A 72,089-nucleotide genomic window follows, 5' to 3' on the forward strand; every position below is an offset into this window, starting at 1 on the left:
ATAATTCTCCTTTTATAGTATCCTCCCAGACTCGAGTATCTTGGAACTTTCTCTCCCAATGATCGGCTCTATTCTTCTCTTCTTGGATTTCTTGTCACCATTGTCCCGACATTTTGCCCAACCCAATAGTCCTTATTGACAAGTGAAGTTTCTAGTAGTCCGTTTTTAAAACTGTTCAAGTCCTCTTCAGCCTTATTCTTTCCCTTTCTCATTTTTTCAGCTTATAAGTTTTGGACATCGATGTCTAACCCCATCTAAATTTTCTTCTCTTCCAACTTATCTATCCTTTTTCCAAGCTTCAAACTTTTCTTTTTAAAGTCTTACTTCACAATGTCTAATTATGACGGGATCAGCCGCAAGTGTCTATTGGCCGAACATTTTATTGACTTGACGAATGGATATTATCATTGATTCTTTTACTCCACCACCAATTGTATTCCAGGGTTGTCATAGGGTTTGTGGAAAATTTCTTCATCTTGTGATTTTGGATCCATCTGTTCAACAATTGACGGACCTTCATTTTATAATTTTCACCCTTATATGCAAACTCACATTGGGCCAACCCTTATGTTGCTAAAATAAACTGCCTCGATTGGTACTGCTTTAATACCAGTAAAGAAGCATATCCGACAGCTCTCCATATCCTGAGCAAAGGGACCCAGTCTAATTCCCCACATCGATATAGAATTTCATCGGGAATCATCAAAGGGGCCCGCCACTTAACATCTTCATCTTTGAGACTTTGGAAAATTTCCATCCATTTTTCTTCAGAGCTATTTTTTCTCTTTAGGTAGCCACAAATTCATTCAATGGGGAATAGTCTTAAGAGAACATTCGATAGGAGACTTGTTCTATCTTCTAGAAGTGGCTATGGAGCCATACTAGCAAGAACTATGCACAACTAATAAATCTTCCTTCGTCCTCTCTTCGACAGGCATTCAAAGACTTGAAGGTTTCAACCAAGATTGCTAGGACAAGTGTGACATTTTGTCGAGTCGATCAAACAAATCTAAAGCTACATCTTGTATATGTCCTAATACCTTAGGGAAGATGAATAACCCATAAATACCTAAAGCAAAGACATCGACCTTTTTCCTTGTGTCTAGATGTACCAAGATTAAGCCTCGCAGGCTCTTCCAGGTGATGCATTTATTATCCCTTTTTTCCTTAATTCGGGCTGCAACCCATTACTCGCTTATCCTAGTTATGTCCATTAGCCTCTTTAAGAAGGTTGAGATGTTGGTGGCTCTAGAGTAGGCTTTACTGACTTGGATCCTTAGGCAACGAAGCAAAATGGTATACTCTTCTATAGTGGTTACCATGTCAACATTCCCAAAAGTGAAATAACTGTAAGTTGGATCCTAATACTGTGTGAGAGCTCGGAAAAGATGCTTATCTACTTTGACATCCAGTAGGTAAGGTAAATCACGATAGAATAGTTGTTTTGTTTCATCATCCCATTGATCCCATATTTCTTTCAACTCTTGCAGATTATTTTGAGTCATATTGATCCAGGTGAAATCCCATAGCTTTGACATATACCCCTCTGACAAGCTGTCACCTTTCTCTTGTTGTCTTTTCTCTGACCATATTCACACGACCATGTTGTCTTCCACTTTATAAAGAAACCCCTTTTCCATGGCAATTTCTCTGTTTAGTAATTGAAAACGAATCAACACATTTCCTTTAAGATGAAGATGCAATGCGATCACAGCCAAAACAAAACAAGTCAGTACACTTTGTATAAAGCTTGAATACAAATTAAAGCAAATAAGAACAACTAAAAATGTTTATTCTTTGTAATCTATTTGGGTAACTGCTAAAGGTTTGACATGGTTCTACTTAGGGCGGGCTCTTAGGGTTCATTACATGTGGTTTGGTTCTAAAGTAAATGTACCTGAATTGGAAGATTCTTCAATCCTGACCCATTATGGGATCATACGAATCAAAGACATAGGTACGAATATATCCCAAAAGTGATCCACTATCCTGCATGGAGGTGTAGGCCTCACGAAGGAATAGCTTCTCACTCCCACTTAAGAAGGGTGGAATGGATCGATTATGCCATGCAATATAGCTGAAAATATACAAAGAGAAACTCTCAAACCAAAAAAACATACGTCTTAGATCACTATGTAACCCGAGATCATTAACAAAGATATAACTGTTTACCACCAAAACAAAACATGAATGTTGAAATGCAAGAAAGGGATCACCAATTTAAACCAAATTTGCAATTTTCAACAAAAAGACCAAAAAGTAATCAACTCGCGACTTGACTCTCTTATTATTCCCCAGAGGAGTCGCCAAGTTGTCAAAACCTTTTGGAACTTGACTTTTCTTTTAAACCGAAGACGGAGTCACCACCAATCCTTTTTATTAGGTGTGATTCGGTCACCTCGAGATTTAATCATTTTAATAAAAGGTTAAAATTACTAAAACTATAATTTTCGGTCTACGAAATCCAGGAAGTGGGTTCAAGAGCCAGTTACATATGAGGAAGGATTAGCACCCTCATAACGCCCAAAATTGGTACTTAGTTGACTACTTGATGTCTTAGTGTTGAAAATTAAGAATTCAAAGACAGTTTAAAGTGCGATCCCCCTTCTGTATAATGATTAACATACCATTAACTAAATTAAATTTTATGTAGAAGGCTCTCTTATTTCGGGTCAACCCAGAAGAAACGACCATGTCCCGTAAGTTAGGGCACGACATCTCGAATCCCTGAAAATAAGGATACTTATAGTTTAATGATTACTTGAATCCTATGTGTTTTTTTCCTTTTTTAAAAAAAATTAAAAAAGACGTTCGATTATTTTGGTTCGAAGAGAAAGTCGTACCCTGTAAGTTAGGGGCACAATTTCTCGAATCCCCTACATAAAGAACATAGCCTCGATTCTAATTATTTTCTTATGTAACGTATAAAAACGAATGCAACATTTAACGCAATATCTGATTAATTTATTCGAGCATGGTACGAAAATAAACGAATATTTAAACATGTTGTATAATATGGTAATGGCAAAAATAAAATAAAATAGCTACGTGGGTAAAAACAAGATGATAATATAGCAAGAAAAATCATAAAAGAATAAAGATAATAATAATCATGCTAGTAAATAATAATATTAATCAATGATGATGATAATTATGACATGATTAATACCATAATAATGATATAAATAAATAAATAAACAAAATAACAACTCGAAGATGAAATTGAAGATTGCATAATTTAAAGTGGTTAAAGCGTAAATAATAAAATTAAAAGGACTCAAAGTTAAAAATATAAAATAAAGGAATTGAATTAAATAAAGGACTAAATTGAAAATATAATAAAATTTAAAGTATAAATTATAAAAAATAGAACATGATGGATCAATTTAAAACAAAAGAAAAGTATAGGGACTCAGAGGGTTATTTTCCCAACACCAGTACACGTGTCATTCCCCTAGTGGGTCAACAATGGGTCAAGGGACTGATTTGTAAGGAAATAAAATTAAATGGATAAAAAATAAAATAAATAAAAATATACAGGACAAAATTTAAAAAAAGAGAGAAAAAGCGGAATGGCCTGAGTAGTAATAAGACCCTAACCTTTGAAAACACGTGGATCTTGGAGGGGTTCAGGTCAGATGCTCGGGTCATGACCAAAACAACGTCATTTTGGGCATCTGAAACTTTTAAAGGGCTTATATAACTCAAAAACTTTTTAAAAAATTTCATTTTAGTCAGTTTTTTCAAAAGAAAAAACATTCTCCCCCTTTTTTTCTCTCTCAAATCCTCCCTTAGGCAGGCCATAGGGATGGCGGATCTCCGCTATGGCCACTGATCATCAGTGATGGAGTCTGCCACCTTTAGTGGCCGGAGTTCCCAAGAACTCCTCCCTTTGAACCCCTTAACTTGAAAAACACCGATCTGGGGTCGAAACCCCTAGAAACCTAGCCAAAACTCCAAAAAGGGGAAAAAAACCTTTCGGTTTCCTTCCCTCCGACGAGGCCTCCGATGAATCTTGATGGATTCGGAGGTCCTTCGTGTCAAAGAAGACTGTCTTTCCTTAGAGATGAGGTCTTTACCCACCCACGATGGCAGAAGATGAAACGTCAGTTAGGTAAAAAAAACCTATCTTTCTATTCTTTTTTCCAGAAAATAAAAAATGTAAACAAAAAAAACTATACCTTTTAATACTTTTGTTCTTTTTTGTTTTTTGTTCTCTATTCGATTTCTCATTAATCTGTTACAAAATGGTTTTGACTTTTATAGCCAAATATAATACAAGATATGTTTTTTTTTCTTTTTTGTTTTCTTTTCTCTACTTCTGCTTCTGTTTTTCCTTTTTGCAGGTATTTTTGTAGTGGTGGCAAGGAGGGCCTTTGGTCAATAGAAATGGAAGGTATGCCCCTTTGCCATTTCAATGAAACAATGGCAGGGGGCAGACTTCGAGGCGTGGGTGACTTTGGGAGTTTTGCTTGCTGACGTGGTGAAGGGTGGCGATTGTTGATTGCTTAAGGGGAAATTAGGGTTTCTGTTTAGGTTTAGGATTTTTAGGCTTGGGCTTAGGAAATTTCGGCTTGTAAATGGACTGTTATTAATAGACCTTTTTATTTATTTTTGTTTATTTATTTTTATTTTTTGGTTGGTTTGGGTCGGACGAATTTGGGCCATTACAAGTACTAGATTAAGTAACGATAATTTTCATCATATTAGATACAATGATGACCATGAAATAAAAGTGATCAAGTTAGATGACAAATTTAGCTTCAAGAGGTTCTAGATAGAGTTTGAGATGCTATGGTTTTCTATGAAAATGGATAAGGTGTGGATGGTAGGTGCATTGTGTCTAGGGTGTTGGCTGTACTAGGTGTCACAAGAAGCATAAGTTAGAAGTGTTGGAAAAACATGGTCGGTTGCGCAGTAAAATTTAAAAAAATTTTATGCCTCTAGGATCAACTCGGATAGTTAAGAACAATAGAACATTATAATCTAGTACCTGGATATGTTATGATCCGCTTTGACAAGCTAAAGAAGTTGATTTGTGATTAAACTCGAATTGCCTACAAGAAACTACACTCCTTTACAGAAACAACCATATCTCGGACTACAAACCTCAAAATCAAGTGATTTAAAAACTGTTTCAAAGAGAACTCACAATTTATGATTTAGGCATAAGAATCGCCCCCAAAATTTGGTCAAAGCATCTAAAAAATTCTAGTCAAATCTGACCCTACCCTGGAAGATTGGCTTCAGATTCTCACCTAACTTTAATATTTGCTTTCAACTGATCGAATCTTCTCCACTATTTTCTAAGTCATGGATCACAAGACCTATGGGCATCGTTCCAAACTAAAAAACAAGTATTGAATCAGAATTCTATAAAGAAAAATAATTCTGAACAAACTCCCTCTTTTGGCTGAATAAGTTAATTGGTAACTAAGATTTTTTATTTTTATCAATTTGAGGATTTTCATCAATCTTTTCTCTTCAGCCAATGTGAGATATTTATATAAAGATAACCAGAGTTCTAATCATTTAGAATTACTAATAACATAATGTGTGACAGCCCAAAATTGACCCTAGTCGGGAAGTGGTTTCGGGACCACAAAACCGAGTCATACTAATAATTAGCCATCATATTTGATGCTTATTATATGTATATATGCATGTGTGAAAATTTCATGCTTGAATTTTGTTAATTGTAAGTGAATTTTATTAAATAGGACTTATGTGAGAAAATTTAGAAATGTGCTAGGCAAATGTGAAGTGGCCTATTAATGCATGTTATGAAAATGATGGGTTTGCATGTCAAATTACCCAAAATTTGAGCTAGTGGCCGGCCATGCTATGGGTGGAAACATGTTGGGAACATGTTGGCTTAGTGTGTTATGTTAGAAAGAATAAATAAAAGGGTTAGTAATTAAGTAATGTAAAGGGAGGGGTGATGAAAACAAAGTTGTCTCATCCATCCCCCCCCATTTGCCGTAACTAGGCAAAGAAAAGAGAAAAAAAAAAAGAAAGAGTGTGTTCATCTTCCTTACCTTCTTGCAAAGCCGAAACAAAAGGGGAAAGAGAAAGGAATTTGTCTAGGGCATTCGGCTATCTTGGAGGTTAAATAAGGTAGGAGTTCATGTTATTTCTATTGATTTTTATGAGAATCTAGTAGTAGTCAAGCTCTTATTGTAACCCATATGTTGATTTTTCTTTAGTTTTGGTGACAAATTGTGCATACGGTATTATTGGATAAATGCTAAAAGGATGGTGTTTTGATATTTTGGATTGAAATATTAGAAAGGGGAAATATGAGCTACCTAAATAGATATATGTGAATTTAAAAGATGGTATGAACATATGTGGAGTTTTGCTAGGTTAGGATTATTCGGCCAAGTGTTTATGTGGTAGAAATTAAGTGTTAAATGGAATGAAAATGATATTATATGGGGGTATGTATATTCGGCCATATGAGTAAACATATAGATGATGTTAAATTTGATTATGTATAATGGGCCATATAGAGTACACATTGTGATATTAACTTTAATTCTCTATAATTGATCAAGTGGGTGATATTGGTTTATATGGTTGGATTTGATTTATGAATATGTACCTTGAAATAAAATATATCATCGACTATGTTACTTTGGAAGTAAGAATGCATTCGGCCTTGAGACAATTTATAAGTATTAGTTAAGGTTCTAATGTTTTGAACAAGAATGGTTGTAAGATGAAACGAAAATTATTAAAATATATATGAGTAATTAACAAGGGTGGTTGCCGTGTATATAATATTTATGTGTGTTTTATTGAAATATTTATTGGGTTAATTTTAGTAATTGGATCTTAGGTGATCAATAGCCGAATGGCTTAAAGTTAGTAAGAAGCATAAGGTGAATAAAAATAAAATGTTGCCGTATGCTTCTTTTGATATGAAACTATTAATGTTATGGGATATAAATAACTAGCAAGGTAATTAAACTAGTTGATTTATTTATTTAAGCTCAAGAACCTAAAGGAGAGGCGTCCAACAAGGGGAAATCGAAGGTCATCGAGTAGCCGACTTGGAATTATTTTACCCAACATAAAGTAAGTCATTAAGCATATAGTTTGTATTAATTTAAATGGTCATAACGTCTATGTAATGATGCTGAATGGAATGATAAATATATATATACATGTATGTGGTGATGAAAGTGTTGAATGAAAAGAAAAGAGGTGAGATGTATTGAGTTGTTGATCTCGGCACTAAATGTGCGGGTATAAATATTTATGATCATGAGATTGGCGCTAAGTGTGCGGGTTTAAATTGTACAGCACTAAGTGTGCGAGTTTGATTATATAGCACTAAGTGTGCGAGTTTGATTATGTAGCACTAAGTGTGCGAGTTTGATTATATAGCACTAAGTGTGCGAGTTGATTATATAGCACTGAGTGTGCGGACTTAATATATACTTTTGAATCACTATGGACACTAAGTGTGCGACATTATTGAGTTGATCACGGACAGCGGATCGGGTAAGTACCTTGAGTTCGTGACTAATAGGCGCTATGTTTATATTTGAAGTTGAGCTTGGTAAGTTTGAACCTATGTGACAATTATAATTGAAGTCACGTACATAAGATTTATCGTGGAATAGGTGAAAGGTCGTTTAGTTGTATGATTGTAACGAAAATAAAATGATGTATGAAAATGCCTCAAATATCCTATTGATTAGTATATGGAATGTGAATGCATGACTTGGTATGAGATTGAACCGATAGGTTTAATGAACTATGGTATGGTTCGGTATGGATGGAGTAACTAGCCTCGTTCCATTTTGTTTCCTCTTGTGATAATGTTATTAACGGATGGTAGTGCATTGCTTATGACTTACTGAGTTATATACTCACTCAGTGTTTCCTTGTCACCTATTTTAGGTTTCTTGGACTCGTCTCTTTTTGCGTGATCGGGCCGTCATCGGAGTCATCACATCGGCAAGCAACTTTTGGTATCTTCTTTTTAGTCGGTCTAGGAGAACATTTCGGCATGTATAGGCTAATATGTTTTGTTGAAATTTGGTATGTAAACTTTTAGCCATGCGAAAATGGCATAAATGCTCGGTTGGATTTGGTTTTATAACGTTAGGTCGTAAGTCTTGGTAATTCGATTTTTATGCCATATGTCATGGCTGATAAATTTTGGGGTTAAGATTCATGATATGGCAATAGTGTAGTAGGGAGATGTTTGACAATGATTAGCCTTTGGTATGGCTAGTCATGATTATAATTTTGTGATATGTATGATGAATTACTAGTTAGATCAATGAGAAATCACGAAATGGGCATAGTTGCTTCAGTAACAGATGCTGGCAGCAGCAGTGACGTGGGATTGAAAAATTACAAAAATTAGTAGGAATGGAATTAAATAGTGAATAAATTATTTAATTGAAGCTCGATGAGTCTATTTTCATATAGAAGTAACGAAACGATCATATGGACAGTATGTTAAGAGATATTCAGGTTCTCGTGAGACAGGGCCAGAACGGTTTCTGGGTTCCCTGTTCCGACTTTGGAAATTCATTATAAATTAACCCGAGATAATTAGGAGTCATGCCATATATGTATAGATTCCTCTCTGAGTTTAGTTTCTATAGAAACAAACGGCATCAGTATTGAAGCTCTGTGCATGGAGTTATCCAAATCGTAATGCATGAAGGTCAGTGTAATCGCTCCCTGTAATAGGGGAGAATTTAACTAATAAACTGTACTAATTGGACCGACCAAAAATTCTACAAAAATTCTACCATATAGGTATATAAGTCTAGTTCCAGGGAAAATTTACAGAACTGGATTTCGTGTTTCAGAACTCAAGATATGATTTTTAAAGCGACTAGTATGCAGATTGGTAGCTTGTCTGGGAAATGTCAAATAAGTGGTTTGAAGTCTGTTAACACCTCGTGTTCGACTCCGGCGACGGTCTCGAGTTCGGGGTGTTACAATTTTATTGGTATCAGAGCTATGGTTTAGTCGGTTCTAGGACTACCATAGCACATATGAGTCTAGCTATACATGCCTTAATGTTAATGTTTAAATGTGTGATGACTTCTGACGGTTAAAATTTTTGTTTTGATTAGTAAATGGATCCCGGTGTAGAGAGAACCTTGGCGGATGACGTTGAAAGTGTAGCGGCTGCTCCTGCACAAGGGACGCTGCCTGTTGAACCTCAGTCATCTGCGAATAATCAAGGTGAGGGGGCTAAACAAGCCTTCTTTACCATGATGAATGAGTGGGTCGCGCAATATGCTCGAACCAATCCGGCTGTCCAACAATTCCCGAATTTGAATAATCCACCCCAAGAGCCTGTAATGCCATCAATCATTGATCCTGTGAGGCTGAGTAATCCACCTGTAGATTTGATTAGGAAGCGCGGGGCTGAGGAGTTCAGGGCCATAGTTACTGATGATGCTGAAAGGGCCGAGTTCTGGCTTGATAACACCATTCGGGTGTTTGATGAACTGTCATGCACACCCGATGAATGTCTAAAGTGTGCTATATCCTTGTTGTGGACTCAGCCTACTATTGGTGGAGGACCCTGATTTCCATAGTCCCAAACGAACGAGTTACTTGGGACTTCTTTCAAACGGAATTTCGAAAGAAATATATTAGTCAACGGTTCATTGATCAAAAGCGCAAGGAATTCTTGGAACTCAAGCAAGGCCGTATGACAGTATCTGAATACGAACATGAATTCATAAGACTCAGTAGGTATGCCCGGGAGTGTGTAGCTGATGAGGTTGCTATGTGCAAAAGATTCGAAGAAGGATTGAATGAAGATTTAAAGCTACTAGTGGGTATTTTGGAGATAAAAGAATTCGTAACACTAGTCAAACGAGCCTGCAAGGTGGAAGAACTTGGAAAGGAGAAGAAGAAGGCTGAATTTGAAGCTAGAGACTATCGTAAAAGATCGACGGGTAAAGCTCCGTTCTCAGCTGTAAAGAAGTTCAGGGAGGACACTAATAAGTCGAGGACGACTGCGGGAATTTCCATCAGAGCACGACCATCGACGAACTCCCGAGCTACTTCGGTAGCTAGTGTGGGCAATAATCATCAAGAGAAACCTGAATGTCCCCAATGCGGAAGACGACACCTAGGTGAATGTTGGGGTAAGTCTACTAATAGGGCCTGTTACGGATGCGGTTCGAAGGATCACTTCATTAGAGATTGCACGGAGCTTGATGAGAAGAATAAGATTCAAGGTGCAAGACCTAGTGGAGTGACAACTAGAGGTAGACCACCGAGAATTTTAGGAGGTAGGGGTGGTAGTCAGAGAGGGGCCTCTGATACGGCTGTTCGAGCCGAGAACCGTACTCCTGCTAGAGCATATGCCATTCGCGCACGAGAGGAGGCATCCTCCCCTGACGTCATCACTGGTACCTTCGCTCTCTTTGATACTAATGTGATTGCATTGATTGACCCTGGCTCTACTCATTCATATGTATACGAAACCTTAGCATCCAGTAAGACTCTACCTGTTGAGTCTACTGAGTTCGTAATTCGAGTGTCAAACCCTTTGGGTCAATACGTACTTGTTGATAAAGTGTGTAAGAGATGCCCTCTAATAATCCGAGAATCCTGTTTTTCGGCCGATTTGATGCTTTTGCCGTTTGACGAATTTGATGTTATTCTTGGTTTGGATTGGTTGACCGCGCATGATGCGGTTGTGAATTGCAAAAACAAGACTATTGATTTGAGGTGCGCAAATAACGAGATAATCCGAGTTGAGTCTACGGACTTAAGGGGGTTGCCAGGTGTAATATCAGCAATGTTGGCCCAGAAATATGTAAGAAAAGGGTGCGAAGCATACCTTGCGTATGTACTTGACGACAAGGAATTAGAAAAGAAACCCGAATCTGTGCCGGTGGTTTGTGAATACCTGGATGTTTTTCCTAAAGAGTTACCGGGTTTGCCACCTGTTCGGGAGATAGAGTTTGGTATTGAGCTTGTACCTAGAACTACGCCAATTTCGATAGCTCCGTATCGTATGGCACTAACCGAGTTAAAGGAATTGAAAGCTCAATTGCAAGAGTTGACGGATAGAGGTTTCGCTCGACCAAGTTTCTCACCTTGGGGTGCACCAGTATTGTTCGTGAAAAAGAAGGACGGAACCATGAGGTTGTGCATTGACTATCGTCAACTGAATAAAGTGACGATAAAGAATAAATATCCATTACCGCGTATTGATGATTTTTTTGATCAACTAAAGGGAGCCTCAGTGTTTTCAAAGATAGATTTGAGATCGGGTTATTATCAGTTGCGGATTCGAGATTCGGACGTACCCAAAACTGCTTTCAGAACGAGGTACGGTCACTATGAGTTCTTAGTGATGCCGTTCGGGCTCACTAATGCCCCTGCGGTATTTATGGATTTGATGAATCGGATCTTCAGACAGTATTTGGACCGGTTCGTAGTTGTGTTCATTGATGACATCTTAGTCTATTCAGGAGATGAGATCGAACATGCTGAGCACCTGAGATCAGTGTTGCAAATTTTGCGGGATAAGAAGTTATATGCTAAGTTCAGTAAGTGTGAGTTCTGGTTAAGAGAGGTTAGTTTCTTGGGTCATGTGGTATCCGCATCGGGTATTCGAGTTGACCCGAGCAAAATTTCAGCCATACTTAACTGGAAGCCTCCAAGAAATGTTACCGAAGTTCGGAGCTTCCTAGGGCTCGCCGGTTATTACCGACGATTTGTAAAAGGTTTCTCGATGATAGCCACACCAATGACGAAGCTACTTCAAAAGGATGCTAAGTTCGAATGGACGGAGAAATGTCAGAAAAGCTTCGATCAACTGAAAACTCATTTGACTGAAGCTCCAATTTTAGTGCAACCCGAATCAGGCAAAGAGTTTGTCATTTATAGTGACGCATCCCTACTCGGGTTGGGTTGCGTATTGATGCAAGAAGGTCAAGTTGTGGCCTATGCGTCGAGACAATTGAAGCCACACGAGAGAAATTATCCAACCCATGATCTCGAACTAGCCGCCATCGTATTTGCTTTGAAAATATGGCGACATTATTTGTTTGGCGAAAAGTGCCATGTATTTTCGGATCACAAAAGTCTCAAATATTTGATGACTCAAAGAGACTTAAATCTGCGACAAAGACGTTGGCTTGAGTTGTTAAAAGATTACGAGCTTGTCATTGATTACCACCCGGGAAAGGCTAATGTGGTTGCGGACGCCTTAAGCCAGAAATCGCTGTTTGCTTTACGAGCGATGAATGTGCACTTGTCTGTTCTACCCAACAATGTGTTAGTAGCTGAATTAAAAGCCAAACCATTATTGATTCATCAAATTCGTGAAGCTCAGAAAGTCGACGATGAATTGGTTGCAAAGCGGGCTGAATGTATTCCGAATATGGAATCCGAATTTCAAATTGATGATGACGATTGTTTGAGGTTCAGAAGTCGGTTGTGTGTTCCAAGAAATTCAAAACTCATTTCGATGATTCTGAACGAAGCCCATTGTAGTCGAATGTCAATTCACCCGGGGAGTACGAAAATGTACAACGATTTGAAACATCAGTTTTGGTGGCATGGTATGAAACGGGACATCTCCGACTTTGTTTCGAGATGTTTAATATGTCAACAAGTGAAAGCGGAACATCAAGTGCCTTCAGGATTACTTCAGCCGATCATGATACCCGAGTGGAAATGGGATCGAGTCACAATGGACTTTGTGTCCGGACTGCCATTGTCAGCAAGTAAGAAGGATGCGATTTGGGTTGTTGTTGATAGACTGACTAAGTCGACTCACTTTATCCCCGTGCGTACGGATTTTTCATTGGATAAACTAGCCGAATTGTATGTTTCTCAGATTGTGAGATTACACGGGGTACCTATTTCTATCGTGTCGGATAGAGATCCGAGATTCACCTCGCGATTTTGGAAGAAATTGCAAGAAGCTTTGGGTACCAAGCTGCGTTTTAGCACCGCTTTTCATCCACAAACCGATGGTCAATCCGACCGGATAATTCAGATACTTGAGGATATGTTGAGATGTTGCATCCTCGAGTTTAGTCGTTCATGGGAACGGTATTTACCTTTGATTGAATTCGCTTACAACAATAGTTTTCAATCAAGTATTAAGATGGCACCTTACGAGGCTTTGTACGGTCGTAAATGCCGTACACCATTGTTTTGGACCGAGCTCGGTGAGAGTAAAATTTTCGGAGTCGATTTGATTAAAGATGCCGAACAGAAAGTAAGGGTAATCCGTGAAAGTCTAAAGGCAGCCACATATCGTCAGAAATCGTATGCGGATTTGAAACGAAAAGACATTGAATATCAGGTGGGAGATAAAGTGTTTCTTAAAGTTTCGCCTTGGAAAAAGGTACTCAGATTTGGCCGAAAGGGCAAGTTGAGTCTGAGATTCATTGGGCCATACGAAATATCCGAACGAGTCAGTCCAGTTGCGTATCGATTGATTTTACCCCCTGAACTTGAAAAGATTCACGACGTCTTTCATGTTTCGATGCTTCGACGCTATAGATCTGATCCTTCGCACATAATTAGTTCGTCAGAGGTTGAAATTCAAGCCGATATGAGTTATGAAGAAGAGTCGATGCGTATCCTAGCTCGTGAAGTGAAGGAGTTGCGAAACAAAAGGGTTCCGTTAGTAAAGGTGTTATGGCTCAAACACGGGATCGAGGAAGCTACTTGGGAAACCGAGAGCGCGATGAAAGAACGATACCCAAACCTATTTACCGGTAAGATTTTCGGGGACAAAAATTTCTTGAGTGGGGGAGAGTTGTGACAGCCCAAAATTGACCCTAGTCGGGAAGTGGTTTCGGGACCACAAAACCGAGTCATACTAATAATTAGTCATCATATTTGATGCTTATTATATGTATATATGCATGTGTGAAAATTTCATGCTTGAATTTTGTTAATTGTAAGTGAATTTTATTAAATAGGACTTATGTGAGAAAATTTAGAAATGTGCTAGGCAAATGTGAAGTGGCCTATTAATGCATGTTATGAAAATGATGGGTTTGCATGTCAAATTACCCAAAATTTGAGCTAGTGGCCGGCCATGCTATGGGTGGAAACATGTTGGGAACATGTTGGCTTAGTGTGTTATGTTAGAAAGAATAAATAAAAGGGTTAGTAATTAAGTAATGTAAAGGGAGGGGTGATGAAAACAAAGTTGTCTCATCCATCCCCCCCCATTTGCCGTAACTAGGCAAAGAAAAGAGAAAAAAAAAGAAAGAGTGTGTTCATCTTCCTTACCTTCTTGCAAAGCCGAAACAAAAGGGGAAAGAGGAAGGAATTTGTCTAGGGCATTCGGCTATCTTGGAGGTTAAATAAGGTAGGAGTTCATGTTATTTCTATTGATTTTTATGAGAATCTAGTAGTAGTCAAGCTCTTATTGTAACCCATATGTTGATTTTTCTTTAGTTTTGGTGACAAATTGTGCATACGGTATTATTGGATAAATGCTAAAAGGATGGTGTTTTGATATTTTGGATTGAAATATTAGAAAGGGGAAAATATGAGCTACCTAAATAGATATATGTGAATTTAAAAGATGGTATGAACAAATGTGGAGTTTTGCTAGGTTAGGATTATTCGGCCAAGTGTTTATGTGGTAGAAATTAAGTGTTAAATGGAATGAAAATGATATTATATGGGGGTATGTATATTCGGCCATATGAGTAAACATATAGATGATGTTAAATTTGATTATGTATAATGGGCCATATAGAGTACACATTGTGATATTAACTTTAATTCTCTATAATTGATCAAGTGGGTGATATTGGTTTATATGGTTGAATTTGATTTATGAATATGTACCTTGAAATAAAATATATCATCGACTATGTTACTTTGGAAGTAAGAATGCATTCGGCCTTGAGACAATTTATAAGTATTAGTTAAGGTTCTAATGTTTTGAACAAGAATGGTTGTAAGATGAAACGAAAATTATTAAAATATATATGAGTAATTAACAAGGGTGGTTGCCGTGTATATAATATTTATGTGTGTTTTATTGAAATATTTATTGGGTTAATTTTAGTAATTGGATCTTAGGTGATCAATAGCCGAATGGCTTAAAGTTAGTAAGAAGCATAAGGTGAATAAAAATAAAATGTTGCCGTATGCTTCTTTTGATATGAAACTATTAATGTTATGGGATATAAATAACTAGCAAGGTAATTAAACTAGTTGATTTATTTATTTAAGCTCAAGAACCTAAAGGAGAGGCGTCCAACAAGGGGAAATCGAAGGTCATCGAGTAGCCGACTTGGAATTATTTTACCCAACATAAAGTAAGTCATTAAGCATATAATTTGTATTAATTTAAATGGTCATAACGTCTATGTAATGATGCTGAATGGAATGATAAATATATATATACATGTATGTATGTGGTGATGAAAGTGTTGAATGAAAAGAAAAGAGGTGAGATGTATTGAGTTGTTGATCTCGGCACTAAATGTGCGGGTATAAATATTTATGATCATGAGATTGGCGCTAAGTGTGCGGGTTTAAATTGTACAGCACTAAGTGTGCGAGTTTGATTATATAGCACTAAGTGTGCGAGTTTGATTATGTAGCACTAAGTGTGCGAGTTTGATTATATAGCACTAAGTGTGCGAGTTGATTATATAGCACTGAGTGTACGGACTTAATATATACTTTTGAATCACTATGGACACTAAGTGTGCGACATTATTGAGTTGATCACGGACAGCGGATCGGGTAAGTACCTTGAGTTCGTGACTAATAGGCGCTATGTTTATATTTGAAGTTGAGCTTGGTAAGTTTGAACCTATGTGACAATTATAATTGAAGTCACGTACATAAGATTTATCGTGGAATAGGTGAAAGGTCGTTTAGTTGTATGATTGTAACGAAAATAAAATGATGTATGAAAATGCCTCAAATATCCTATTGATTAGTATATGGAATGTGAATGCATGACTTGGTATGAGATTGAACCGATAGGTTTAATGAACTATGGTATGGTTCGGTATGGATGGAGTAACTAGCCTCGTTCCATTTTGTTTCCTCTTGTGATAATGTTATTAACGGATGGTAGTGCATTGCTTATGACTTACTGAGTTATATACTCACTCGGCGTTTCCTTGTCACCTATTTTAGGTTTCTTGGACTCGTCTCTTTTTGCGTGATCGGGCCGTCATCGGAGTCGTCACACCGGCTAGCAACTTTTGGTATCTTCTTTTTAGTCGGTCTAGGAGAACATTTCGGCATGTATAGGCTAATATGTTTTGTTGAAATTTGGTATGTAAACTTTTAGCCATGCGAAAATGGCATAAATGCTCGGTTGGATTTGGTTTTATAACGTTAGGTCGTAAGTCTTGGTAATTCGATTTTTATGCCATATGTCATGGCTGATAAATTTTGGGGTTAAGATTCATGATATGGCAATAGTGTAGTAGGGAGATGTTTGACAATGATTAGCCTTTGGTATGGCTAGTCATGATTATAATTTTGTGATATGTATGATGAATTACTAGTTAGATCAATGAGAAATCACGAAATGGGCATAGTTGCTTCAGTAACAGATGCTGGCAGCAGCAGTGACGTGGGATTGAAAAATTACAAAAATTAGTAGGAATGGAATTAAATAGTGAATAAATTATGTAATCGAAGCTCGATGAGTCTATTTTCATATAGAAGTAACGAAACGATCATATGGACAGTATGTTAAGAGATATTCAGGTTCTCGTGAGACAGGGCCAGAACGGTTTCTGGGTTCCCTGTTCCGACTTTGGAAATTCATTATAAATTAACCCGAGATAATTAGGAGTCATGCCATATATGTATAGATTTCTCTCTGAGTCTAGTTTCTATAGAAACAAACGGCATCAGTATTGAAGCTCTGTGCAGGGAGTTATCCAAATCGTAATGCATGAAGATCAGTGTAGTCGCACCCTGTAATAGGGGAGAATTTAACTAATAAACTGTACTAATTGGCCCGACCAAAAATTCTACAAAAATTCTACCATATATGTATATGAGTCTAGTTCCAGGGAAAATTTACGGAACTGGATTTTGAGTTTCAGAACTCAAGATATGATTTTTAAAGTGACTAGTATGCAGATTGGCAGCTTGTCTGGGAAATGTCAAATAAGTGGTTTGAAGTCTGTTAACACCTCGTGTTCGACTCCGGCGACGGTCTCGGGTTCGGGGTGTTACATAATGAGTCCTATGGTGAGTATAACAATGGGCAACACACCTAGTCCTAGAAGGACTCCTATTGCAACCTACATGCTTGCTTAAGTGGCAACCAATCTTTTCCCATACATATCAACCTAATTTGACCCATTATTGGGTCACTTTGACCATATATGTATTTTGTGATTAATTAATTTTAGTTAATAAGCCAAAATTAATTACCTAATTAAATAATTTATACAAGCCCTATTTTAATCCTGTTAAAGTCATGAAGATTTTACTGTATTAAAATGCTTACATAACTTTATTTAATTAATTTTGTTTCATTCCAAATAATTAGATAACATGATCCCTTTATTTAGCTCCATTTTAGATTCATCATTTAATATAATTAAATAAATATCCAAAATTACTAAATTAACCTCAGATCAATCTAATCATTAAACCGAGAAAACACCTATTACTCCAATGAGTAAATCTAGTGAACCATTTCTCTTTGTTTAATCGTTTGTAGGTCTTTGCAAATGCTCATGTTAAACATAAGCTATTGAAGAGTTATGTTGAGCTAGTAAAGGAACCGATTGGACATATATAATTAGGGCTTAAATAATTTGTAATTCATTTCTAACTATTTGTTTATTAATTGCAATTTATTTTGTCACAGAGTCATTTCATTAAAGTACTATAATTGAACTCCCCATTATATACCATAATGAAAACTATTGATCTCAAGCTTTCGTCCAGTGACCTTGTCACATGTGTGTTAACCTTATAGGATATCTATGATCTCTTTAGGTTAAACCTATTCACCTAATTCAACTCATTTTATCTTATGGTCACCATTGTATCTTCTGTAATGAAATGATCATTACTCAAATTAGTAATGATAAAATCATTTTTCCTAGGTTCATTTTCATAATCCATACAATTTCAATGAGAGGATATCATTTATACTTTTATCGAGCTATGATTCCACTATTGAGAATGAAGCCATATCATGCATAAGTTATTTACTCAACACACTCTTTCGGTCCATTACTGTGAGAGCACATGTTTCCATTATATCAAAGCACATGAGTTACACACACATGGTGTAACACTCCTTACCTGAGACCGTTTTCGGAGTTGAGCTCGAGGCATTACTTTACTTAACTTAAAAATTCGGGCCATAAAATTTTACTTTTGAAATTAATTTCACTATTTACAACAAAGCTGTCCACATGCGCAGCAGTTACTAATTTAGTTATCACTCAAGCTACGAAATTCGAAATTTAAATCCATAAGTTTTCCCTGAAACTAGACTCATATGTTTTCTTACCATAAAATTTTCAGAATTTTTGGTTCAGCCAATTAGTACATTTTATTAGTTAAATTCTCCCCTATTTCACCACTCGACTATCCTGACCTCTTGTCACTAAAAATAATCTTTCTCATTGTAGGATTTTCATATGGTGTTCTCACTTGTTTCTAAATAAAATAGACTCAATAAGGAATCTATAAATATAAACTAAAACTCATAAAAGAAATTTTTACAATTTTTAATGATTTTCTAAACTCAGAATAGAGGACTCTAGAAACAGTTCTGACCATGTCTCACTAAAATTCACATATCTTAAAATATAAAATTCATTTTGCTACACCATTATTTTTATATGAAAGTAGGCTCAATAATATTTAATTCTATATATCATTAACCTTCTAATTCATTTTATACTATCCTAGGTGATTTTTCAAAGTCACGTCACTATGCTGCTTGAAATTTGTTTCTTTGCAAATTTTACTCTTTCATGATTTCTATGCATGATTTATCACCTAAACATTTGTAACAACAAACACCTTCATACTTAGCCATTTTAACAATCATTCATCATCAAATACTTACATATCATTCTTTAGCAAAATCATAAATACAAACATTCAAAATAACTAAGTCCCTATACATGCCATAACCCAAACATGGTTCATCATAAAATACCGAGTTGTTGTCGTTGATAGTGTGGACGATCTCCGACGTCTTTAAGTTCCCGAAAGTAGCTTTACAATACTATAAGAGAAAGAAAAATAAAAGAAGTAAGCATAAGCTTAGTAAGTTTACTAGCAAATAAATAACAACATTTAACACAAATAATTAAACTCAAATGTCAAGATCTCTAGTTTACTCTTTATTTAATCTCATTCTCATTCTTTTGCTGGTTTACTTAGTTAACTTATGATCGTAACTTATTCTTCTCTTGCTGAAACATTGAGTATCAATTGATAATATAGTAAGTTCTTAACTCTTATAACTCATCTGAGCTTGCCATTTATGCCTTTAAATGAACTTTCATTAACATGATTCGTTTGCTAACCCATTGAGCCATGTTGGAATAATAAGGATACTTGGGTCTTTTCTAATAATAACATGCCAAAGTCATGTCCCAGACATGGTCTTACATAGGATGTTCTCATATTGGTGCCCATGCCATGTCCCAAACATGGTCTTACGGGGGACCTCTCATCTCGGTGCCAACGCCATGTCCCAGACATGGTCTTACATGGGACCTCTTTACCCAAATGTCATGACATTTGTATCCGATACATTCCTCATGTTTCAACGGGGTTTTGTAACACCGATTCTCTGTCATCTCATACTTAAGTCAACATTAAATAAATTCATAAAATAAATGCATAATTCCTAGAAAATAATAATATTAATAATAATTATTCAAATATTGTATTTATTTACCATAAACTTACCTCGGTACAACATATAGCCAAATTCACCAACTTAGCCTTCAACTTTATTCTTTCCTTTTTCTAACCTCGAGTTTCGTTCTTCTTGATTTAAAATAGAAAATTTAACTCATTTAATACTCACATTTATCAAAATAGCCCTCGACTCTAACTTTGGAAAAATTATGATTTTACCCCTAAACTTTTACATAATTATGCTTTTGCCCCAAAGTTCGAAAATTAAACTTCATCTCATATTCTTATGTTATATGAACATTTTTCTCTTCTATGACAACATAAAATTCTCACTCTAACACTTACTTATGTACATTAGGGATTTTTACCGATTATGTCAACTTACTCGTTTTAGCTTAAAATCGGCTAGCAAAAAAGTTGTTTAACATAATTTATAGCTTCATATTCTATCATAAAAAATCAAAATAAACACTTTTAACCTATGTGTATTTTTCCAATTATAAACCCTAGGTTAAATTATTGCTAGAATAAGCTAAATTAAGCTACCGGGATCTCAAAAACGTAAAGAGCATTAAAAACGGGGCTTGGGATCACTTACTATAGAGATTGGAAGCTTCAAAACCCTAACTATGGCTTCTCCCCTTGCTAAATTTTGCCTAATGAAGAAGATGATCAAAAATTGGCTTTTAATTTTGTTTTTAATTCATTTTAATAACTAAATGACTAAAATGCCCTTAATGAAAAACTTTGGAAACATGCCTAACCATGTCCATTTTTGTCCACCAACTTAACCAATGGTCTAATTACCATATAAAGACCTCCAATTTAAAATTTCATAACAATTGGACACCTCTAACATATAGAACTCAACTTTTGCACTTTTTACAATTTAGTCCTTTTGACTAAATTGAGTGCCCAAAATTTTTGAAATAAATTTTCACAAAATCTTTCCATGAAATTGTAGGCCATAGAAATATAATAAAAATAATTTTTTCCTCATCGGATTTGTGGTCTCGAAACTAGGGGTGTTCATTCGGTTAACCGACCGGTTAACCGACCCGAAATTACTATAACCGAATTAACCGACCTTCCAAAAATTTTAACCGTTAACCGAACCGATTTTTTTTTAAAAAATTTAACCGAACCGAAATTTTTTTGGTTAATAAGGTCGGTTAACCGAATTAACCGAAAATTATGTATTTTTTATTTTTGGTTAAAAATTACCCGAATTACCCGAATTACCCAAATTAAAAAAATTAACCGAATTAACCGAATTAACCGAAAAATTCCCGAATTTTTTTATTTTTTATTTTTAAAATTTAAAAAAATTTTAAATTATTAAAGTAAATTGGGTTTTAGACTTTAGTAAATTGGGTTGTCTTTTAGTTTTAGTTTTATTGGATTGGGTAATTGGGTAAACTTTAGTTTTAGTTTTATTGGGTTGGGTAATTGAGTTTGGGTTGGGTTGGATAATTTTATTTATTAATTTTTTCGGTTAACCGAAAATTTTCGGTTAACCGACCGGTTTCGAACCGAATTAACCGTTAACCGAAAAATCATAAAAAAATTAACCGACCCCCGACCGAAAAAATTCGGTTAACCGACCGATTAACCGAATTCGGTCGGTTAACCGAATTTTTTCGGTTTTACCCGAATTATGCACACCCCTACTCGAAACCACTGTTCCGATAACCTTAAATTTGGGCCATTACACATGGTCATTAAGTTACTTAGGAGTTAGGTAAGTCACACCATAAACGTCACAAGTGAATAAATCCATAAATAAATTTAAGATAAGTTCAATTCGAGTTTTATCCAATGTATTGTCAGTCCATACAATCACATTTATGTCTCTATTTCTAGGAGTCAGTCTAGCTCTAGTAGCCAAGACAAGCTATTTCCCCAAGTGGACTTATAGACAACATAATAGTCACCTATTATTTGAATCATTTTCTCAATTTGATTATGAAAACTATGGATAATTTAGATTACCTACTAATATAAGTTATCTTCTCGCATTTTAATCTGATCATAACATGCAACTTAATATTAGTTAAACCTTAGGTAATTAATGAGCCAATATTTGTGTATTTATTTTATTTTGCATGTAAAAAGCATTGAGGATGATCTAACAGAAAGATAATAAATAACATTTGTTTGTTTATGTTAATAATCAATTTAACCATTTTATTAATTTATCAAATATGATGAAATCATTACACTTTCGTTGTCATCTTTTTGTTATAAAAAATCCTAACAAGAAGAATCGAATATAATCTTTTTGTTGTCATTTTGGATAGAAGCAAGTAGAATTGTTCTATATAGGTTAGATTTCAGAAGTTGGAAGATAGTTTCCAAACATTTTCCTATTCTTCTTCTCCAATATTTGCACGTTCTCTTCCTTTTTTTTTCACTATCTTCAACAATTCTTGGATATGAGAAGGGACTAGAGTATCTGAAATTTCAGAGTCCTTCATGGTTTGTAGTGAAGCCAAATAAATGTGGTAAGTGTTTCAATTAGAAACATTCATAGGCTGGGTTTAGGCCTAACCTATGCATAATATTAAATATCATGTATAGTTTTCAAGCTCAAAACAACTTGAAATATGGGCCTCAAATTTTGCACAAATTTAGTTATATTTATCAATGGCTAACTCAAACTCATTTAAACTCATTCATATTTTTTTATATAATTATTTAATTTAATTTTTAGTAATTAAATGTATATATGTCATTTACTACCATTATATATATCTTTTAATAAATTTAATCATAAACAACTTAACATATTTTCTAATATCGGTAAAGTACAAGATTAGTCACCAAACTATTAAGTTCGTTCTATTTTGGTCACCCAACTGTTAATTTTTTTAATTTTAGTCACTGAACTTTTCGAAATTAAATATTTTGGTCACTCTTCGTTAATTTTCATTAAATGATTGACAAAGATACAGACGTGTGATTTTGCCATTTCCACATAATTTTACCTTTTTATACATAATTCAATAAATTTATTTGTTGGACAGGTTTTAATAGATTAAACCCAATTTTTAATTTTTAATTGTAACTCTTTAGTTCGAAGTTTTAAGGTTGTTAAGAAATTTCTAAATAAAGAACTGTAGGACTGAGACTAATAGTATAAGTGTTAAGATTGAAAAAATTAGATTCACTCTTTGTGTTAGATCACATGTTAGGACTGATTGAGGGTTTAAGGTTTATCTAATAAATTATTTTGTAGTGTTCGGCTTTTGGAAAGGAAACCATGGAAAGGTAGGTGTTGGTTTCTGAGTAATCAGACTGGACTATTATTATAATAAAAACAAACCCAACAAGTAATAACCAAGTTCAAAATAGAAATAGAGCCTAGCAGATAAAGGCATATCTGCTAGAATTTAAAATGACTAACCTAAAGAAAAAATTGTCCAGACAAAATGAATGAACTAGCACCCACTTCTCATTTCTAAAAAACATTTTATGCTGTCGGTTCCAGTTCCCCGAGTTCAATGATGCTGCCAAAGTATCAACAACTTAGCATCCTCTTCGTCGGTTTGAAGCCCCTCCGATCTCTTAGTCAGGCTCTTTTTCTGTTTGCCTACCTGATCCCACCGATTCCTCAGCGTAAGGAGGCATCGAATCTACCAGGTAAACTTCTTCACCCCTCTTTAGACTTTTGAGGTATATTTGAACCGAATGCTTTGGAAACTTATTGCTAGCTGTTTAATGTCTCTAATATATGCCCCAATTCCTGACTTATCTATATTACTAGACTGACATTTCTTAATTATTGTTAACGCATCACCGTCGATTTCAATCTTTCCCACTCCCATTTGAATCCCCAATCTCATCGCCTGAGACCATGCACAAGCCTTTGCAGCGAATAGAGAAGCTATGTCCTTCTCCAGTATCGCTTGGGATACAAGTACCTCACCTTTGCTGTTTCTAGCTACTAATCCCGAGGCCAATCGAAATTGTTGAGGGTTATAGGCTACATCAAAATTTATCTGGATGTATTGATTTTCCGGAGGCCTCCATATCGAAAACATATTTTGTTTGGTAATGCTTCTAGCCCCCAACTCATCGATTTCCTGGATATATCTAATAATCCGTTCAGCTATTCCTCTACCCGAACTATTTTTGCCTTCATGATTTTTTTTTTTTGTTCCTTTCAATCCAAATTTCCCAAAGTGCACAACAAAAGATTCGACATTGGTAACTTGAACCTCTTTGAAACACTCAGGTAAGCCATTCCCAGTTCTCTAGATTTTCCACCGATAAAACCCATTCAAGATTTAAGTATTCCAAATTTCCATTGAAACAGGGCATTCTCTAAACACGTGGGCTATAGTCTCCATCCCCTATCTTCACCTAAGACAAATTGTATTCACTCGAATCCTTCTGTGATGTAGATTTACTGGGGTTGGTATGAAATTCCAAGAGACTTTCCATACTGTAATCTTCTGTTTGGCTGTAAGCTCAAGGTTCCATAGTTTTCTGTAAAATTTTATCATTTCATTCTATAATTCAATAGTAGTAGAATCGGTTGTATTAGCAAGCAACAGTTTGTACCCACTCCTGATCGAATACTCACCAGAAGCCTCCTCCCTCCATACCACCATATCATCATGTTCCACCGAGGCTAAAGGGATCCTCAGAATTCTACCTGCATCAATTTCAAAAAAGGTATCCACAATAATTGCAACTTTCCATGTTCTAGTCATATTATCAATTAAATATGATACCTTTGCTACTTCAGTATTACTAACAGTTCCACTGATTCTATAATTTACAACTTTTCGGATCCATACGGCATCTACAACAGTGATCTTGTCACCCTTCCCAACCCACCAACAAAGCCCTTTCTCAAGGAGGCCCCTAGCTACCCATATACTTTGCCAGGTATAAGAAGGTAGATTTCCTAACCTAGCTTTCAAAAAGTCATAATTTGGGTAATATTTTGCCTTTAACATGCGTGCTAACAATGAATTTTGATTGCAAATAAGACGCCAACCTTGTTTTGCTAACAAAGCTAAATTAAATTTTGCTAGGCTACGAAAACCTAAACCTCCCTTCTATTTTAACTCACACAAACCATTCCATTCACACCAATGTATACCTCTTCTACCATGTCCTTTCTGCCACTAAAACTTATTTATTATGCCTTCCAAATCACCATAAAGCGGCTTTGGTAGCAAAAAAAACACATCATAGAATATGTTAGAATGGCTTGTAAGACGACTTTAATCAAGACTTCCTTTCCCCCTTGAAACGGAAATTGTCTACTCCAATTATCAATCTTCTATTTGACCTTATCTTTTAAAATATGGAAAACCAATTTCTTCCATCTTCCCACATATTTGGAAGACCTAAATAGCGTTCTGGATTATTCGAAGACCTCACACCTAAAGTTCTCGAGACCGATAACCTTTCACTGTCGACGATGTTCTGGCTAAAAAAATCGTAGACTTTTCATGATTTATGCAATGACCTGAACAGATCTCGTATTCCTTTAGAACATCTTTTAAAATACAGGCTCCCCTTCTATTTGCCTCACCAAACAAAACGTAACCATTAGCAAATAAAAAATGCATAATTTGTGCCCCCCTATGACTGACCGTAGCCCCTTTAAGCAAACCTTCATTCAAAGCCAAATTCATTAAGATAGGCAACCCTTCACTACAAATTAGAAAGAGCAACGGGCTCAAAAGGTACCTTTGACGAAGCACTCTTCTCGGTTTAAAAATTTCCCCAACCTCCCTATTAATAATCATCGAATATGAGACAAAAGAAATGCACTGCATAATAAGATCAATCCATGAAATTGTAAAAACTATTCTTTCCATCATTACTCGAAGAAAACCCCATTCAACCCAATCATACGTTTTGCTTATATCTAACGTTAAGGCCATAAATCCCTTATTCCTAACCCATTTCTATCTAAAAGAATGTAAAACCTCATAGGCTAACAACATATTATTAGAAATTAGCCTCCCAGGCACAAAGACACTTTGAGCATTGTTAATCATCTAACACTCTTTGGAACCTATTAGCTATTGCTTTTGTTATCAATTTATAAATTGCTATGCATAAGCTGATAGGTCTAAAATTCTTTAGATGCATTGAATGAGGAACTTTCGAAATTAAAACAATATTTGTGTTGTTTAAGGAATTTAGCGTCATATCTTCATTCAGCACCTTTAAATAAAGAAAAAAATCTCTCTCCCACAATATGCCAGCATTTCTGAATAAATAAAGTCAGAAAACCATCATCCCTAATGTCTTTGTTGGCCCCATCCTTTTCAAAGCTAGCACTATCTCCTCTATATACCGCTCTGTCAACAATAAATTTGCCTCGTTTGATATACGATTTCCCACACCTTCCAAAATATGATCCGTAACCCATGTTCCATTCGTCATGAAAAGTATTTGAAAATAGCTAGGAGCGATCTCTTTCATCTCTGTCTCATCCGCTGTCACTCTCCCATCCTCGAACTGTAACCCTCCAATTCTATTTATCCAACGACGTTGTGAAGCATAGTTATGAAAGAATATTGTATTCTTATCCCCTAACCGCAACTAATTAGCTCTGGCTCTTTGTTCCCAAAACATTTCATCTTTGTCAATCTCCAAATTTAATGGGATTTTTGTATCAATCAACTTTACAAAGATGTCATTGTCTCTTTCTTTCTCCAGTAACTCACCCAATTTATTCGTCAAGCCCTTTTTAATTCCATTCATTTTCTTTCTTATCATCATTGCCCAATCACACAAAACCTCCTTTGCGCGCTCCAATTTAGTGCACACATCTCCACCAACCTCTTCCCACAACCTTTTAACCTGCTCTTCGAATGACTCCTCCATTACCCACCAAGCCTCAAACCAGAATATTTTTGGCCTTTGATTCATCTCCTATCGCTCTAGTTGAATAAGGAAAAGACAATGATCTGAATACGAATATGGAAGATGGTGAATCCCCAAGTTTGGAAACAAATTCATCATTCCTTCATTCACCACTCCCCTATATAACATTTCTCTAATGTTTGTTTCTAGAAGATTACCCCTCTCCCAAGTGAACCATGGTCTAGAGTATCCAACATCTACCAAATGGCCCTCCTCTAAAACCCTCTAAAATAATTCCATTCTTCTCTCATCCCTTGGTACTCCGCCTATCTTCTCAAACGAGTACATAATCTCATTAAAGTCCCCACATACCATCCACGAGAGATTTTGCGAACACCCCAAAGTTTTAAGTAAATTCCAAGCATCATCTCTTCCTTGGGCATAAGAGGCCCCATAAAACTCAATAAATTTCAATTGTTTGTTATACTCAAGTTCTTGAACATCCACATCAATATGACGAACTAAGTAACTTCTAAGAACGACTGTAATATCCCATTTCCAAGCCAAACTTAACCCACCTCTAGACCCTTTAGTTGAAACTTCAAAACCACTTGAGAAACCACATCTCCTATGAACACTTTCCATTATTCTATTATTCAATTTAGTCTCTATGAAGAATACTATCTGGAGATTATACATCTTCAGCAAATGCAGAGTCCTTATTGCCCATGGATTCCCCGAACCACGAAATTTCCAATATAAGATTTTCAGTACGACCGATCGGCTTACCTCTTGGCAGCCGCCGATATAAATTAGGATCTCTCCACCAGTCTCTCCTCCCTTACCACAGTTGAATTTTTTATCCCAAAAATAACATAATTACCAATCTCCTTTCGAGGTCTTTTATTGCCATCTACACTTCCGATTGGTGTCTCATTCACATCATGTTTCATATCTGCATGCCCCTTATCTGCACCTCCTTCCCTCTTTCCCCTGAGGCATCACTCACCTCCCTTTCTAGATTAAGACCTAGTATAGGATCCAGTTTCACCTTAAAATCCCATTTGTCACATTCCCCAAAACCACTCCCCTAATTCGATTACCTGATGTTACTCCCAAACCCCCCATCAACATTTTCTACCAACCATACACTACTCATTGCATTAGCTCTTCTAGATTGTGCTTGAAGAGATAGATCCCAACTCAACTCTATAGACTCCTCCCCTTTTGACATTTTGATTTGGCAAAAAGAATCGCTATGTCCTAACCGACCACAATAAAAGCAAAACATTGTTAACTTCTCATATCTAAAACTGACATAAGCACAATTCTCGAGTGCAAACATAATCTTTTTCCTTCCTCTTCAAAAGCCTCCTCACATCCAACTAGACCCTAATTCGAAGGAAATTCCTCACACCCTTACTCATACTCTTTGAATCGTATTCTAAGAATTTGCTTAGAAAATCTCCCAATTGTCGCACAACCGCTTCCAAAAACAACCCCATAAGTAACTCATGAACTTGGGCCCCAAAATTAACAAAGATTAATGGAACCTTCACCGGATCTTCCCTAATCTCCAAGAGATGGAACACCAAAAGATGATTATTGAAAGTCCAATGCGCACTATTAACAACTCACTCCAGATCCATCTTATGAAAAAACCTGAAAAAAATCTTTTATCCCCAAAATCTGATATCTGAACTCCTCTAACCCAAACATTCGCCATGCACTATAGCAAAACAGGCTTTTAGCAGCTTTCATTGCAAAACACAAGGGAAATGATGATGTTTAGCCCTATCCTACGCTTCAATTATGCAGAAACTCCAATTATTACTAAAAATCATGTTCTTTAGCGGCGTTTGTGAAAAAAAGGTCGCTAAAAGTCATTCTCTATAGTGGTGTTTGTGACAAAAGCACCGCTAAAGGTCAATTTTTTAGCGGCGTTGTCTTTAGCGGCGTTTATGAAAAAACGCCACTAACTTTGGAAGATTTATAACATTCAATTTTCATCCATATACAACCCTTCTTGTAGCATGAAATCCAACAAAAAACAGCAAATCTAAATAATACTTCAAATTCAACGAAAGATATATGATATAAATTGATAATTGAAGTATAATTCAAAATATTCTTACAATAATGTTAAAAGTTACAATGTTAAAAATATTCTTACAATAAGAAAACAAATGTCTAAGATGGCAAGCTCAAAAATAGCTCGTGCCCGCTCTGTTTCAGCTAATGATCTTTCTAACTCACCATATTTGCTCCATGCATAGCAGTTCTCAGGTGCCCACTCCAAATACTTCTCATACAGTTTTCGGCAACGGTCAATATTACCAAGTTGCAGCTCAATTTCAATATACTTCTTAAAGATCTGAATTTGAACAAAACAACATAATGAGAAAAGTTCATGTTAAAAGTAGTCAAATTTATAAACTTTCAGCAAGCTGAAACATTTACATTATCTTTAGGTGCCTTTCCAAAAGCATTTCCCAAAATTTGTCGCGCACCCTTGAGATTGAGCTGACTTATTTCAAACTGTGCAGCAAGAAGCCAGATCTTTGCAAAAGAAAACTTCTCGTGTGGAATAAGCTTAAGGCACTCCCTGGAAAATTTTTAAATTAATGAGGAACCATTCAAAGTCTATTATAACCAACCACAAATATGAAAGGTGAAAAGCACCAAAAAACTGACTGATTCTTTAGAATACACCATATGCCTATGAATGAGGGAGACAAGATAAAAATCAAAATAACATTTGATGCATGCTATAAATGTAACAATAATTCACTGCCTACTAACTACTATAAAACCACCACCATATAATCACAAGATAATACATTAAGTCATGTCAAAGAGAAACAATGCAAATGTTGAAATATGTTCTCTCTATTTTAAACAACATCATTTCTCATGACATTTTAGATATAATGAGTTGTCTTACAAATAAACCAGAAGAGAGGCACCAATACAAAACAAGGAATATGGAACAAAAACACTACCATGAAAAGAACGAAGATACCAATGCAACAAAGCTAACATCGAATGTTAAATTTTAGATTTTCTTCCTTCCTTTTCCCTTATTATATGCACGTTACAGGGTAATGAAATGGACTATTAGTAGAACATGAAACCAAAACATGCAAACATTCAAATAGTAGGCAATTGGCAAATTTCTTGCAGAGTTCAGTTGACAAGATTTATTAGTAAAGCAATTATTTCACTTGCAATTAGCAACAGTAGCAACCAACAGAACCATAAATCCATTGCAAGAACATAAAGATACCTGTACACATCTCTCGTTCTCTCCATATCCCCAGCATCAAGCTCTTCATATAAATCATAATTAATTCTAAATTACAAGTAAACCATAAGTTGGTTAGTACAGAACTATAATATTAAACCAAGCATACAACCATTAGGCATACAAAAACTCACCACAAGTAAACATATCTCTGCCAATATCGCTTCTCCTCAGCTGGAGGAACATTAGCAATAGCTCTCTCATAAACCTCTCTAATCCTCCCCTTATTGCCTACACTCTCTTCCAACCTTATATAATCAAACCAAGCATCATAATTCCATGGATTTTTCCTGACTTCATCCTTATACTGAAACCTTCTCTTCCCCACAATGGCATCCTCAATCCCTTCCTTATCTCTATATTGCTTCTCAAAAGCCATAAACTTTCTATACAAATCCTTTGCACTATCTTTGGGTATATGATCAAGAGCAAACTTGTAAAAACAACGAGCTCGTTCCATTTTCTTACACCGTTCCTCAAATTCAGCGAATGCAACGAATAACTGCTCTGCATCTTCTTCATCCGCCAGCTTCTCCACCGCACGTTCGTACACATTCCTAGCTTGTACAATCTCCCCATTCTTCATCTTGATTTTTTTTAATTCTACACGGTGGAATTTTTTTATATAAAACAGATAGTTAAAAGTTTTTAATTTACTCCAAACTTTATATGCATGATCTATATAAATGAAGTGTGAAATATGACCGTTGAAATATTAAATTATTAATTGTACAAAAAAAATATTAAAGTGTGTAAAACTACTCTAATTTTAGAATATTATAAGTGGATTTCTCCCTATATATATATTTAAAAACCATAATTTTTAATTTAAGTATAATTTTGATATAGAGGGAGAGAGTGTGTAATAAGTTTGAGAGGATGAATGCTCTACTGCCCCAATTCACATGAAATATAAACAACTTCCAGAAAATGGCTTTCCTGATTCTTTTAAATTAGTAAATACTTTAAGAAAGAGTAACCATATACAGGGGACAAAGACTTACAAAAAGCCAAAGTTTGTTTGTCTCCTAGATGAAGTGCTCCCTTTCTTGATTCCTCTCTAACTTACTTATATTAAACTTTGACAGTATTGTATAAACAAAAATCTTGCATGGTTACAAGATATTTAAGCAAAGCCAAGATCACCATACTGAAAATTAATTGTTCGAACTCACATTGGACAATAAAGGCTTGTTTATATTTCAGCAAAAATGCCGTTGCTACTTTCTTGAAGTATTTACTAATTTATTAAAGAAAAAAACAAGTAAAAGAGAAACGAGCTAAAAGGAAAATTATATTTATTTATACCGATTTAAACTTATAAACTACACTATTTTGATTTGCATACAGATAAGCATCCATATTGCAATTCAAATTTGACTAAATTGAACAAAGTTTTAAGAAATTTCAGACCCTAAAAAGCGAAAGTAAAAAGGGAAAAAAAGACAGATGAGTACTTGAAACGATATTTCTTTGTTTTTTTTAGTCGATATCGAAGTTATCAAAATCGTCTTCGAAGTTGTTGAAGAAATCGGCATCGGCGAGCTTGTTGTCGAAAGCGATGACGCCTTCTCCGAAGATCTCCGGTGTGACAACATCATCGGCTTCCATGGATGAACCTTGGCCGTCTAGGTCCATCACGAATTCCATCGGCATCGGCCTCATCTTTCCCCCCTTTTTCTTTAGGCTTTTAGGGATTTCTTCCGTTGGTTTAATTTTAATTATTTTTGTTGAAATATCACGCTGAGGTTATATAGAGGATGTTTACCCCAAAACGATGTCGCTTATAGGTCCTTTCAGAAACGCAACGTTTCAGCCTTTAATTGGGAAGATGTGTTTTTTTTTCTTTTAGCATGACCTTTTTGTCACTCTAATTTGATCACTCATTTAATTTTATATTTTTTTAATTATTGAATTTATATTATTTATCAAATTATTTTAAATAAATATAAAAATTCATGTTTATCAATTTTACAGACGACATATACATGAATTATTGTATAGATGTAATGTGAATCGATAAAAAGCTAGAAGGCTTCTCCAAATAAAGTCTTTGACCTTCTGAGGGACCTTACAATTCCAAAGGCACGACAACAGCCACTCCACAACATAAAGATGCACCATGGTAGCTAAGTTCACTGCTACTCAATAGTCGGTCTTGACACCATATTGGTCGTCCTTACTATAGTGTCAAACAAGCCTGTATAATTGATTATGGATTTTGCGGCGTTTTCAGCAAAAATGCCACTAAAAAATTTAATTCTATTAGTGAAACAGCGTCGTTTTGAGAAATTTTAATACATAGTTGTGGCATTTTTGTCCAAGCACTGCTATTACTTACCTTTTGCGGCGTTTTTCTCATAAACGTCGCTAATGATTGACTTTTTTATAATTTTATATTTAATTATTATATAATTCATATCAATTTTAAATAAATTTTAAAAGAATTAGATAAATTTTAAAATTTTTATATAATGTTTATGTAAGAAAACAAAAACAAAAACAAAAAATTTCAAAATGTGAAAAAAAAAACTTTAAAAAACTATAATGATAATTTTAATATATTAAAATTCATATTATCTCTTTTACAATTATATAATAAATTATTTAATATAAAAATTAAAAAAACTTAATAAGTCATATACCCAAAACACTTTAAAATTATTTTAAATAATGGTATTTTAATTTTTTTCATTTTTAACATATATTTTTTTATGTTTTTACTTTCAAATTTTTCCTACGTGTCATTAATTTTCTCTGAAGATTTTAAATATTAAATTAAAAATAATTGTATTTTAATTAGTACATAGAAACTAGTTAAATAATAAATAGAAGAGGATGAAAGAGTGCATGAGTTGTCAAAAAGAATACATGATGGCCACTTGGATGATGGGTGAGAATACAGGGAGCAAAACAGCGCCATTTTGTTTAAAATCAGACCTTAAACACTAAACCATAAACCTTAAGCCCCTAAACTAAAAACTATAAACCTTAAACCCCTAACCCTTAAACATTAAATCCTAAACCCTAAACACTAAACCATAAACTTATACCCTAAATCGTAAGCATTAAAATCTTAACACTAAATCATAAACCACAAATCATAAGCCTACACCCTAAACCCTAAATATATATTACAAGGGACAAAAGTAATTAAAAAAGAATCTTAAAGAATCTTATTGCTTACCTAAACCTTAAAATAAAGTGATTTTTTGACATTTTATCAAAAACCCTAACCCTTAAACCCTAATAGTCTAACCTTTAAAACCATGAACAATACTAAGACCCTAACTATAAAATAATAAACACCAAACCACAAACTCTAAACCATAAACCCTTAACTCAAAACTCTAATCCCAAAATAATAAACATTATATCATAAACCCTAAAACCTTAAACCATAAACATTAAACTTTAAATATTAAACCCTAAAATAAAATGGTTTTTTTTGCAGCATTTTTATCAAAAAATGTCGCTAATGGCACTAAAGCTCAACAACAAACGGGTTTCTCAACTTTTTTGCGGCATTTTGCTAAAAGTGTAGCTAATGCTCGATCTATAGTGGCGTTTTTCAACAAGCGCCGCTAATTCTCGATCTATTGTGGCGTTTTCTAAAAAGCGCCGCTAATTCTCGATCTATTGCGGCGTTTTCTGAAAAGCGCTGCTAATGCTCGATCTATAGCGGTGTTTTTCAACAAGCGCCTAATCCTCGATCTATTGCGGCGTTTTTTAAAAAGCGCTACTAATGCCATTAAAGCTTAACAACGACATTGTCGAAACCATTTTTATTTTGGAAAAAAACAAAAATTAGTTGTCGATGAAAATGGGAGTCGCCACCAATCCTTTATTAAGGTGTGATTGGATCACCTAAAATGACTTTGGTCTACAAGTTTTAGAAAAACAGGTTCGGGAGTAAGTTACGTACGAGGAAGGATTAACACCCTCGTAACGCCCAAATTTTGGTACCAAGTTGATTAACTAGTGTCGTAATGTCGAGAATTAATAAATATGATCCTTAGTTAAATTAAATTATTTATTAAGACTTTCTCATTTAAAAAAAAAAAGAAAATATCACTCCCAATGCGTTAGAGCACAATATTTTATTCCTTTCAAGATGAGTTGGTCCAAAAAACTCGTGTAATAAAACTTAAGAAAATATTTAATTGTTTAAAATTTATGAAGAAATTGTAGCCCAATACGTTAGGGCACGATTTCCTAAAATCCCAAACATTCAATATTTCCTTTATTATTATTTTTTAAAATTTTTATCTTGAGAAATCAACGTGTCACATCCAATACGTTAGGACACAACATATTGAATTCCCGATGACAAGTTTTATTTTGTTTGATCAAAGAGTAATTCTCGATTGTTAGATTTAACGAAAAAAAATCAGAACCCAATACGTTAGGGCTCAACTTTCTTGAAAATCCTAAATACGAGTGTTATCTCTATTTTGAAAAGTTCTATTTTTAAATTCGAGTAAAAAGATGACGTAATTGAATGTATGCATAAATGTTACAATAACAAATACATCAATGGCATAAAAACAATATAAACAAATAAATAAACGAAATGAAAAAATAATAATCCATGACATGTAAATTATTAAATGAATAAATGTCAACACAATTAAATAACGAATGAAGAAAGCAAGCAAAATAAATAAAGAAAAGAAGATATATAATATACACATGAAAATTATGAAGATTAAAAATATACATATGATTTACAAATAAATTTTTAGGTTATAGAACTTATATATATATACAATACATTATATACTTATGAAAATAAAGAAAAATAGATAAACATATGTATAGATTATAAAATAGGTGTTTAAAAATATATATATTTGAGCTTTTTAAAAAAAAAGAATAAACATCCATATATATATAAATAAAAAACATTCGTTAAAAAAATAAGTATATACACATGTACATATATAAAAAACTAAATAATAATTACATTATATAAAAAATATACATATATATAGGGAAATAAATGGGTGCATAAAAAGTATATATAGAAAAAAATATTAAATAATAATTATAATATTATAAATAAAAATAAAAATACATATATATATGAATATAAAAATATTCATTTAAAAATATAAATAAATATGTACATAAAAACAACAAATATACATATATATATAAATAAAAATAATTGCAAAAAAAATTACATTATGGAAATTAATTAATTTAAAATATATATATAAAAAAACTAAATTGAACTGAATATGAAAAATCTGACGCAAATCCACAAATAAATGAAGTCACAAGGACTAAATTGAACACGCACATAATCACGGAGGGACTGGAAGGGAAATTCTTCCTTTTCCTCTAAACGGCGTCGTTCCATAGGGACCAGATTGAAATTGAAACTAAATTAAAGGGTGAAATTAAAAAATAAAATAAAAACCTAATTATAAAATATTAAAAAGGTGGAGGGCCTAAAAGTGCAATTTTTCCCTTCGTATAAAACACGCGGATCCTAAGATTGGGTCGGGTCGGATTCGGATCAACCCGGGCCTTAAACGGCGCTGTTTTGGGAAGGCTATTTAAGCCAAAATTTGGTTAAAAAATTTCATTTCCTTTTAGTTTTTAAAAAAATAAAAAAAAACTTTCAAAAACAGCTCTCCCCCCTCTCCAGACATCCGGCCTAGGTCCGATCATCGGCCACCGCACCGGCCGCCGATCGCCGGCGCCGACACCACCATACGCGGTGGTCGGAAGAGAGGGAAAGTCCCTAATCTGGTCCTTTCGACCTTCTAAACCCAAATCCAGATTCCAAATCCCCAAAATCAAACCAAAAATGCTAAGGAAATCAAGAAACCCTTCGGTTCCCGACCGTCTATCCTCGGAGACGACTGCCTTGGCCGTTCCAACAGCGTTTCAAAGATGAACCAAAGTAACTTCTTTACTCCTTGCTTTATTGTACTCTAGTGAAGTAAAAAATATAAAAATAAAAATAAAAGAAAATATCGAATAAAACGATGCTAAAATATCAACCTTTCGATTTTTTTTATTTATGTTTGCTCTTTGGTGCCCTTTTTGCTGTAAAATGATAGTTTTTCTTGTATTGATTTTCGAATCCCCTTCTTACAGTATGTTAAGATTGCTTTTATAGCAATCGTAAAAAGAATACAAAGAAATCTTCTAGTAATCGTTTGATTTGATTCCGAAATCTTTGATTTTCTTGCCATATCTGCTTTGTTTCTTTCCTTGTTGTGCAGGTACGATCGGGGATGCGGCTAGTGCAGGGACTTCGGCTGCGGCGCGAATGTGGAAAACTGCCTAGGGTTTCCTTTGTGTTGGAAACGCTGGGCCTCTGTCTTGTTTTGGGTCCGGGCCATATAGGCCAACTGTAATTTGGGCCCTTGTTTTAAAATGGGCCATGTATTCTAGGCCGTTTTATTTACTTCATGTAGGCTGGGTAAAATTTAGGTATTACAGACATTTTGCTCAACTTTTTTGCGGCGTTTTTCAAATAACACCGCTAATGATCGATCTAATGTGGCATTTTTTAAAAAGCGCCACTAATGCCACTAAAGCTCAACAATGTGTTTTGCGGCATTCTCTGAAAAGCGTCGCTAATGCTCGATCTATAGCGGCATTTTTGAAAAGTGCCACTAATGCTTGATCTATAGCGTCATTTTTCAAAAAGTGCCGCTAATGATCAATCTATAGCGGCGTTTTTTAAAAAACGTCGCTAATGCTCAACCTATAGCGACGTTTGTTTCAGAAACGCCATTAATGCTTTACTTTTGCTATAGCTCTAACATTTTACGGCGTTTTTATACTAGCGCCACTAATGTACAACTTTTGCGGCGTTTTTGGCTCAAGCGCCGCTATAAACATCGCTAAAAACCTGTTTTGCTGTAGTGATGGTACTTTTCATCGCCGGAAAGTGGACAATACTTGCCGTTAAAAAATATCCAACTCGACTAAAATCGATCACCCTCAACTGAGATCCAGATTCCTTTTGAACTACCAAAATTTCCTCCTCACCATCCTCTAAAGATAGATCTGTCATCTCATTTTCCATGTTTGGAAAGTCCACCCTCAACAAGGTCTACCTTACCCCTTTGAAAGAAACGCCACCGAATTGTAAAAAAAACAGTTGAAAAAACGAAATAAAACCCTTAGCGTGCTCGTGGAGTAGACAGAAGTGTGCTAGTATAGCAAAGAACAACTAAGGTAGGTGCTAGTTTAGTCCTTTGTACCCTAAAAAAAGGAGCTCAAGATATTTGGCCAATCATATATAAATTGACATGTGTCATATGTTGATATGATAATGATGTACTCATTCGGAAAAAATCTAAAATATCTTTTAATTATATAATTTTTAAAATATGTTAGAATTTTTAAAAATAATAACGTTATAAAAAAAACTATAAAAATTATTAGAAGTTTTAAAATATTGTAAATTTTTTAAAGAAAATTAAAAAAAATTATTAAAAATTTTGTATATTAGAATAAAGTATATCTTCGCTAATCACATTTAAAGTATTAAAAGTTTGATATAAGAATTGTATTTGAAATGTATAGCTTTGATTTATAAATTTTTTAAAACAAATTCATCTTACAATTGTAGTAAGGGGCGAAGCCAGAAAATATTTTTAGAGGGGGCCGAAATAAAATTTTAATTTTTAATAGTCTATATCTTTATAATTTTTAAAAGATTAAATTAAATTTTCATAATTTTGAAGGGGCTAAAGTGTAATTTTACCTTTATTAATTTAAAATTTTAAAATTTTTTAAAAAGTGATAACAACAATTTTTCATTTTAGGGGCTGGCGGATTGGCCTCTAATTGTATTCTTGGTTCATAAAATTCTCAAATGGAGCACCAACAACCTCAAAATCGAGCGCAAATATTGTGATTCAATTCGTAATTGCATGAATGAATTAAGCTAAAGTTGGATTCAAATCAAACCCCACATTGGAAAACATAAAATATATAGTTTTCTTTGCATTACAAAGTCTGAACTTCCTTCAAACATTCAACTTCTATTAGATACATATACAAGTGTCATGTATAATTCTTCTACTTGTATTCTCTAGAATTCCCTGTAAAATCCCGGAGACAAAATTGGGAAAAGAGAAAAAAAAAAACAAATTAAGCTCTATCGATCCTAATAGAGGATTTCACTTGGGTTTTTTTCCTCAATTATGCTTAGGCGGATGGGACTTTGGGACATGATAATCAGCAGCAAAAGCTGTAAAACCAGTTAGCCATTTATGGCTATTTTTCCCATTAGATTGATAATCTGAAATCTTTGCACCTTCAACTGTTACCATCTTTTTATCGAGACCCCATTTTAGCTTCGTTTCCCTCGCTTCCACCGCAGCCGGCGCTGCATCAACAGCTTCCTGGCAAGACATTATTTTTTAACATTTTAAAACCATTGAACTCCTTTGTAAGATTGGGACAAATTATTCAATAACATTTCATAACTTCACCTTAAATTTGGCTAGCTTTTTCCTTCCTGGTTGAAGACCATGACTTCCATCTGTACCTGTAATGTTTGAAGCAAAACTAAGATTATAATAAGCTTAATGTATGACGTGAATGAAACCCTGAAAGATCTGTTTCTCTTGATTAAAAATTTAGAGAAAACCAAATAAAGAAAAATGATTGAGAGAAGAAGGAAAATGAGCATATACCTTGGGTGTTAGCACTTGAGTACTCTCCTAAAAGTACCAAAATGAATAGAATTAGAAAGCTAAAAAGCCTTATAGACGCCATTTTCTTTTTTTTTGTTCTTTCTTCCTTCTTTAGGAATGTTTTTTTTTCAATCAACCAAAGAGAGGAATCTATGAAATGGAAGGAGGGTCTTTATAAAGTTTGAAAAGCAGGTCAAAGCTAGGGTTCTTACACCTTTCTTTTCTCAATATAAATATATATATATTAATCTAGAATTAAACAAGAGATGATTTGTAACTATTGGGATTTAAATCCAAACCTATCACATGCTGTATCATCGGAAGAAGGGTCAATTTCAAAGTCAGGTCATAGCTAAGGTTTTTGCACGTATACAATTTTTTTTTCTTGAAGATTGTAACGAGGACATAAGAGATGGGTTGTTGTAAATGCTAAGATTTAAAATTCACACTTATAAAATAATATATCATGTTATAGAATTTTAAAGGCGGGTCAAAGCTAGAATTATGGAGATAAAATATAAATTGTAAACGTTAGGGTTCATTTAGTATAAAATCTATGGCATATCCATGATGTTGAAGCCAAATGGATGTAAAAGAAAATCTGAAAATTTCAATGGGCATTAATTAAAAGTTTTTGGGGGGTTCATTCTAGTTTTGGTGGAAATGATGTTAGGAAAAAGGTATAGGATGGCGTGGAAGGAAAGATAGGGGTGTTTAGTGCTTGTCTACCGCCATGCATGCAACGCAGAAAGAGCTTGTTTGGTGGTCAAGATTTGCCAAACGCAAAAACCTAGGGCATTTCATCAAATCTTAAGCTGTTTTTTTTCAACTCTAGTCCCCATATATATACACGGTTTGAGCTTTGTCCTAAAGCTTTTGTCTCTATCGATTATCATAAACTGTAAAAAATGAAGGAAACTGAGATTCCAAGCACCCCAACTTGGAGCTGATAAAATAGTTTAAAAAATTGAAAATCCATTTAAACTATAATATTTATGCAAAGGTCTTGATCATAAACCTTCTATTAAAATACAGATGCTCAAATTAAATCAATAAATATTTATGCAAAGGTCTTGAACAATTTTCTAGGAATTTTTATATGCTTTTAGCACTTTAAATCCTTCAAGGATTTTAATATAAACTTTCACAATATAATGATTCATATAAAAGTCATAATAACAACCATGAGACACATGTTAAATCTTTCACGAACTACTAGACTAATGAGAGATCTTAAGGTTTATTGCCCCACCACAAAAGAATATTATATCTTCTCATTATCAATGACAGGATTTAGCAAAAAGCTTCATTTTTCTTATTTCATTTTCGTGAAACTTACTCATTTGTACCCCATTGGCTTTATACATTTAGATGTTTAAATTGTTGGTCCAAAAATTTTCAGAATTCAATTCTACTTTAATTGCATCTTTCCATTTTTACCAATTATTCCATGTTTATATTTCTCGACAATTTTATTTAAGATCATCATTTTCTTTCATTATCTTAACAATACTATTGTGTGCAAAACTGTTGTCAATAACTTTCTATTTTCAACGATTCCATATTTTCTTGCATTGACATAATTTATCGAGATCTCTTTATTTCATCATTTTCACATTTAGGTACTTGAATCTCTTCTAAAGTTTGAATAATTAGTTATGTCTTGGGTCTTTTCAGAAGCACCTACCTCCACAACATGACCATCTTGATTTACTATTTTCTTTCACAATAATTTTTATCTTTAAAACCAATCAATTTACCATGTTTTGGGCATGCATTACTTTCATTTATTCTAACAGGTTGTCCTACTAGGACTTCAACACATCAATTGGTATATAAGACTTGGCAATTTTTGTTAGATCAGAAAAATACATCTAGCAATTAACTTGGAATAAAGTTCATTTCCTTTGAACTTCTTGTTCAGGTTACTTTCTATGATATTTGATAACATGTTAATTTGCATGACATTTTGTGTTTAATTTGGTTTATTTCTAAATTGATCCCTGCTAAATTAGTGTTTTTATGTTTTAATCTTGTCAGGATGCAATTGGGATGCTAAGAGACAAAAACGAGCAGAAAAAGACCAAATTGAAACATAATCAATGAAATGAGGCCGAATAAAAAATGTGGAGAAAGCTAAGGACTCATCAAATTTTTTGACTTTGTAAAAGCCAAAAATAGAAAAAAAAAATCTTATTTTATTTTTTATTTATTTTTTATGTTAAAGTGGTTAAGGCCAAAATTAGTAAATCCTATGTATATAAATAGGGCCTTAATGTACTTAAGAAGGACACATCTAATTTTACATTCTGATTTCAATTTGGAATTGAATAGAATTATTTTCTTTTTCTTCCAATTTGGGCGTGAGCATACTGTTGCTTCCATTTACATTTCTTTGTTCTTTCCAAAATTGGTCTAATTGCTTTCCAAGTACCTTTCTTTCCCATTCTTCACCATCATCATCAAAATCACCTTTCAAAATCTACAAGCATGATTAAATCTATGCTTCACTAAATTCCATCTTAGTTTTAGGCTGGTGTTCTTTTCGGTCAGAATCGTGAGATACGTATCCAGACCTAAAATTATTCCAATTGGTATTCACTTTTTTCCTAAGCATCGGGATTGACAACTCATCCCTTAAAGTTAACTCGATTTCAAGTCAAAAGTGCACAATGGGTTGGAGTCGTGTTTGTTGAAAGTTGAAGAAACGAGTCGGTTGTGCTGTATTCGGATCTCCGAGAATAAATCAAGGAAGAAGTCATCGGGTTTAAACGACCTACACGGTTAAGGTCGTTAATTCGAGTTGGGTTCTTCAGAGTGTAAAACTATCGAAATCTTGAATCAGGAACACATGTATCTCGGTTAGATTATCGGTAAGGGTTGGTTTGCAGGTCGTACCAGGACCAGCTACGAGAGGAAAAATTAGCGGTTAAGACGTTCTTAACTTTTATAACCACCTTATTGTTTGGAGGAGAAAATTAATTTTTAAGGATCGATTTGAAAATCCGGAATCCACTAAGTCTAGGACTAAGGCTTATTATCTTTGATTAAAAAATCTGAATTTAATTTCCAATTTAATTTCTAATTTTATTTATTTATTTATTTTGTTTCAATTATTTAGTTTCTAAACATTTCAAAACTCCCCTGATTTATTTGTTTATTTTTCAACAGGTTTGTTTGGACTCGTGGGCATAACTTTTGCCACGACTTTCGACACGACAAAAAATTTAATCACAAGTTAAACATGGAAGTTGATTATAACATCCAATCTCTGTGGACTCGACCCTACTACCACTCTTTACTACTATTTAGAGTTATTTTGTAGGAATCATTTTTTGTGGTTTCGACGCTCATCAAATTTTGGCGTCGTTGCTGGGGATTGGAGATATTTTTCAAATTTTTGTTTATTTACCTTATGATCAGATCAAAACTAGTAACTCTAGAGTTTGAACCAGGAATTGAGAAATTGGTCTGACAACTCTGAAAAGAAGCCATCCTACGCGGTAAACGGCCAAATCTCAAATTCAAAATCATATCTTACACCGAGGAAATTTTCTCGTTCGATGAACCAAATGAGATGGCCGAACAGACAATACTCTAACTCACAGCAGCATCGGATGAACAAAAACCCTTATGTATAACCTATCTGGCAGTAGGAACGCCATTTGAGTTAAAGTCGGGTTTGATTCATTTACTACCCACTTTTCGTGGATTACAGAATAATAATCCACACACCCACCTTAAAGAGTTCCATATGGTGTGCACAAGCATGAAGTTTCAGGGAGTAACCAAAAACCAAATCAAACTTCGTACTTTTCCTTTCTCATTAACCAACTCTGCTAGAGAGTGGCTATTTTATTTACCATCGAGATCTGTCAACACATGGTCTGACAGGTCTCATTTGTTCCTTCACAGGTTCTTCCCTACAGCTCGAGTGATCAAACTAAGGAGAGACATTGTGGGAATCCATCAAAAGGACATTGAATCGCTTTACAATTATTGGGAGAGATACAAAAAGTTGTATGCAAGTTACCCACAACATGGACTGACTGAACAGTCACTCTTACAGTATTTCTATGAGGGTTTGCTCCCGATGGAAATGAAAATGATAGATGCTACAAGTGGAGGAGCACTTGTTAACATAACTCCTCAGAGAGCACGAGAGTTGATATCGACAATGACTATTAACTCTCAACAATTCCGATCGATTACAAAACCCACGAGATGGGTTCTAGAAGATAAAATTGATAAGCTGACTATCTTTGTTCAAAATTTGCTTATAGATAAAACGAGCCCAACACAGTTCAATCAACCGTACCAATAGAGGCCGCCTCCAAATCAACAGTTACCACCCCCAAAGTCATCTTTGGAAGCCATAGGGGAAAGGCTAGCCAATAGTACTGAGAAGTTTCAGCAAAAAACTGAAATACGTTTGCAGGAGTTAGATAAACAAGTGAGCAAGTTTGTGCTCACGATTAGTCGTTTGGAGTCCCAAGGTAAGCTACCATCCTAAACTAAGCCTAATCCTTAACACAATGTAAGTGCCATGACATTGAGAAGTAGGAAGATTTTAGAGCTCATACCTGGCACGAGTCGTGCCCACGACACTAGTCGAGATAAGGAGAAACTTGACACAGAGGCCCCAGTAGAGTCAGCACCACAAAAATCATTTGCAGTACCTCCTCCATTTCCTAGAAGACTTATCCAGTGCAAGAAGGACCAAGAAGAGAAGGAGATCCTCGACACCTTTTGAAAGGTAGAAATCAATACACCTCTTCTCGATGCGATTAAGCAAATTCCACGGTATGCAAAATTCTTAAAAGAATTATGCACGAGTAAGAGGAAGCTCCTAGGTAATGAAAAGGTAAGTGTCAAAGAAAATGTCTCCGTTGTTCTGCAAAACAAAATACCACCCAAATGTAAGGACCAATGTATGTTTTTTCATATATTGTAAAATAGGTAGTGTCGGTATTAAAAAAGCAATGTATGACTTAGGCGCATAAATTAATGTTATGGCTTTGTCAATTTATAAACTACTTAACGAGGGTCCTTTGAAGGAAACAAGTGTAATAATTCAACTTGCAAATAGATCTGTAGTGCATCTGGAGGGAGTGTTCGAGGACGTTCTTGTTATGGTAAATGAGCTAATATTTCCTGCAGACTTCTACATTATCGACATGGAGGATGACAACTCCACCAATTCATTTGACATACTTCTTGGGTGACCCTTCTTGAGTACCATGCGAATGAAAATTGATGTTTGGAGTGGAACACTCACCATGAAATTTGACAAAGATGTGGTTAGGTTTAATGTTTATAAGGATATGGGACATCTCAGTGATAACTTACAAACTGTGCCTTGCAGGAATGTAGATCTTGATGTTAACAAAGAGGAATTATCGATAATCAAAAAACCAATACGTGAAGATGTCATGAAACCCTCGAAATTAGAGCTAAAACTGTTTTCAGAATTTACAAGGATTCCGACAGAGAAAAATGCAAACTTGAATGGAGAAGCTCAAAGACACCTCAATCCACTAATGAAAGGGAATCCGAGAAGGGCTTCAAGGACAGTGGTCAAAGGTCAAAACCTTTCTACAAGAACATCCAAGTGCGCGAGATGGAAAATTTAATTTTCAATTAGCCAAAAGGATAAAATTTAAGGTCGTCGAGCTAACGACGTTTAACAAAAGCACTTTTTGGCATGCAACCCAAATTTTTTTTTTGAATTTTTAAATTCCAGTTTAATTTAGATTGAAAATAAAATGAATAATAACCAGATTATTATTTAATCAGGTTAATGTGTTGTTTTCAAGGACGTAATGAAGGTTGTCAATTTTTCGAAGATCGGATAGTGATGGTGGCGTGGGCACACCGTGCTAAATGATGACATTTATTTCCCTACAAACGAAACCAAACATCCCTAACCCAAATAAAAACCCCAATGCTGACAACATCGTTAGAAACAATGGGGAGTATTCTTAACCTTTCTCTTTGCTTGTTGTTTGAGTTACTGTATTTTATTGCATATAAAACATGCTTGAGGGCAAACATAGATTAAATGGGGGGTTGAAATGGTAAGTATGCATGATTGATTGATTTTTGCTGCTTGTTTCTCTTTTGCATATGTTAAATTTTATGCTAGATTTATTCGATAGTTTATTTGACATTGAACCTCTAATCTCACTACTTAGTCAATTTGGATAATTGGGTAATTTTTGAATTAAAGTGTTCAAATATCTAGATCAATCGACATGTGTGTTTTAAAGTTGATATATGTAACTAGATTTTTCATATAAATTGATTGTTTGGAAAAAAATATTTGCTTGTACATAAATAAATAAATAAAATGAAAAATAAACAAATTAATAAAGGCTCAAGTTATGAGTGAAAGTTTCGAAAACGTGACCGAATTTAGTAACCAGAGTGAGGTGTTTGGGTTGTCATCTTATCTCGCATAAAAAGGTTTGAGTGAGAAATCGAAAACTTAAAAACATTCCACTAACCGAGCCTCCAAAAATAAAGAGAGAGGCTGTTTGAACTGAGTAACCAGGATAGGGTGCTTCGGTTATCATCCTAGTTCGTGTAAAAGATTTGACCATGTCTAAAAATTTTTATTAATGCATGATTAATTAATAATACCTTGCAAATTTTGAATTCAAACTCAATTTAATGAAATGATTTAGTTCACATATTTCTGTTTTATGACACTTGTCGATCAAACTATATATTCTGAGCATTTATTTATTTTTGCCTATGTTGTTTGCATTGATTATGGATGCGAAAAAGAGGCTCGATTTTTAATAAATTGTAGAATAATTTCTAATGTTTGAAAGTACAATATGCTTCAGGACAAGCATGAGCTAAGTAGGGGGATTTGATAACATGTTAATTTGCATGACATTTTGTATTTAATTTGGTTTATTTTTGAATTGATCCCTTCTAAATTAGTGCTTTTATGCTTTAATCTTGTTAGGGATGAAATTGGGACACTAAGAGACAAAAACGAACAGAAAAGGACCAAAGTGAAACATAATAAATTAAATGAGGCCAAATAAAAAATATGGAGAAAGCCAATGACTCATCAAAATTTTTGACTTTGTAAAAGCCAAAAATAGAAAGAAAAAAATCTTATTTTATTTTTTATGTTAAAGTGATTAAGACCAAAATTAGCAAATCTCATGTATATAAATAGGGCCTTAATGTACTTAGGAATGACACATCTAATTTTACATTCTGATTTCAATTTGAAATTGAATAGAATTATTTTCTTTTTCTTCCAATTTGGGCGCGAGCATACTGTTGCTTCCATTTACATTTCTTTATTCTTTCCAAAATTGGTCTAATTGCTTTCCAAGTACCTTTCTTTCCCATTCTTCACCATCATCATCAAAATCACCTTTCAAAATCTACAAGCATGATTAAATCCATGCTTAATTAAATTCCATCTTAGCTTTAGGCCAGTGTTCTTTCCGATTGAAATCGTGAGATATGTATCCATACCTAAAATCCTTCCAATCGGTATTCACATTTTTCCTAAGTATCGGGATTGAAAACTCATCCCTTAAAGTTAACTCAGTTTCAAGTCAAAAAGTGCACGTTAGGTTGGATTCATGTTTACTGACAGTTGGAGAAATGAGTCGGTCATGCTGTATTCGTATCTTGAGAACAAATCAAGGAAAAAGTGATCGGGTTTAAACGACCCATGCGGTTGAGGCCGTTAATTCGAGCTGGGTTCTTCAGAGCGCAAAGCTACCGAAATATTGAATCAAGAACACATGTATCTCAATTAGATTATCGGTAAGGGTTGGTTTGCAGGTCGTATCTGGACTAGCTACGAGAGGAAAAATTGGTGGTTGCAGGTCGTATCTGGACTAGCTACGAGAGGAAAAATTGGTGGTTAGCATGTTCTTAACTGCTATAACCAGCTTATTGTTTGGAGGAGAAAATTAATTTTGAAGGATCAATTTGAAAATTCGGAATCCACCGAGTCTAGGGCTAAGGCTTATTATCTTTGATTACAAAATCCAAATTTAATTTCCAATTTATTTAATTATTTATTTATGTTGTTTCAATTATTTAGTTTCTAAACATTTCAAAACTCCCCTGATTTATTTGTTTATTTTTCAGCAGGTTCATTTAGAGTCTTGGGCACAACTTTTGCCACACTTTCGACACGACAAAAATTCTGATCACAAATTAAACACGGAAGTTGATTATAACATCCAATCTCTGTGGACTCAACCCTACTACCATTCTTTACTACTATTTAGAGTTATTTTGTAGGAATTATTTTTGGTGGTTTCGACGCCCATCAATAATTTAGATAATGATAATTCATCCAAGTAATTATTTCATCTAGCTATTATTTCTCTCCCTAATGTTAGGACAACTATCAAATCAAAATGCAAATCATGTTGTAATTGAATCTCCAATCCATTCAAAACATCTAATAATACAAAGAGATCCATAATCAATATATATTCTCAACATTTTTTGAATACTCATTTTGTGTATTGTGGTGGAGCAGCTTAAATATATACCACACATTTAAAAATTCTAAAATGGGTTGTATTTGGCTCTTGATAAAAAGCCAATTGTAATGGGGGTACTTATCACAACTTATCAGCATGATATGTATGATTGTTGATTCATATAAATGATCATTTCCTTATTATATACAAAAGGTTTTATTCTCAAAAGTAATAGTTTAGCTACAAACTAGAGGCGTTTTACCATTAATTATACTAAACCATTTTTTACATATAAATAACAAGCTTTTGAGATAGTTACTCGCTTTGACAATCTAGCATACAATAATCATTAAAAGCCTCAGTAATAAAGTCAACAACTTTAGCAAGAATTGTCTCGATTGCATAATTTGAAAGTTTTATTTGTAAACAAAACATTAAATAAGTAATCTCACAAACTACAGGTTGTGAGTTTATAACTCACCCGTGATTAACTAGTAGATGCATTTACTAAAACTAAATCAAAACATCCACTTGTTGGATAAATGGGTTCATATTTTTCTTTAAAAAGCTAGAGATTCAATAATTCATATTTTTTAGAACAAGCAACACTTAAAAATCTTTAAAATAAAAAATATCCATGTTCTTTAATAAAATTCCTTGTAAATTTTTATTTTATCGCATCATTATTTATCTGGATGGTCTAACCGCTCATGCCAATTAGTATATTTGAACTAGTAAAGTTCTAGTTTACTATGCACGTGATTTCATAGTACTAATGTAAACTTTTGATTTACCATCTAATATGATTTAACCATACAAACAAATATATTAGCATTGTATCAAAGAAAACACTAAATTAATAAGTTTGGAGGTAGTTATAAATGTCATCTGAAGCATCCTAACATAGAAAATTTAGCCTCAATACAATACAATCAAAGCAGAAGCCAAATTCAATTGTTGCAAATATAATTTATCAATTTTCAAATTTTGAATAAATAAATATCTTGTTTTCATAGATATATGTGCAAAATTAAGCAAAGTGCATGATCATACTATAAATGCACTCAACATCAATCTTATCATCAGTCTTTATATTATCTTCATTTTTTTCACTTCTAGTGTGAGAAGAATTATTATGACCATCCCTTTTACAATTATTATAAAACCACTATTACGTCCACATCAAAGATTACATCTTCATATATTGCTACATTTGCTTCAGGGAATGGAGTAGATATGATACAACGAGCTTTATGGTTTTTCATTTAATAGTTTGTTATTTAATTCATTCATAAGTAAACATGACATTAATTCATAATATATCTTAAAACCTTTTCATGGTATTGCTAATACAAGACCACATTTGCAACATAAAAAGTTGAATTTCTTTTCTAAAAGTTCTCTTAGTAATATTATTCCTACATAATTGAAAACTCATATTAAACACAATAAAGTTATACTCAAATACTGTAGAGTTATACTCACTTATAGATTTAAACCTAATCATAACGAGTTTTAGATAAATTTATCATATTCCGATGGTCATATATTTCTCTTCAATTAATCAACAATTTAAGTGGATCTTTCACAATCAAAACACAATCTTTCTCTATCCTTTTCAAAATAAAGATAGGTATCCAAGTATCATGCATAATATAATTCAAAATTTGAATCTTTCTCTATCAAAACATGTAGACGTTCATAACAAGAGTGATTCATAATTTGATATTTTTCTCATTCACAATCTCAATATGAGATCCATTATAGTGAATATCTTTTAAAACCAATGCATTAACCATCACAAATTTAGTTCCTTCAAATATTGATATATTAGCTTTTTTGGAGCTTTCAACTAATTTTAAACCAAATGTTGTAATAATATTGGTTTGTTTCAATGCCAAATAAGATAATACTTTCTATATGTAAGGATAGTATTCATTGTTACATTGTCAACAAGACATATATTTTTATTTAAAGATTATTAATATAGTTGAACAAAATATTTGGATGTACGACAAGTACGTGACCAATGATCTTTCATATCACATTGATAACATAAGTCATCTCTTCCCTTTGAAGAGTTATCTTAGGAACTTTCATTGTTCTCTTATTTATTACTATATTTCCACTTCTAGTGGTTACTATTATGCCACTTATCATGTCGATGATTATATCCTTTAATTTTTTATTATGATTGCATTTGCTTCGGGGAATGCAACAGATCTAGTAGGACATATTTCTAAACGTCCCCATAGTTTCTTTATTTAAACTATATATAATTTCCTAATGCTTCATTGACAAACCCTACTTCAAATCATTTCAATTGATTAAAATCTATATAATTCGACAACTTCACAAATTTGGCTGAAAGTAGAAAGCAATTTAAATACAAAATACCGCATCACAATACATGCATATAAATATCATTCAGATAACATAAATTCTTTAACATCAGAAAACTAAACCAATAAGATTAGCCAAAGAGAATCACAATTGTTTTATTCATTGATAGAGCATGAGGAAAATCACTTAATAAATTCAATATATACCAAGCAAATCATTATTCAACTATCAAAAAAATTAAATAGCTCATGAAAAACACTGAGTCTAAGAAAAAAAAAGTTCATCCTACAAAAATAAGTTATCAAAAATTAATATATACCACAATTGAAAATAATGGTCGAAATGTAAAAGCTTCTTACCAAATCTGAACTTTACTTGTGCTTGTCAATGATAAATCAAAGATAAAAAATAAGAACCAAGATCCATAATAAGATCGAATCTTTCAACATCCTTAAAAATATAGAAATAAAATAAGTTAAACAAATCAATCATAATTAATCATAGATAAATAATAATAATCTCAATATAAAACATTAAATAAAAACTTCCTGCAAATCTTTGCATCTTGTCATCTAAAGCTTGAGATAAAGAATCTTATTGTATAAAAATGATAAGGGCTTGTAAAGTATGTGCTTAGCACAACTTTGAATCTTTTTTTGACATTTTTTGGCATTCGTTTCTTCTATGCAGTAGAAATTTGGGATTTATAAATATATTGGCATGTGATGTTAAAAATCCTAGAGTATCCAAGCAACTAAAGTTGACTAACATATTAATGTTGTGACGAGATCAAATCCAACTAGCATTGGGTTTGATTTTGTTTCTTCTTGATTTAGATGCATTTGGTTTTTCAGTTTCTTCATGTATATATTGGGTGGAATTATGCCTCGCATTTTTTTTAGTTTTCTTTTTCAAGCTAAACGTTGTTTTTAGTTTCCCACTTAAACTCTATTTAGTGTAGGTTATTTTAATATTATTTGACCAACAAATTTAGCCTATAAATAGACCCCTTTTTCCATCCTAGAAAAATAACGCATTTAGGTATTAGCTTTTATAAGCTTTTAGAGAATTTTGTGTTTACATTTTGAGGGTTCTTATTTTGGGTTTAGTTTTTTCTCCATCTTTTGTACTCTTCATTTTTGTCGTTTTAGTAAAATTATCTTTGCCCGTGATTTTTTATCCTCTTCGGAGGGGTTTTTCCACGTAAAATATTTATGTTCAATCTTTTCAATTTCTTTGTTAATTTACTTGTTCGTTACTTAACCGGGTTTATCACCAAAAAATTAGTATCAAAGCTAGTTCGATTTTCGCATTCAACTCGTTTAAAGATGGAAGCAACAATGTTTGATATCGATAAGTTCAATGGCATCACAAATTTCAATCTATGGAAAGTTCGAATGATGACAATTCTGATTCAGAGCGATCTTGAGAAGGTTCATAAAGAGAAGAAGCCTGCAGACATGGATAAATCAGAATGGATAGGTTAGATAAAAAAGCTCGATCTATGATTCAATTATGTCTAACAAATAATATGTTGCAGGAGGTTTTGATGGAGAAAAGGACATTCATCTTATGGAAAATGTTAGAAACCCTCTACGCAACAAAGTCTTTGGCTAACCCATTGGTGTTGAAATAGCATCTATGCACGTACCGCATGGACGAAAGTGAGTACCTTAGAGGTCACATTAGTCAATTTATTACCCTTTTGAATAATTTAAAAAGTGTTTAGGTTCAGATTGACAATGAAGATCAAGCTATGCTGTTATTGTGTTATTTACCTCCTTCATACAAGTCTTTTAGAGAAATCGTGATTTCTGACAAATATAACCTCTCAATCGAGGATGTGAAGGATTTCCTGTTAAGTAAAGACAAGCTCAAAAATGAGTTTGGTTCGGATAGCAAGTTAGATAGGCAAACCTTAGTTTTGGTAGCATCAAGGAAGCGAGACAAAAGATGTCGCTATTGTAAGAAGTTAGGTCACGTCAAGGCAGATTGTTACAAATTACAAAATAAAAAGGCTGTTGAGAGTGATGAGGAAGATTTAGTCGGTGCTAATTTGGCCAATGACAAGGGTGATGATTTCTTGTTGACACCAACAAGTGAAAGCTCATAGCTTACGTCCGAGTGGATCCTAGATTCAAGGTGTTCTTTTAACATGTGCCCCAATAGGGACTGGTTCTCCACATACAGTTTAGTTGAAGGTGGAGTTATGTGCATACGGAATGGTTCACCTAATAAGCTAACCAGTATTGGTACTGTTCAGATTATGATACACGATAGAACAAATAGGACATTGTCAGATGTCAAGCATGTGTCTGACTTAAAGAAAAATCTCATCTCCTTGAGAATTTTGGACTTGAAGGGTTGTAGAATGAGCATTGAGTTATGCGACATTAGGTGTCTCATAGAGCTCTCATTTTGATGAAAGGTAAAAATATTGACAGTCTTTATATTTTGGAAAGATCAACGATGACCGATGAAATAAGATGTCCCTCATTTGTTAAGAAGTCGAAGTCAACTTGTTTGAAGCGAAGACAACTTGGTCATAAGAGGGAAAAAGGTATGACTGTTTCGTACAATAGAGGTTCTCTTTTGAATACATGTTTTGAAAAGATAGGGCGTTGCGCTCATGGAAATCAGACTCGAGTCAGTTTTGATTTAGCAATGCACAAGTTGAAGACTAGAAGTCTTCCAACTTCTAAGCACAACTTCGGCTTAGTTAATATCTTGCACAGTTCGAGATAAGCCCGTGGTGGGCTTTGGAAAAAAAGGCATTGTAGAAATACGAGTTAAGGTAGAGATTTGTAGAGTTGTGCCTCACATTTTTTAGCTTTTCTTCTTCCAGTTAAACTCTATTTTTAGTTTCTCACTTAAACTCTGATTAGTGTAAGTTAATTTAATATTATTTGACCTACGAATTTAGCCTATAAATAGGTCATTTTTCCACCCTAGAAAAATAACCTATAACACATTTGAGTATTAGCTTTCACAAGCTTTTGGAGAATTTTGTGTTTACATTTTGAGAGTTCTTATTTCAAGTTTCGGGTTTAGTTTTATCTCCATCTTTTGTACTCTTCGTTTTTTTTTGTTTTAGTGAAATTATCTTTGCCCGTGGTTTTTTATCCTCTTCGGAGGAGTTTTTCCACTTAAAATATTTGTGTTAAATCTTTTCAATTTCTTCGTTACTTTACTTGTCTGTTGCTTAACAAGGTTTATCCCCAACATATTTTGTTCAAAGTTTTGGATAAGGTGATTGGTTTTGGGTTAAATTTTGATAGTTGGGGCATTGGTTCAATCCCAGCGAAGTAATAGAAATTCTTTTTTCAGAATCACAAATTTTAAAAGAGGACTTAGAAGGGTATCATTAAGAAAAATCTAGAATTGTGAAAAAAATTGGCTATCAAAGATTTTGAAGAGAAAAAAAAATCAAGAATCGCCGTGGTGATAGCCTGTTATGAAATAAATAAATAAAAGTAAAAGAACAAAAAATAGGAGAGTAAAAAAGAATGTATTTTTATTGATGAATGAGAATGTTTACGATGGTTCTCCAATATAAATGAAATAAAACTCTACTTTCAATGAACATTAAAGTCTTAATGCACATCAAACTTATCTTGATATTGATGGACATCCACTTAATAATAAAATATTTATAACATAATTAAATTTATTATCAATTTACAGTTATGCGTGGGAGCATTTCTAAAATAACTTTTAAGATTAGTTAATTTATTAAAAATATGTCTAATTTCCCATTAGTCTATGTACTTTGTGCTTTTAAAGTTAAATTCTACTTTTAGTTCCAAGAATTTAGTCCCTCAACTTGTTTGATTCAAAAATTAAAGTTCAATTGATAAAATTATTCTGCTAAATTTGATTATGTGTTATCAATTGGATGTTAGAAACATTGAATATTTAAAATGCTACATAATCAAATTTAATAGAAGTCCATTAATGATATTATCAATCAAACTTTAATTTTTAAATCACACAAATAAAGGGACTAAGTTCTTGAAATTAAATGTAGAAGGATTAAATTTCAAAAGTCTAAAAAGTATAGGGACTAGGGGCATAATTAAACCTTAAAAACATATTGGTTTATATGTGATAAAGGTCATTGAACTCTTATGAAATTTAAAATTTAGTGTTTGTACTTTAATTTTAAAACATTGAGTCATGTACTTGTAATGATCTAATAATATTGGTTGAACCATAAACATCATCCAAATATGTTGTTAGCTAAGTTGTCGTAGCAATTATAAAGAAGGCATAATAACTTTTTTAACTATCAAAGTTTACAATTTTTATCAATTTGATCTTTACCCTTTAAAAGTAAATAAAAGTCTTTAAAAAATTTAAAAATTATATATATTTTTTAGATTTTTCCAAAAATATGGAAATAAAAATCTTTAAAATTAAAAAGAAACTTTAAAATTTTTATTAAAAAATTGTAAAAAATATAGTAAGTTTCAAAAATTTGAAAGAAATGTGTTATTTAATCCTCAAATGGGAATAAAGTATCTCTTAAGTTTGAGTTTTTCATTTGGTCTATATTAAATCGGACACATTGTGACAAAAATTTCTTGTCAATTTGGACACATTGTAATAAAAGTTGTAACAAAGCTGTAAATTTCTAATGCAGGATGTTAGATATTGATGTGGCATGTTGGGTGGAAGTTCAAGTGTACTTCATTGTTGAATTGTTTATTTTTCATATATGTTGCATCAATAAATAATTTAAAACTTGTAAAAAGAATTTTAAAAATTTAAAACTTATAAAAGTTTCCGAATATTATGAAAACTTTTATTTGTTTTTCAGAAATTCAAAAAATAAAAAAAATTATAAATTATAAAAATATCCAAAAAGTATATATTTTTTTATAAAAAATCAAAATTCAAATATATTAAAAATACAAAGTTCCAAATATTCAAAAAATAAAAAAATGATTTTTAAAATAATGTATTTTAAGTTTTTCTATTGAATATATAAAAAATTATAATTTTAAATGGTAATGGCTAGTAAAAATTGTAAATATTGAGAAGTAAAAAGTTATTTTTTCTTTTTATAATTGTCATATTGCATGACTAATGTCAAATTTGAATGGTATTATCAATTATTAAATCATTATAAATATGAGATTTAATGTTTTAAGAATAATAAGAGATTAACCAACTATAAAAGGTGTTCTGAAGGCACTCATTAATAAAAATATTATTTTATTTATTGGTTTTGCTAATGAGTGTCATTAGGGCCCTCTTTTAAGATTAAATAATATTACTTACTATTTATAGGAATAATATTATATTAAATAATAATTAATTTATATATTTTCCTCATTGACTTGATGTGGGTATGCATAGGAGTTAGATCTAATTTTTTTTTAAAATTTATAAAATTATAATTTTTAATAGAATAATAGAATTGGATTTTGATAATTTAAATTTCGCCTTTTTAAAATTATTTTTTTGGGAAATAATTAGATTAAAAAAATTTAAAATAAAAATATTTTTATATAAAATCTAACCAAAACAGTTCCTTCATCTAGTATGTTCCTAGACCAAAAGAGTAGAGGTAATAGGGTCAACATAAAGGGAACGGTTTTGTTTGACCCAAAACGTGAATAAAAATGTGTTAAGTTCCACATTTTCCATCGGAAATTGAATCTTAAGGCGCGAGATAGTCGGCTATGCCATGTGCTTAAAGTAGAGCTTTCCATCACCCAATGGACCACTCTAAACCTCTCTTTTCTTTTAGGTTAGCCTGTGTTTTCGGTTTATTATTTAAAATAAAGATTACAGGTTAAGGTTTAGAATGTCGAAAGTTTGGGTTTATGTTTAATCCAACTTTTGTCTAATTCTTCGTCTTCGTGTAATGTGTAATGCTTATTGTTTTGACCGTTTTTAGAATCAAATCCTAATCCATTGAGAGATCAATTCAGAAAAAGGGGTTAAATCGGTAATTGTGTTGATTTTCTTTTAACATCTGTGATTTTATAATAATTTATTTAATTGACTCAAATAAACTGATCGAATCAATCGAATCGATTACTAGTCTGATTTTAAAAACTTTAATTGTATTAGATAGAATCTACACTATAATTGATGATCGTATATATATATATGTGTCTTATTCTTGTGATTGTATTATCTTTATACTAGTAAAACTAACAAAAAATTTTGTTATATAGTTTTTTTTGTTAGTTTTTATATTTTAATTGCTTTCTAATTTCGTTAGCTTTATTAATCATGGATATGATAATAAAAATGGGTAAAAACAAAATAAATATGGGGACTACACATGTCCCATGTCACAATCTATAATTAAAATAGAGAGAATTAATATTAGTGGAATCTCGATAACACGTAAAAAAATTAAAATTCAAACTAGCTACTCATGTCATGTGATTCGCTGCTTGATAATGTTTTTACCGAGTATATGTCATTTGAACCTGTAATGAATATTAGCAAACTGATGAATATGGGTTAATTGATGCAAATGTGAGATAAAATTATTGATATCTAAAATTGAAATTAGAGCATATTAAACAACATATTTTAAGAATAATGGCATGAGTAAGTTGAACCTATGTTGTAGCAACTTTTGGGTGTGAAAGGAGGGTTTGGGGTCTAGAGATTCTACATTCATATGGATGTGAAAATTGTGCACTTTAAAGTTAGGTATTAGAATGGGTTTAGTTTTTGGAGTTGGGAATTTCAAAGACTTTGGAAAGGCAAGGAAATTGGTTTGCCTTTAAACAACATGGTCACATGGAATGGAATTTACTTCTCTTTTTATTTGGAATAAGAATTCTACAAATTGTTCATATTGCACAAACAACCTTTCTTTCTCTTCCTCAAATCTAGAAAATAGTATGGGGCAAAGCTGTAGAATTACATAATATATTAGTGAAATTAGTTAAATATTTTTTTCGGTTGAAAAGTAAAAAATGTTTTTTCTCCATTCTTATTTACTTTATTAAAATACACCATCTCACTTTTTATTAAATTTTTTTGTCTAATTTTATTTTCGATCTAAAATTTAAATTTTTAGTAATATGAGTTAAAAAGGAATTTGAGTTGGTACTAAGTTGACACTTAAATAACAATATAAATAGAATTAATATTTTATGCACCACTGGTGCATAGGTCTTATGTATCATCAAATAATAATAAGATGATATATCATTGCTGGTTTAAAATAAATATATATATATATAGGAGAACTGTAAAATAAATACTATTAACTTTATTTGGACATAATTAAATATTAATTATAACTGTTTTGTTTTTTGAGGGTTTTTGATTTTGAGTTTCGAATTTCATATTTTTGTATTTATTTTTAATAGTTATAATTAATATATTTTTTAAATTATTTATATTTATTTTAAAATATTTTAAATTTTTTGTTTTACATTAATAATATATCATCTTAATATTAATTAATAATGCATGATTATTAAATATTATGGGGTATAGATAATATAGCATAAATAAAGTAACCTTAGTTTGTGTTTTGCTATTAGCGAATTCTCTCAAAGGTGAAATGAAAGTATTATGTTTCTCAATAATAGGAAATGATTCAAAGTTTAAGCGTCTGTCGTTGACTACATTTCTTTTGGTTCCCATAAATTACAAAATTTGATTTCTTTGCATTTATAGTCGTATTTAAGATTTGTTGCATTTAGTGATTTCATTGTTACACGAAATTCATATTTGCTATATTAATATATGTGTTAGTATTTTGTATATTGATGGGATATTTTTTTATTTCAAAAATAGATTTAAAATATTATTATTTATTTTTTAATGTTTTAGTATACCATTATAGAACATTTGTCAACCCCCTATAGAGTCAAAATTTTATTAGTAATGTACCAAATATTATTTCTTAATATATTTTTTAAGGAATAATATTTGGTACAAGTAGAGTCAAGGATTTGACAAATGCCCAATACTGGTATAGTAAAATATTTAAAAAATATTTAAGAAAAAGAAACACGTGTAAAACTTCTAAGATTACTTGTGAAATAAAATAATATACTGCAAGGGTATAAAATACTAACTCATTTTTTAAATTTAGTTTTACAAATTATTATTTTTCTTTTTAAGTGCTATTTTTTCATAGAAAAATACTAGTGGTTGTTGATCGAGTCAAAATTTTCTTCTCTAAAAATGGATTGAGACATAAAGTCACGCATGCAATAACTAATGTCGAAACCACCTTGTTTGAAAAGCAAAAAATTTAGTTGTCGACTTAAAAATAAAAATGGGAGTCGCCACCGATCTCTTAAAGAGGTGTGATCGGATCAACTTGAAAACGATTTTTTGGTCTACGAATTTTAAGAAAATAGGTTCGGGAGTCAGTTACGCACAAAGAAGGGTTAGCACCCTCATAACGCCCAAAATTGGTACCGAATTGATTGTTTAATGTCTTAGTGTCCAGAATTTGAATACGATCCTTCCTTTTTTATTAATGTTAATTTTATAAAATATGCTTGGATAAATCGAGGCGAATGTCAAAAACCTTCTCGTCTCAGAGTAATAAAATGTCATGCCCAATACATTAGGACACGACGTTTTTAGTCCTCGAGAATAAGCTTGTCTTTCGATTTTCAAAACTCTTGCGGTGAAGTTAAAAAGGAATATTCAATTGCTTTAAGTCAGATGAAAAATTGAAACCCAATACGTTAGGGCACAATTTCTCAAAATTCCTAGCATTGAATATAGCCCTTATCATTTTTTTAAAATCTTCATTTCGAGAAAACGACATGTCACGTCCAATACATTAGGACACAACGTATCGAGTTCCCGAGAATGAGTTTTTATTTATGTGTTTTGATTAAAGAAAATCTTCGATTATTTAGATTCAACGAGGAAAATTGGAACTCAATACGTTAGGGTTCAATTCTTTCGAAGATTCCAAATACCGAACTTTGCGTTATCTTGAAAGTTTTTGAATAAATTGGTTTTGATACTTAAACCATATTAAACACGACTTTTTGAACAAATAAAGCACAATGGAATAACAATGCACGACGCGAGGCGATAATTCATGAACCACAATATATGTTAGTAAACAGTAATAATAAATTAATACCAATAAACAAATACCATATGCGTAAAGAAAATAACTTCACATCACATGTAAATCAACATTAACATTTAAAAGCTAATAATAATAATAATAATACTAAGAAACAAGCGAATTAATACAAACACCAACCCAATAAACAAGTTTGAAATAACTAAAAAAATTTGAAAGAAAGGAAATTATATATTAAAATAAATTTAAAATAAATAATATATAAATCAAAATTTGAAATAAATTAAAAATACGGTTAAAGATAAATACTACATAAAATAATAGTGTTCAAATCAATTTTAAAGTAAGTGTTATGTAAAAATAAATCAAAGTACCTTAAATAATATATATGTACATATATTTATAATAACAATACATAACGAAGATTAAATAATAATACGCAATAAATTTTGAAGCAAATATATAATAAATCTAAAGTGGTAATACAATTTTATTTATAATATAAAATAATACAACAAAAAATACGTAATGAAACAAATTATTAATATAAGATGATAATCCAAAACTTAAAGTAATAATATAAATAATAACATATGTACATAGGTAAATAAACATATAAACTAATATAAATAATAATACTAATAGTTATAATAACATTAATAATAATAACAATAATAATGAAAACAATTGAGTAATTAGAAATTGCAAAAGGGACTAAATTGCAGTCAAAACAGAATTAACAGGCCACAAATGTAGTTTAAAAAACGGAGGGTCAAACTGCAATTTGCAAATTACGAGGGGGCCAGATTGGAAATTATTCCATCCCCCAAAACGCAGCGCAGTGAAGCGAACTAAAATGAGACAAAAATAAAATGAAAAGTTAAATTTAAGAGGAAACAAAATATATAAAAAAAAAGTCAAATTGAAATACTATTGCAAGGTGGAGGGACCAGGGTTGCAAATAACCCAACTAACAAAAAAAGCGCGGATCCCCCATGGACCGGATCGGGTCTTGCGCGGGCTGCTGGACAATGGCCAATACGGTGCCGTTTTAAGGCCACTGAAGCAGGCCTTAAACGACGTCGTTTTTTACACAATAAATATCAACTTTAAAACCCTAAAATCAGCAGCAACTATAGTTTTAAACAAACTTAAAAAAACCTAACATCTTCCTCTCCAAAACGCCGTTCGCACTATTTCGCTACTCCCGGCTCCCTCAATCTGAACTCCAATCATTACGAAGCGAACAGGGGTCCGATACATGGCTTATGAAGGTAAGACTACTCCCTGTTTCTTTTTTTTTTGCACGAAATTCGAAAAAAATAACTAGAAGCCAATAAGCCAAAAATAGAAAAATGAAAATCTTCAGAAAAAAAAAGAAAAGAAAGAAAACGAATCACCTCCTTTCAATTTTGATTTTTTTTATTGATTCTATCCGTAACCCCCCCTTTTAAAAAAGTTTCGCCTTTTTGTTTTATAGGCCGAAAAATGCAAAACCCCCCAAAAATACAAATCTCCTCTCTTTTTTTGGTTGTCTCTGCTGCTTGTTTGTTTGTGTCTGCTGCAAATACGGCCATACGGAGGCCAGCTGGAGGCTCGTGGTGGCGCTACGTGGGTGAGGAGAGCCAAAGAGGCGCTGGAGCGGCGGCTGAGATATTCTGGAAACCCTAGGGGTTTCTGAAAATTGTTTTCCGTTTTGGGTTTCAATGTAATTGGGCTGGGGTATTTGGGCCATTGTAATTGGGTTTAGTTTTTGTTGTAATTGGGCAGTGTAAATGGACTTATGGATTTTTAATATTTTTTTGTTTTTTATTGGGCCGGGCAAATTGGGTATTACAACTAATACTACTTTTTTCCCTGTCACTATACAAACTTCCTACATGTCTCAATTAGTAATTGGCTACCAAATTCTAAAACAACAAATTCCATTGTTTAAGATTCACTAATTGTTATATTCACTTGCATCATTTATCACATGTTAAAATTAGTATCAATACAATTTCATTAGAATGCAAATTACATCCAATTTCAACTATTACCTACTAAGGAGACTTGAAGAATTCTATAATTCATAGAAGATCAACATTGTACCAATCAAATGACATGCAAAATATCATTCATTCTAATATTACTATACAACAACTTGTACAATTTTAAAATTCAAGAATGATTAACAAGTACCATGGAACAAACAAACAATTTCTAGAAAAAATTAAAAATTTTTACCTAAAATCTATCATACAACACAAACAAAGCTACTCACAAACATACAACTAAATCGACCCTCCCCACACTTGGTTTGAACATTGTCCTCAATGCTTGCTCATAATAAAAGAAAAGGAATAGAGGTACTCCTCCATTTAACGCTAAAATGATGAAATTGAACTAATCTCATTCATTGCATAATTATACTCTAAAATGGCAATGCTTGAACAAGTGTGGCAAAGTCGTACACACAAGAAAACAAAACAAAAAATTATTAAAACAATATAAAGAAAAACAATCGAAACTAGCTAAATGAAAATAGAAAGTAAAGGCCAAAATGTAAAATAGTTGAGTGAACAAGTCTCTCGAGTTTGGAGTCGCCACTTCATACTAGCTTGGGTTTTGTCCTTTTCTATTAAGTTAGTGCCCTAATTTCCAATGGCAAATGAAAGTTGCGAGACATCTATGCCTAAGTTCAAGACTTCCTTCACTGAGTTGAGAAGCCTCAATACAACCATTGCAAGGTCGCGACGTTCAACACTAGTTTAACCTTTGCACTCCTTTAAAATGTTTCATCTTTTAACTATTTCAATTCTATTTATTCCTAAAACACAAAACAAAAAAATGTCACTAAAGAAAAAAAGACCCAAGCGAATGCAAAGAAATACACAAATACACAAAAAAATATTTTGTTTCAGAGTTGCCTCTCTGACAACACTTATTTTAAAACTCGACTTTCTTAAAGGTTATTTCACTCTCTTCATAGAGGAGAAACACCTTGGAAGTTTAAAATCAATACTCCAAAAACATTTATCTTTCAATTGTTTTATATATTTTAGAGGCCACTTCAAATCATTGACAAACCATCCCCTCACCCAGGTGAATTCTCAAAATAAGTGAAGTTTTATTTTTTATAGAAGCGAACTTCCTTTGAAGTATCCATTCAACTGTGCAAAATGGCTATAGATAAATCAAGAGCTAAAACTTTTTGTTTTTTTTGTAAAACTTTTAGTAGACATGATCTCCTATATGGCTCAAACTACCTGGAGCAAAGTTAAAATCTACCAATTCATGCTCAACATGGCAGTTTTATTTATGCACAATATTATTAAACTAGACCTCTATACACTAGATATGCTACACATATAAGCTCTTAGGGGTTTGTTATCCCAACCATCAATAACCATATCCTTGTCATATATCATGTTAAAGCATAGAATGTTACTAGGCTCATCTCATAACGGTGATTTAGTGAAAATGTTTAAACTAATTTCTTCATTAAACTAGTTTTCTCCATATAGTCTCACCTTTGTAAATAATGATCCCAACAACTCTAGCAAAGCCTACACATGCAAATAATATATTAGAAGAAATGTTTAATGTTACTTTTAAAAATAAAACTAACACAAGATCCCACGCCTGTGGAAATGTTTCCCTCTAAAGACACAACTTTGCCACTAGTTCCAACTTCACTAATAGGCAATCCTTCGGCTGCAGCTCTCAAACCTCTATGGCCCATTATCTCACCACCAGATCATTCGCCAAAAGGTCTTTACTCTTCTCCTTTTCCTTTTTTTAATCCATATACTCCCAATTGCGAAAAGGGCAATGACCATGAGTATCCAAAATATCTTTGGGCTCAACCTTAGCCCTTGAAATAATCTTCCTAATTTTATACTTCATCCCATATGGCCATGCCTCCACACAAAACTTCAACCATTTTATATTACTGAGCGCCCTCTCTGGATTATTAACTTTGAACCCACTAAGGCTCCTCCCCTCTAAATAGTATTTCCAGATGTTCCGCATTGTGATGGTACCTTTTACCTTTAAAGGAAAGACCTAGTGCAAATGCTCGGATTGTTGTTGATCCACTTCAACATTCAATGGTGAATATAATTAGCTTTGTGCACTAAAAGGAAACACCCACCGAAAATGGAAATTCCTCCAAAAATTTAGGGCATACCAAAATGTACTTTTCATTACTCAAGTGCATGTTGCTCTTTGCATTAACTAAAATTGGTTTTTGGCTCACCATACCATAAACAAAAAAACCCCTCCTGTAACACCCTAAACCCGTCCTAAACGTTATGGTCGAATCTTGAAATGTTACAAAGAAAAGTTAGAAATTCGTCTTTTTCTTTAAAAACATTGTACCTTTTTATTTTAACAATATGTCGTTATACTCATTAGTGAAATCCATCAATTGTTTACTCTTTCAAATAAAACCATAATTAGCAGCGAAAGTTGTAAAGCCATTATATTTTGAAAACCGCTTATGTTTTCTCGAAAATGATTGATTAAAAAAAGCAATTATTTTCGTAAATTATTTTGTTAAACGTCACAAGAAACGTCAAGCCAAATCCAAATCCAAATCCAAAAATAAATCCCAACAATCCAGAGAGTCCCAAATTTACAAAACTCTCAAAAACTAGAAATTTAAGTAAACTTTTCAAGTAAATGAAGTTTACGGACATGTGGTCAAAACTGAGCCACCGTCGCACTGACCTGCTGAAGTTTGAGGGTTACCTAAATAGAACAAACGAATAGAGAGTGAGTTTTGAAGCTTAGTGTGTAATGTGTATATAAACAGAATTTCAGATTCAATCTCATGCAGAATAGACACATATGTAAACCTTTTACAAAACTAAAATTATCAGAACATATAGATACGGATATGCATAATCTTACCCCCATCCTCTACACACCAACTCCGTCCATCCCAACACACTACGTGGGGTATAAAACACCCACCCAGCCCTACACACCGCATAGTGTCTATAAGACACTTTTTAGATTTAATTACAGCGTTGCTGCCAGTATATTGGCGAGAAATCGCCTCGCATAGAATACTTCCTCCTCATAATACATAACCCGCCCCATAACCAGATATAGACAGAATACCATATAAAACAAAACAATAGATATCATATGCATGCTCGTATAACAAGTACTAAACATGCTCTTACACACAAATCAATCATATCGCATATCGTAGCATGCATTTAAATATCGTTTACGTCAAAATCATATTACAGATTAGCTGTTTCCATACTTTAGGGCTTATATTATCACCTACCGACCCTATGAAAGGCCAACAGTTGATCAGAATGACGTGTAAAACCCTAAGAGAAAATTTTGAAATTTGGGCCCACATGCCTGTGTGCCCTACACGGCTTGACTTACGGCCCGTGTAGCATCGATAGGCGAAATTTTTAGCTTTCATCGATCAACGTTTTCTCGCGTTTTCGTTACACACCTGGTTTAGTTCTAATGCAAAAGCAACCCCGAGACCATCAAATCCTAAAAGACAGCATTCCAACACCCAATTTCAGTAAAAATATTACGAAACTCAAACGAAGATTATCCAAAACAAAACCTCGCAATAACATCCAACGCATTCGCACACTTACCGTCAACGAACAGAGAACCCACTAACACTCAATTCACTAGAGAAGCACCAGTCGCTTCTTGTCTTTCCCTTAAACGAGAAATAAACGAACCCCATCAATGAATTTTATTAAAACATAATTAAAACCCCCAACGTAAACAATTAAGAACCGACTTAGTAGCTTACCTATTCAGAACAAATTGAAGAACTCGAATACACAATGATTAGACGAATGATTGATGAACATAGTTGAAGGAAGAACAAAAAGAAAGTTACAGAGGAAAGAAAAGGAAGAAAAATCATAAAGAAAAGGGGTTTTGAAGAAATAAAATAAAATAAAAATTAGTTCAATATAATATCCCAACTCCTGCCACCCCACTAACTACCAAAATCCCACCAAAATCGACCCACTAACTCTCATCCACTGCCACAGACTTTCAGTTCCACCAAACCTCTACTACCCCACTGATACACACCCTTAGAAGCAAAAATTATCATCCTTCGCTCATAAGGGGGTTCGAACACAAGACCCTAAGGTAAGGTAACACCTTACCACTTAAACCAGCAAGCTCATTCTGATATGAGTTCACCGAAAATATAACATAAGCCCAATCACTAGAGATAAGGCTGAGAACAAAAATAACAAAATTTCCAAAAGTAGGGCTTGAACCCAAAACCTCAAACACACACCCATATCACTTAACCACTGAAGCAGATACTAAATTATGACAGAATTCATAAAAACCAGGTTAAATAAATCAGGGCGTTACACCTCCAGTACTTCTTATTAGTAAGGAGAAAGTAAATATTCTGGAAGGCACTCAACAAAGACTCTTCTACACTTTTCCTACAGTCAATAAAGTACACCACTAAAGTCCATTAGGACAACCTTGCAATTGCCTAGGCTTAATACCATACTAATTTAACGCATTGACAAATAAGGGGTGTAAAGAGAGATGTAAACTAACTTCAAAATTATATAAGGGCTTATAGAAGCCCAAATCTTTATTAAAGGTAAGACTTTCCACCATGCTCAATAGGTTGTCCCTAGTTGGAATAAAAACATCAAACTCATAATTATTCAACTAAAGGTCCCTATACTTTAGTAGAATTCCCAGCTCTTTCTCTGTGATGGTGCACTCAAAAGAATCACTAGTAATTATATCATTAACAAGTTTGTTCTTCTCTTATAAGTCTAAAAAACCTCTTAGTCACCATTATACCTTTTTTTTTGGCCAACCATTGAGCCAATTTAAGCAAAAAATAAGAAAAATGAAGAAAACAAACAACATAAAACAAAGAAACTCACCTAAGGGAACACTCCTAGTAAGCCAAGAACTTTTGATAATGAGCAAATAACGCATAAAAAAGAAGCTTATTGTGAAAAATTTATCTACAAAAGAAAATTCTAAAGTTGACGCAAAACAGAAGAGGAGTCCCTATTTATAGAGTTGTTCCAAATACCCTTAATAGCACTATTAACGCGTGTTATCATGCAATCTACACAAGTTTCCCCAGTGGTGATGATTCCAACCAACCACAATGTTCCACATGGCCTATAACTCATCATAACGCCTATAATGCACAACCTAATGAGCAACTAGCACATGTTTTCTTAAGTTATACCTTCATTAAATTAATAGTTGCAAATTTAAAATTAAAAAAAATTCAAAATCACGCCATCGTACCCTGCAACACATAATGATAGTACCTTGCTAGAGCCATTTAGTCTCAAGGAAGGTCACTTTATAACCTCCCCTTCAATTGGAAGGAGAATTGTTTAACACACTCCGTTAGTTACTACACTTTGCCAAGAAATAAGGCTACACCAAAATCAACTACTTTACTAACACGTAGGATTCACCCGACAAAACTATTGTCCCTCGTTATTGATATACCTTGTAATTGCGTTACATCAAGTTGCATCACTAACCTAACAAGGAGACCTGTGTTTGCGACTTGAGTGACAACTTTCCAACCACAAGAGGATACATACCCTATGGACATCTTCCATAAATACCTCTTAGAAAGTCAGTAGCTCCACCTACCAATCTCTCTTACTCTCCCAATAACACTAAGCTCGTTTTTTCCCACAGACCATCTCTTGCAACTCTCAGCCTACTAGGTGAAACTCCTTTCCAACCTCCTCCATTTTTCTGCTGTCAACAAGTAGACATGTTTAAAAGTTGGATTATTAGCTCTAACAAAAAAAATTGGATGAAAGTGTTAGGCTTGAAAATGAGTTTAGATAAATAAAAAACAGATTCACTTAAAAAATTAAATAATGATAAGCTTAGCCCTTAATTTTTACATCTTTTGTCAAATTGACCCCTTTTTTTTTTAGCTAAAATTGGTCATTAACCTTTTAAAAAAGTCAATTTACTTTTTTTTGTAAAAAAAATGCTAACTAATACATTAATTTTCCTAATGATGTTAGTGTTGCAACCCGCATGGCAGTCCATGTGTACTTCATGTTGACACGATATTGTTTATTTTATGTGATAGCCCGTTTCAGTGGTACCAAAAAAGGTGATTTCAGAACCTCATATTTCGATGATTGAGTTAATAAATATTATTTATTAATATTTAAGAGGTTATTATAGTATTATACTGTGTGTTGGTCAAGTAATTTTAGTTAACGGTTAGTAATTAAGATGGAAGGACTAAATCATAAAAATCATAAAACTTAATCGCTATTGAATTTTAGTTGATAAATAGCTTAGATACTGAATCTATAGGGATTAATATGGAAATTAAGCTAATTTTCAATATGGTGGACAATTTGGTAAGCTTAGAAATATTAAAATTGTAACACCCCACACTTGACCCGTCCGCTGGATCCAGGTATGGATGTCACAAACGAACTTATACTTAATAATTTCTAACTGGACTTCTATAAAACAGTCTAAAAATAAAACTATTTAATAATGAAATTTTTAGAATAATAATTCTTACATCTAAGATCGTAAGCCACTGAATGTTCAATCATTCAATTCATTATTATCTCTAATCAGACTATTTATTTACAATTCAACTATTAAAATCTAGCTAAGGACTATCTATCTACAAAAAAATACAGATTATAGGGAGGCTATTTGGCTTTGTGGTTTTGATCTTGAGGCAAAGTCTCCAATGGTACCCCCTTCCTATATGCATGACTTGGTCCAACAGTGATCTTTGATATCTACTTTATCTGGCTTGTCCCTCCTTGAAGTCCTCAATTATCCCTGCAAGTCTTGCGAACATATGACAAACCCTTGTAAGTTCAATTGAACTTAGTGAGTTCTTTTACTATGCCATAATTTAAACCTATTATACGAGGGTAACAAATGTAAAATAAAATAAACTTATGTTTACTCCTTGCTCAATCGAGGTGAGCATTCTGCATTCGGGTGGCGGACTCCATCCGAACCTTCGAGCTACCCGGCTCGTCGTGAGACATCGTCTGGTTGGACTCTTCTCTAGTCTGCAATCCAGACACCCCTCTATATCTACAAATCCTATCTATACTTCTTGTCTTGCCTCCCTTTCATACACACTGCATACAAGGTATATTTATTCTCTACCTTACTTGGTTGTACGTCTATCTACCATTTTATACCTCAGTGGTAGTCTCTCTGGTCTCCTGATCATCTGTTAAACGTCACAGCAATAATGTACAAGCGTGCACTATCGATGCAAGTATAGTAGACAAATATAAGTTTGTCGAATATCGATCCCACGAGGATGGTTGTCTTTTGTGAGAGTAGTTGTCGAAGTAATAACTTGAAAACAATAAGATAAAATATGATACTGATAAACTGGGATCCCCAACATGAATATTCAACAGAATACTAATTGCTCACAAGGTATAAAAGGATAGGTGATTGTCGATGCATTAAATTGCAATGAATATCTTACCAAGATTAACTTCTATAATTAATCTAAGACTTAAACATGCACATTAACCACACCTTCTGATGATGACAATGGAACATTATTAAGAATAAGTGGATTAAATCCCTCTAATCCTCAAGCAACTTCCATTGTCATGCTTGTAAGCTTGAACTGTCGTTGCATTTTCCAGTGTCAGTGACTACAATAATACTTTCATGCCAAAAATATTCAAACCCAAAGATTAAATAGTAAAAACAAGATTGAATAAAATAGCATTTAACCCAGAAATCATGTGTTCTTCCGTACAAATATGAAATAGAAAGTAATCACCAGTGTTTAAAAAAGAAATATAAAAGAAACAAGTGGAGAGTACTATTCCTAGAAAATCTCGACTTGATCTCTCAACTCCCTCTTATGTCACACTCAGGGCTTCTCATCAAGAGCTAATTTGCATCCCTTTCACGTCGGTTCACCCGTAAGAGGCTCAAGCCGCCATAGCCGAAAAGCTTCAAAAGATACATTGAAGAAGATAATACCCCCAAAAGCCTTCTTTTTTTCCTTTTCATGTGAATATTTATATTCTTCCAAATAGCACAGGTGTCCTTTCATCAGAATCATGCTGCCTCTGTATGTACAAGTTGGTTATACCAGACTAGATAGCTCAGACATTTGTGTTCTTATCCGGACAACTGTCAGGTGTGGCGACAATTCTGGGCGCAATCTGGAAATACTCATTCAGCGACATCAGTACCAAAACATGAAGAAATTAAGGATAAATAGGTTAAGATCCACTGAGTTATAAAATGCAATTTTTTGAACTGAAAATGCTAAAATATGTGCTAAAGATAACTAAATGGGAACAATTTTGTAATGGTCTAAATTCAAGGTTATCGGAACAGTTGTTTCGTAGCCACAAATCCGATTTAAAGAGAAATTTATTTTAATATTTTTGCATGAATATTGATATGATAGGAAAATCGTATGAAAATATCGATAGAAAAATTTTACTGATTTAGTGGTTAGTTAGAAAAAGAAATTATTGAAGAAATTGGGTAAAAACAAGGTATCGAGACCTCGATCTCGTAACACCAAGTCAAAAATATTTTTATAAATATTTATGAAATGTTAGTAATATGGTATTAAAATTTCGTTAGAAAATTTTAATGTTTGGGTAATCAATTAACTGAAAAGGACTAAATTGAAAAAGGTGTAAAAGTTACTAGAAGGATTAAATAGCTCAATTGTTAAATGAGGAGAGACAAAAATTGAAAATAACCCCAAAAGGAGATACTTTGGGCAGCATAAGCTGAGAAAAATTAGGAGAATTGGTGAAATAAGGGTAAAATGGAAAAATAACAAATTTTACTATCATAAAAATGAGACCAAATTGGAATATCTAGAATTCTCTTTATTTTTCTGCATTCTCATCAGCCAAAAACGTCCTAAGGGTTTATTCAAGCTGGTTTTTCATAATTTTTTCACCAAGTGAGTTTATCCTTACCTTTTTCTTGTAATTTTTATGTTTCTAAGACTTTTATAAATAGGTCATATTACTAAATTCATTAGTTTTTGATTTTATAAATAAAATTGAAAGTCACCATGGTTTATTACTGTAATTTTATGATAAAATAACATGAAATTGAAGCTTTAATTTGTTTATGAGATGATTTTATTAGGTAATTTCAAAAGAAATTGATTTGTAGGACCTAATTATGAAAAGGTTTGGAATTAAAGTCTAGTGCTAAAATTCTGAATTCCAAAGGTTATAAAGTAGTTTAAAGTGATAGAATAAAGTGTTAATTGAGAAAAATAAGCTCAATTGAGAGGTTAATTGAGCAGGGATGAAATTATCATTTATTGAAAGCTTAGGGGGAAAATGGTAATTAACATCATGCACTAAAACAGTTTTGGACAGCAACAGTAGTCTAACTTTGAAAAATCACCAAAAATTGTAGAGATTGAATTAGAGAATGAATAAAATATAAAATTAAATCTTATTGAGTCTAGTTTCTTATAAAAGAAACGATGTAAGCAATGGAATTGTAAATCATGATATATAATAGATTATGTGAGACAAAGTCAGAATGAATTCGGGTTCCCCTGTTCTGACTTTAAAAAATCATCAAAAATTAGAGAAAAATAATTAGGGGCTTAAATTTATATGTTTAAAATCCTTAATGAGTATATTTTCAAAATAAACAACTGAGAACATCATCTGAATTTTTTACAATAAGATGATTAATTTTTAGTGAAGAGGGGTCGGAACTATTGAATAGTGAAATATGGGAAAATTTAAAGAATAAACTGTACTTATTGGCTAAACCAAAAATTTTGAAAATTTTATAGTAAGAAGATATATGAGTCTATTTTCGGGGAAAATTAGCAGATCTTAATTTGGAGTTATGTAGCTCAAGATATAAATAATTTAGTGACTATGACTCAGTGAGACAGCTTTGAATGCACTATAAATAATAATGAAATTATAGAGAATGTTACATATGAACATGAAATGTATTAGATTAATGATTAAATTTATTTATTTAGATCCAGAAAATTTAAATATGAAGCTAGATCAAGGAAAAGAAAAAGTTCGGGATTAGTAGATTTTTTTGTTTACGAACAAGTATCGAGGTAAGTTCGTGTAACTTGAATTATATTCTTAAATGCCTGAAATGTTTGTTATTGATGTGAATATGATTTGAATGTTCATTGTATGAAAATTGATGAAACATTGATATATTTGATAAAAAAGGAAAGAAATCCCAGTTGAATGGAAGGAAAATTCGATGGATCTCTGAAAATGAATTAACGGTAAAAAGGATCTAGCCCGGACGGGTGATCTTATCCTGATATAGCCCTCCCAAAGAATATGTGGAAAATGGATTTAGCCTGGACGGGTAATCCGAATTAGGGTCTGAATTTAGCCTGGACTGGTAACTCAGATCCAAGCTTATTAGAGTAATTGTCATTGCAGGGGATTTAGCCTGGACTGGTAATCCCGACAATACTCTATGAGTTTATATTATAGGGAATTTAGCCTGGACTGGTAATCCCACTGTGAGGATGAGGTTCGTGGGAGTGTGCTCTCTGAAATGGAAATGTGCGCACATAAATATGAATTGACGGACCCAGATTTGTACACTAAAGTGTACCCCTGAAAAATCCATCGAAATTCTGAGAAATTCAACGGGATAAATATGGAAAAGTAACAAGGGAATGGAAATCATAGAATTGATGAGCTCATCAATCATGGCATATATATATTATTGATACATAGAAATTATTGAACTAACTTGAATGTTGAGTTTGTGCATGTTAAGGGAATAATGCATTGAATGGATGTATGAATGTTTATTGCATTGTATTGAAAATATTAGGTAAGTATAATTCTTGTTACATGAGCTTACTAAGCACAAAGTGCTTACCCTGTTTCTTTTTCCCCTGTTTTGTAGTGTTAAGAGCTCGGAGGTCGAATTCAGTCAGAGATGTATCACACTATCAACCTCAAGATCTCGGTATATAAAGAAACTTTATTTTGGAAATCAATGGCATGTATAAGCTAGTAAAGTAAATGTTAATGTGAAATGAATGTATGGTTAGCCATTGGTATGGCTAACAAATTTTGGTTTTGGTATGTGATGAGGTTATCTTGTGAATATGTTAAATCTATCTTGAAAATATGTTGAAATGGATTGGTTGTGTTGGATTAGTCTCGGTTTAAAATTGCTAGGAAGGTTAGAAATTTATAAAGGGGTTATATTGAGTTCAAAAAAAAACTTTGGGATTTTGCAAAAAAATTATTATGGTTTCGATTTAATCCCGATTTGGTCCCGTTGTATGTTTTGGGCTTCGGAGGCCCAACCAAGGGACGTCATGACATATTTCGATAAATGAATAGTATTTAACTTGTAATAATGGAAAATTAATTTGGTAAAATCTGGTAATGCCTCATACCCTATTCGGCGACGAATACGGGTAGGGGGTATTACAAATTTAACCAATAAGTAGGGAGAAAACATATGTTCTTTCTAGTACTATCATCTCCTCGCCCAAGAGTCCTCAAGTCATACCCTTCTTG

The 72,089-nt window shown here is 33.2% G+C and overlaps 2 protein-coding genes across 2 annotated transcripts; both read right to left on the reverse strand.

Annotated features, from left to right (window-relative positions):
- Nucleotides 1-28,779: 28,779 nt before the first annotated feature.
- LOC107949762 (pre-mRNA-splicing factor CLF1) lies at nt 28,780-31,685 on the reverse strand. The gene is made up of 5 exons (XM_016884513.2): nt 31,465-31,685; nt 30,142-30,610; nt 29,990-30,055; nt 29,164-29,308; nt 28,780-29,077 (listed from the first exon to the last, which is right to left on the reverse strand). Exons 3-5 carry the CDS (start codon nt 30,013-30,015, stop codon nt 28,853-28,855), a joined length of 396 nt encoding a protein of 131 aa, XP_016740002.1. The 5' UTR covers nt 30,016-30,055; nt 30,142-30,610; nt 31,465-31,685; the 3' UTR covers nt 28,780-28,852.
- A 6,277-nt stretch (nt 31,686-37,962) lies between these two features.
- Nucleotides 37,963-38,806, reverse strand: LOC107950835 (uncharacterized). Its single transcript, XM_016885781.2, has 3 exons — nt 38,680-38,806; nt 38,476-38,531; nt 37,963-38,385 (listed from the first exon to the last, which is right to left on the reverse strand). Exons 1-3 carry the CDS (start codon nt 38,759-38,761, stop codon nt 38,179-38,181), a joined length of 345 nt encoding a protein of 114 aa, XP_016741270.1. The 5' UTR covers nt 38,762-38,806; the 3' UTR covers nt 37,963-38,178.
- Nucleotides 38,807-72,089: the final 33,283 nt, after the last annotated feature.

This window comes from Gossypium hirsutum, chromosome D03 (assembly GCF_007990345.1).
Source record: "Gossypium hirsutum isolate 1008001.06 chromosome D03, Gossypium_hirsutum_v2.1, whole genome shotgun sequence".
NCBI classification, from domain to species: Eukaryota; Viridiplantae; Streptophyta; class Magnoliopsida; order Malvales; family Malvaceae; genus Gossypium; species Gossypium hirsutum.

Bases quoted from the DNA above. Each gene is read 5' to 3' on its own strand.
- LOC107949762 (XM_016884513.2), bottom strand. From the start codon at position 30,015: ATGGAGAGAACGAGAGATGTGTACAG. The intron at 29,309-29,989 runs GTATCTTTATGT...AAAATTTTCCAG, and splicing joins AGAACGAGAGATGTGTACAG to GGAGTGCCTTAAGCTTATTC. The intron at 29,078-29,163 runs GTAAATGTTTCA...GTTCAAATTCAG, and splicing joins GAAAGGCACCTAAAGATAAT to ATCTTTAAGAAGTATATTGA.
- LOC107950835 (XM_016885781.2), bottom strand. From the start codon at position 38,761: ATGGCGTCTATAAGGCTTTTTAGCTTTCTAATTCTATTCATTTTGGTA. The intron at 38,532-38,679 runs GTATATGCTCAT...CAAACATTACAG, and splicing joins CTCAAGTGCTAACACCCAAG to GTACAGATGGAAGTCATGGT. The intron at 38,386-38,475 runs GTGAAGTTATGA...ATGTCTTGCCAG, and splicing joins AAAAGCTAGCCAAATTTAAG to GAAGCTGTTGATGCAGCGCC.